Source organism: Arachis ipaensis, chromosome B5 (assembly GCF_059453495.1).
Source record: "Arachis ipaensis isolate K30076 ecotype BB chromosome B5, ASM5945349v1, whole genome shotgun sequence".
Classification (NCBI taxonomy): domain Eukaryota; kingdom Viridiplantae; phylum Streptophyta; class Magnoliopsida; order Fabales; family Fabaceae; genus Arachis; species Arachis ipaensis.
In genome coordinates, this window is record NC_142440.1 from 112,895,807 (window position 1) to 112,967,895 (window position 72,089).

The 72,089-nt window shown below is 37.0% G+C and overlaps 3 protein-coding genes across 5 annotated transcripts; 1 reads left to right on the forward strand and 2 right to left on the reverse strand.

Annotated features, from left to right (window-relative positions):
• Window positions 1-14,540: 14,540 nt before the first annotated feature.
• On the reverse strand, window positions 14,541-16,389 carry LOC148565401 (uncharacterized). Its single transcript, XM_088487156.1, has 4 exons — window positions 15,920-16,389; window positions 15,792-15,798; window positions 14,904-15,101; window positions 14,541-14,588 (listed from the first exon to the last, which is right to left on the reverse strand). Exons 1-4 carry the CDS (start codon window positions 16,387-16,389, stop codon window positions 14,541-14,543), a joined length of 723 nt encoding a protein of 240 aa, XP_088343282.1.
• Window positions 16,390-22,409: 6,020 nt separating this feature from the next.
• Window positions 22,410-29,049, forward strand: LOC107643764 (protein CLAVATA3 INSENSITIVE RECEPTOR KINASE 5-like). Of its 2 annotated transcripts, none has more exons than XM_088487972.1 (11): window positions 22,410-22,901; window positions 23,007-23,139; window positions 23,241-23,312; window positions 23,564-23,707; window positions 23,851-23,922; window positions 24,054-24,113; window positions 24,243-24,337; window positions 24,657-24,806; window positions 25,492-25,833; window positions 27,498-27,877; window positions 28,139-29,049. In XM_088487972.1, exons 1-11 carry the CDS (start codon window positions 22,787-22,789, stop codon window positions 28,457-28,459), a joined length of 1,884 nt encoding a protein of 627 aa, XP_088344098.1. In that variant the 5' UTR covers window positions 22,410-22,786; the 3' UTR covers window positions 28,460-29,049. The 2 variants fall into 2 exon arrangements, with proteins under 2 accessions (XP_088344098.1, XP_088344097.1); XM_088487971.1 differs by having other exon boundaries at window positions 22,432-22,901; window positions 25,486-25,833.
• A 26,892-nt stretch (window positions 29,050-55,941) lies between these two features.
• Window positions 55,942-59,120, reverse strand: LOC107643767 (F-box/RNI-like superfamily protein). Of its 2 annotated transcripts, none has more exons than XM_088488856.1 (4): window positions 58,709-59,120; window positions 57,691-58,588; window positions 57,448-57,606; window positions 55,942-56,428 (listed from the first exon to the last, which is right to left on the reverse strand). In XM_088488856.1, exons 2-4 carry the CDS (start codon window positions 58,501-58,503, stop codon window positions 56,135-56,137), a joined length of 1,266 nt encoding a protein of 421 aa, XP_088344982.1. In that variant the 5' UTR covers window positions 58,504-58,588; window positions 58,709-59,120; the 3' UTR covers window positions 55,942-56,134. The 2 variants fall into 2 exon arrangements, with proteins under 2 accessions (XP_088344982.1, XP_016202985.1); XM_016347499.3 differs by having other exon boundaries at window positions 57,691-58,511; window positions 58,957-59,093.
• Window positions 59,121-72,089: the final 12,969 nt, after the last annotated feature.

The window sequence follows — 72,089 nt, forward strand, 5'->3', positions numbered from 1 at the left end:
TATTGTTTCTCCTTCTTACCGAAGCTATATTATGGAAGTATCTAGTGTTCTTATCCATGTCCTTTGCATGTCGACACTGAGACATCTGCTTTCAGTGCATTTTTTCCTCACATACCATCTCTCATAGGAGCTAACAAGCGCCTTTCTTCATGCCTCACTGTTGCATCATATTAATTGAAAACTCTAATTTCTCTCTTTGTCCCTAATTCTAGGAATTTCTCTTCTATTCTCTCTGATTTTCTCTCTAATTCTCTATTTCTTGATAAAAATTTGTATCACACACACATAGAATACATATTTTAAAAATTTTTAATCTTACTATTATAAATATTATTAAAAAACTATATACACCAGGAGAAGAATAATAAGAAAATGTCAAAGAAAAACCTACAAAAAATACAAAAAATAAAATTTTTGTACTACAACATAAAATATTATTAACATGTATTTTTACTTTATGGTATTTAAATTATTCTTATTAAAAATAGCTTATTCAATATATTATATATACACACAAAATAAATATTCTAAAAAATTTTAATTCTTACTATTATAGATGTCATTGAAAAACTGTATGCACAAGAAAAAAAGTATAAATAAATATCAAAGAAAAATCCACAAAAATATAAAAAATAAAGTTTTTGTGCTACAACATAAAAAAATATTACAGATTTAAATTATAAAAAATTTCATCAAATTCTATCAAATTATACCTTTCATAAAAAATGTCATCAAATTATAAATTTCTAACTCAATAATTACTATAGATTCAAAATTAAATTAAAGATTTTAGATCAAAGTGCTACAATAACTTTTGTGTTATTTGATAGAGAAGCAAAAAAATTATTGGACACAACTACCTTAAATCTAATTACACTCCGAGATAGTAATGACACTCAAATACCATCCTAATTAAAAAATTTATACAACTTAATACTTATATTTGAAGTCAAAGTAAATAATTTTAACTATGTTCTCAACAATACACTATTACCAAGACATTTGTCCCAACCAAAAATACTGAAACTCAACTCCTATTACAACAAATAAAACAGGTAATACAACAAAAAATTTATTTATTCAAAACATCATTTATATTGCTCATTTAAATTCTTCATTGATTATAGGAACCAACTTCACTATCACTAATATCATCAGACCTAAACGAAATACAAATCAAGAGATTAAGAAGAAAGAAAAGTAAATGAATCTAGGACACAGCTTTAAATGAAGATCATATATAGAAAGATGAAACAAAAAAAATAATAAATAAAAAATACACACAAAAAAGATAATAAATTAGAAAATACATACAAGTCAACGGTTCAAAAAAAATATGTCTCCACAAGAACATATGATACAAAGAAGAAAGAAACAACTCTAACAACAACCGAAAAAAAAAAAAGACAAACATCATATAAGAAGACTAAGTCCGTCAATAAAAACAAATACAAAAATAAAAATTATTAATAAAGATATAACTCTGTACAACTTTAATATAAAAAAATTTGTATTACAAAATATTTTAAATAAAAAACTCATCGAATTTAATATTAGTTTGTATATATTTTAATTAATTTTTAAATAATATAATATTTTTTAAAATATATTATATACTATCATTAATTTATCATCCCATGTATCGTGCGAATCTTACTCTAGTATATATAATAATGTTAAATATACGAGGAATATGGATTTAGATTGAGAATTTTTGCTTTCTTTTCATTAGAAGAATTAATAGAGAGTAAAGATATATCTTATTGTTAATATTATTTTTCTTTCTAGTATATTATTATGTTAATTATTGAGAGTAAATTATGTTAAAGTTATATTATATTGTTGTTAAGGTATTTATATAAGTAAATGATCCTAGACCAATTAATTGTGGAGTTTATATTTACAATTATATATATCACTACAAGAAAATAAGCTTTTTGCTACGCTTTTAAAGCGTGGCGAAAAGTCTTTAAAAACGTGGCGATAGCTTTTCGCCACGTTTTTTGAGCTACCGGCACGTTTTTGAAAGGGTCACAACTGCAAGGGTGCCGGTTGCTCTATCGCCACGCTTTTCATGACCTATTGACACGCTTTTTTTCTTGCCACGCTTTTAAAGATCGCCACGCTTTAAAAGCGTGGCCATATGTGTGAACTATTGATACGCTTTTAAAGCGTGCCAATAGGTGTGAAATACAGCTACTGTAACACCCTACCATACAGAGTCTTATGCTTAAGTCATAATTCAGAGATGGCAAGGTATTACGACCTCTAAAACAAAAATTTAGTACGTATAGTATTATGAATGATTGATTATAACTAGGAGCCTTTGAAGAAAAAGGGGTAAACAAAAACCGTAACTCGAAAACGCAACACTCCGAATGATAACGTAACGAGCAAAGGATAAGCTAGCGCAAGATCATATATATAAAGAGTGTCAAAAACGGGAATATCAAGACTCAAAACCCGGTTGCGAAGATAACCGGTCCGAGCATAGCAATATATACATATGATAAAATAAGAAAACCCCAAAGGAAACCCAAAGGGACACAAATACAGAAAACCTATTCTCCAAAAATCCCCTCTAGAAGGAGTCATCACAGTTTGTATTATTTAATGGAGATAAAAGTATCTAAACAAGATATATAAATCAAGATAGAGTCCCGAGAACAAGAATCTTCGCTAATCCCGAAGTCCCCAGCATGCCTCAACGAGAAGCCTCGCGTCCTGCATCTGAAAACCACAAAATCCGCATGGGTGAGAACCAGAGGTCCCCAGTACGGTAACAGCTTCCACATATATAATACATAATAATAGAGGAAAGCCGAAGGCAATCCTAGAACTTCCTCCAGATAATATCAAAGCTTATAAACAAGCTAAACCGTAAGTGGCAACTGACTAAAGATTCTTCAGTCTAACTAATACTTCCCTTTCCAATTCCTTCAGACCTCCCAACCACCAGCAGGAGTATAATATAGCAAACACAGTTATATCAGACAAGAGATTTACAAATAGGAACAAATAAGGCATTTAGGCAATTAGCAAGTAATATGCAGTCAAATAGGCAATCTCAAACAATTCATGTAGTATGCTTATGATGCATGCCTGTCCCTAGTGGCTGATGATATCATCTGTCGGTTATAGAGCCAACCCGACAAGTCCTGGTAGCTAGCCATTGGACTGTCCCTCTGTCGTGCATCCCCAACTCGAGTTATACTCATCATAAACTTGATCATAATCATGATCCATATCCATCACCCTCACTGGTGAATATTTATCCATCACCATCACTGGTGAATATTTACGGGGGCGAGCTCATCCGGGCCTTTCACAGTGCCCGGCCACACTTACGACATAGGGTCAAAAGAGCTTCGAGTCTCAACCTGGAGCACATGGTGGCTAGCCATTGCTACTACCCAGGGAAACCCTCATCTCCAATGGTGGAAGTGCAAACCTTCACAATTCAATCAACATCATATATGCATTTATACTTGGCCATAAACATGGCTCCGCCGTAACACGGCAATAATCTAGCCATCCGGCTCACGGTTAAATCCATAACCAGCCAATTCATTAACAATTACGGCCCTTCGGCCCATGGCACAACAAGCACTTCCACCGCCATTATCCGCATCTCACATAATCATCTTTGATCCTCAATGATCATTCATTTTTCCCTTGCTTCACTCGCAAGTTACCACATTCACTAGCCCTTTTTCTCATGCTAGGCATATCATAATGATTTAAGACATAAGTGGTGAGATCGGAGGCTTAGAAGTATGAAATTTGGCTTTTAAAACTCAAAAATCAACTTTGGGATGAAAACAGGTCCACGCGTACGCGCACTCCACGCGCACGCGTGGATGGCGCTTTCTCGAAGAACGGCGCGTACGCACCAAGTGCGCCTACGCGCGAGGGGTCATTCTGCTAAAAATTTTCTAAGTTAAAAGCTGCAGAATTTACAGATTCAAACCCCAATCTTCCGACGGACATAACTTCCTCATTTTAAATCGTTTTTCACTCGTTCTTCGAACGGCATGGACATCCTGGATCCAATTTCATTTCTAAACAGATTTGGCACAAATCAGAGATCCGTAGTCCAAGTTATGTCCCGTCAAAGTATGCCCAAAAACCATGTTTTCATACAAAACCACAAGGTGCCATTTTCAAAACAAGCCACTTTCAACTCTTTTCAAAATCAATCAAACATGCCAATTTCAATCCTTTTCTTTGAAATCATTCAAAATGTACCAAAATCAACAACAAGCCATCCTCAACTCACACATTGACACTTTACCAAGGTTTCCAAAACCACATCCAACCATTTTAACACTTCTCAATCAAATGGCTAAAGGACAAACACAATATCATGTCATACATCCTTCCTCATCCCAATTTCCAATAATACCATTTCCAATTAACCATCATTATACATAATCAACATCATACTCACCATCAACATGGTACCACCCATCAATTCAACCTCAATCATCCATCAAGCATATATCACAACATGCATTTCTCATATTTCACACAATCAAGGCATCAATATTCATAATCACATATATGAACACATCATATATTTCAACCATTCAACAACACCAACAATTCAATGCCTATCTTAGGGCCTCTAGCCTAAGTATTTCCTACCACATTACATATTAGATACGGGAAACTAAAACCATACCTTAGCCGATTCCCCAAGCTCAACCGGAGCACTTCCAAACCACTTGTCCACAAGCTCTCAAGGTATCAACACCTCCAAGAACAGATTTTATCACACAAAACCCTCTTCCAAGCTTTCCAAAATCACCAATCAAGCTCCAATATTCACATATACACAACCTAAGCCACAATCATCATACCCATACACAACATCTCAAAACCCAAACATCATAGAACAACAAAATCACACTAGGGTTGAGAATCTTACCACACCCAAGGTCCAAGGAGACAAGATTAACCTTCTCCTTCAAGAGAGTTGGGTCCTATAACATCAAAGAACCCAAAATCTCAACATTTTACCCATGAAACTCGAAAATAAGGGCTGGAATTTCGAACAGAAACACGTGGCTTACCTCAAGATTAGTTGTATGGGTTTTGTAGAGCTCTCCGCGGTGAACGCGTGGCCACAAACGGAGCGGCAATCGGAGCTCTAGATCAAAAGTTATGGTGGTTTGAAGATCAAGTGAGAGAAAGAAGTTGAGAGAGTGTTCTTCCCCCTTCCATCTCAATTTTCAGCGTGTTTTGGTGTTGTGTGAGGAGAGAGAGTGCTGAAAACTAGGGTTTTGGTTTAGTTATGTTGGGCCAAGGGCCCACTTTGGGTCCGGTTGGTCCGGTTTGGCCCGTTCGGTCCAATCTTGGTCCGATTTCTATAAAATTGGTACCGAAATTCTCGTCTCAATTTCCTCTATCACATTTAGCCATAAAAATAATATTTTTGGCTTTCTAGAATAAATTCTCATTTATGGGTTAATTAGCCATTAATTAACCGGGTCTTACATTCTACCCACCTAATTGGGAATTTTGCCCACAAAATTCAAATTCAATTACCTGAGAATAAGTGCGGGTAATCCGTTCGTATCTCCGACTCAAGTTCCCAAGTGTGTTCTTCAACACCGCCTCGACTCCAAGCCACTTTGACTAATGAAACCTCTTTTCCACGCAATCGTTTGATACTAGTATCGTCAATTCTAACTGGAGCCACTGGAAGCGTCAAATCTTCTCTTAACTGAACTGATTCAGTTTCTAACACATGGCTAGCATCAGGAGTGTACTTCCGAAGCTGTGACACGTGAAACACATCGTGCAGGTTCGAAAGATGAGGTGGTAGAGCCACCCGATACGCCACCGGCCCAATCCTCTCCAGGATCTGAAATGGACCAATGTATCGAGGATTCAACTTTTTTGCTTTAATCGCTCTACCTACTCCTGTGGTCGGAGTAACCTTCAGGAAAACATGATCTCCTTCCTCAAATTCCAAGGGCTTCCGCCTTTGATCGGCGTAACTCTTTTGACGACTCTGCGCCGTAAGCATCCTATCTCGGATCTTCTTGACTTGTTCAGTGGTTTCAGCTATCATTTCTGGCCCCAACAAGCCTTTCTCTCCAGCTTCATACCAACATAGTGGAGATTGACATTTCCTCCCATACAATGCCTCATACGGAGCCATTCCGATGCTCGCATGGTAACTATTATTGTATGCAAACTCCACTAACGGCATATATCGATCCCACTCATCGGTTGGTCCAAAACACAAGCTCTCAACATATCCTCTAGTGTTTGGATCGTCCTCTCGGATTGATCATCTGTTTGAGGATGGTAAGCTGTACTCAAGCTTAATCGGGTTCCAAAAGATTTCTGAAATGCACCCCAGAACCTCGAAGTGAAACGAGGATCTCTATCAGAGATTATAGTAGCAGGTACACCATGGAGTCTCACAATCTCCTTTATGTATAACCGAGCTAGCTCCTCAAGGGTGTAAGTCATCCGAATGGGCAAAAAGTGAGCTGACTTCGTCAGTCGGTCCACAATCACCCAGATAGCATCAAAACCAGTCCTAGTCCTTGGCAATCCCGACACAAAGTCCATTGCAATGCTTTCCCACTTCCATTGCGGAACCTCTAAAGGTTGCAACATCCCGGAAGGTCTTTGATGTTCAATCTTTACCTTTTGACAAGTTAAGCACTTTGAAACATATTCCGCCACATCATTCTTCATACCCGGCCACCAAAACATCACCTTTAAATCATGGTACATCTTAGTACTTCCCGGGTGAATGGAGAATCCACTTTTGTGTGCCTCCCTTAAGATATCTTGTCTCAAAGTACCAACATCCGGCACAATTATCCTACCCTTGAATCTCCATAACCCATCTTTTTCTTCCGACACTCTCCACTGTTTTCCTTGCTCGATAGCCGGTAACACCTTCCATAATGCTTCATCATTTTCATGAGCCTTTAGGAGTTCGGACTTAAAGTCACTTGAGATTTCTAATCGGCTCAAACACAAGTTTCCAGATACTTCTCGAGCACCAATTTTTAGACTCTCGAATCCCTTGAGCAACTTCTCCTCTTGAAGCATCATCCAAGACGCATATAACGACTTCCGACTTAACGCATCCGCCACTATATTCGCTTTTCCCGGATGGTAATTCAACTCAAAGTCGTAGTCCTTCAATAATTCCATCCACCTCCTTTGCCTCATATTAAGCTCTTTCTGATCAAAGAGGTATTTCAAACTCTTGTGATCGGAAAAGACTTGGAACTTAACCCCATAGAGATAATGCCTCCACACCTTCAAGGCAAATACGACCGCAGCGAGTTCCAGATCGTGCGTAGGGTAACTAACTTCATGAGGTCTCAACTGTCGTGAGGCATACGCCACCACATTATGATGCTGCATCAGCACGCACCCTAGACCCTTCAACGATGCATCACAGTACACCTCAAAAGACTCGTTCGGCTCAGGTAACACTAACACAGGTGCAGTGGTCAACTTTTTCTTCAATGCCTGAAAGCTCTCCTCGCACTCAGGAGTCCAAACAAACGGAGTGTCTTTGCGAGTTAACTTTGTCAACGGCAAGGCTAATTGCGAAAAGCCTTTGATGAACCTTCGGTAATAGCCAGCTAAACCCAGAAAACTCCTTATCTCAGTTACTGTGGTTGGTTGCTTCCAATCCATCACAGCTTCTACCTTGGTTGGATCTACGGCTATTCCCTTCTTACTCACCACGTGACCCAAAAACTTCACCTTATCCTTCCAAAACTCACACTTAGACAATTTCGCATAGAGTTTCTTCTCCTTTAAAATTTGCAACACGGTCCGCAAGTGTTCCGCATGCTCTTCTTCAGTCTTGGAGTAAATTAGTATATTGTCAATGAAAACAACAACGAATTTATCCAAAAACGGACAGAATACTCTATTCATGTAATCCATAAACACTGCAGGAGCGTTCGTCAACCCAAAAGACATCACAGTATACTCGTAATGACCATAACGAGTCCTAAAAGCGGTCTTAGGGATATCCTCACCCCTCACCCTTATCTGGTGATAACCGGATCGCAAATCGATCTTAGAGAAAACCCCAGCTCCTTGTAATTGATCCATGAGATCATCAATCCTCGGCAATGGGTATTTATTCTTTATGGTGACCTTGTTCAGCTGCCTGTAATCCACACAGAGCCGCATACTTCCATCTTTCTTCTTTACCAGTAATACTGGAGCACCCCACGGGGAAACACTTGGTCGGATAAAGTTCTTACCCAACAATTCCTCTAACTGAGACTTTAGCTCGGCCATCTCTAACGGTGACATCCTATAAGGAGCACTTGAGATTGGTCCCGCCCCAGGCACCAACTCAATAGCAAACTCGACCTCTCGGTTAGGTGGAAATTCCTCAATATCATCGGGAAACACTTCCGGAAACTCACACACTACCGGAATCTGATCCAACTTTTGATCATCACCCGAAACACCCGCGGTTAACAACAAGATACCCTGACATTCGATTCCAGAACAGTTCACCATCATCGAATTCAAGTAATAATTATTCACCACGACCGGCCCTTCTGTATCTTCCGGCATAAAGTACACCGACTTTGTAGAACAATCAAGCAGGACATGGTTCTCAGATAACCAGTCCAATCCCAAGATAAGATCAAGACCGATCATCGGTAAGCAGATTAGATTATGGACAAAATCACGCTGCTTGAACCTAAACAAAACTTTCGGGCATCCTAGTCTAGTTACCATGGCTTCATGGGTAGCATTATACACTTTTAAGTCATAACCTAAGGTTACGATCTTCAACCCTAACTCATGGGCTTTCTCAAATGCAATGAATGAATGCGATGCTCCTGAATCAAATAAAGCATTTAAAGTTTGACCAGCCATTTCACAGTTACCTCGAATGAGTGTCTCGGATCCCTCTGCACCCACAGCTGAGGTGGTGAACACCCGACCAGTCTGTTGTGCTTTCCCAGCACCTTGCTTTTGCTTCTCCGGACAACTTGTGGCTTTATGCCCCGCTTTTCCACAATTGTAGCACAAACCCCATCCGGCCTTGCATGGTACTCCCGGATGGTGACTTCCACACCTAGTACAAGCTTGATCATTCTGAGGCTGCTTCCCAAACCTTTTCCCTTGGGAGTAGTTGTTGTTGGGCCTCCTAAAAGAACCTCCCCTCTTAAAGGGCGGACCTCTAGGTGCAAAGCTCTTCCCTCGGTTTTGTGAAAATGATCCCTTGTGATTTCCTTTCTCAGTGGCTGCCCTCTTCACACACTCTTCTGCAACCCTACACTTGTTCACTAATTCGGAGAAAGTCCTAATCTCCATTGGTCCTACTGAACTGAAGATATCACTCCGGAGTCCTCCCTCGTACTTAACACACTTCCATTCCTCATATTCCACCAGAGTCCCTTGACACATACGAGAGAATCTGAACAACTCCTCAAACTTGTCAGTATACTCAGATACGGACATAGTACCCTGCTTCAGCTGCAACAATTCAAGCTCCTTGGCCGTCCTAGCAGAAGTCGGAAAGTACTTCTTATAGAACTCCTCTTGGAAGACATCCCAGGTGATATAATCATCACCCTGCTGCAGAAGACGACGGATACCTTGCCACCAATGCGACGCTTCACCTGTGAGCATATAGGTAGCGAACTCGACACGCTGTCCTTCAGGTACCACTTGTGCTTGCAGTGCTCGCTCTATAGCCTGAAACCATGTATCGGCCTCAGTCGGGCTAGTAGTTCCCTTGAACTTAGGTGGATTAACCTTCAAAAAGTTTGCCAGTGTCATCGGGCCTTGAACTCCACCTCCGTCATTACCATGGTTGTTCATCTGTTGACCAAGAGCCTCAGCAGTGGCTTGCATAGCAGCAGCCATATTCTCCAACGCAGTCATAAAGTTCAACGGGTCATTAGGGTTAGTGTCCGGCGCACGAGCATTAGTACGACCTCTCCCACGGCCTCTACCGCGTCCACGAGGCGCCATCTGGTTCCTATACACACCAAACAATCGATATTAAGTTGATCAGTCTCAATATCGGAAGTTTAGTACTTTAAAGTCCCAAATGCATGCTCATGAACGTTTATGCCAACTATATCAAGTAGATATACTAACAGCACATAACACACATACAGAGAATGCACAGAAGCATAGTCAGTCCATTCCTCAGGCTCTACAGGAACGAACTGCTCTGATACCATAATGTAACACCCTACCATACAGAGTCTTATGCTTAAGTCATAATTCAGAGATGGCAAGGTATTACGACCTCTAAAACAAAAATTTAGTACGTATAGTATTATGAATGATTGATTATAACTAGGAGCCTTTGAAGAAAAAGGGGTAAACAAAAACCGTAACTCGAAAACGCAACACTCCGAATGATAACGTAACGAGCAAAGGATAAGCTAGCGCAAGATCATATATATAAAGAGTGTCAAAAACGGGAATATCAAGACTCAAAACCCGGTTGCGAAGATAACCGGTCCGAGCATAGCAATATATACATATGATAAAATAAGAAAACCCCAAAGGAAACCCAAAGGGACACAAATACAGAAAACCTATTCTCCAAAAATCCCCTCTAGAAGGAGTCATCACAGTTTGTATTATTTAATGGAGATAAAAGTATCTAAACAAGATATATAAATCAAGATAGAGTCCCGAGAACAAGAATCTTCGCTAATCCCGAAGTCCCCAGCATGCCTCAACGAGAAGCCTCGCGTCCTGCATCTGAAAACCACAAAATCCGCATGGGTGAGAACCAGAGGTCCCCAGTACGGTAACAGCTTCCACATATATAATACATAATAATAGAGGAAAGCCGAAGGCAATCCTAGAACTTCCTCCAGATAATATCAAAGCTTATAAACAAGCTAAACCGTAAGTGGCAACTGACTAAAGATTCTTCAGTCTAACTAATACTTCCCTTTCCAATTCCTTCAGACCTCCCAACCACCAGCAGGAGTATAATATAGCAAACACAGTTATATCAGACAAGAGATTTACAAATAGGAACAAATAAGGCATTTAGGCAATTAGCAAGTAATATGCAGTCAAATAGGCAATCTCAAACAATTCATGTAGTATGCTTATGATGCATGCCTGTCCCTAGTGGCTGATGATATCATCTGTCGGTTATAGAGCCAACCCGACAAGTCCTGGTAGCTAGCCATTGGACTGTCCCTCTGTCGTGCATCCCCAACTCGAGTTATACTCATCATAAACTTGATCATAATCATGATCCATATCCATCACCCTCACTGGTGAATATTTATCCATCACCATCACTGGTGAATATTTATGGGGGCGAGCTCATCCGGGCCTTTCACAGTGCCCGGCCACACTTACGACATAGGGTCAAAAGAGCTTCGAGTCTCAACCTGGAGCACATGGTGGCTAGCCATTGCTACTACCCAGGGAAACCCTCATCTCCAATGGTGGAAGTGCAAACCTTCACAATTCAATCAACATCATATATGCATTTATACTTGGCCATAAACATGGCTCCGCCGTAACACGGCAATAATCTAGCCATCCGGCTCACGGTTAAATCCATAACCAGCCAATTCATTAACAATTACGGCCCTTCGGCCCATGGCACAACAAGCACTTCCACCGCCATTATCCGCATCTCACATAATCATCTTTGATCCTCAATGATCATTCATTTTTCCCTTGCTTCACTCGCAAGTTACCACATTCACTAGCCCTTTTTCTCATGCTAGGCATATCATAATGATTTAAGACATAAGTGGTGAGATCGGAGGCTTAGAAGTATGAAATTTGGCTTTTAAAACTCAAAAATCAACTTTGGGATGAAAACAGGTCCACGCGTACGCGCACTCCACGCGCACGCGTGGATGGCGCTTTCTCGAAGAACGGCGCGTACGCACCAAGTGCGCCTACGCGCGAGGGGTCATTCTGCTAAAAATTTTCTAAGTTAAAAGCTGCAGAATTTACAGATTCAAACCCCAATCTTCCGACGGACATAACTTCCTCATTTTAAATCGTTTTTCACTCGTTCTTCGAACGGCATGGACATCCTGGATCCAATTTCATTTCTAAACAGATTTGGCACAAATCAGAGATCCGTAGTCCAAGTTATGTCCCGTCAAAGTATGCCCAAAAACCATGTTTTCATACAAAACCACAAGGTGCCATTTTCAAAACAAGCCACTTTCAACTCTTTTCAAAATCAATCAAACATGCCAATTTCAATCCTTCTCTTTGAAATCATTCAAAATGTACCAAAATCAACAACAAGCCATCCTCAACTCACACATTGACACTTTACCAAGGTTTCCAAAACCACATCCAACCATTTTAACACTTCTCAATCAAATGGCTAAAGGACAAACACAATATCATGTCATACATCCTTCCTCATCCCAATTTCCAATAATACCATTTCCAATTAACCATCATTATACATAATCAACATCATACTCACCATCAACATGGTACCACCCATCAATTCAACCTCAATCATCCATCAAGCATATATCACAACATGCATTTCTCATATTTCACACAATCAAGGCATCAATATTCATAATCACATATATGAACACATCATATATTTCAACCATTCAACAACACCAACAATTCAATGCCTATCTTAGGGCCTCTAGCCTAAGTATTTCCTACCACATTACATATTAGATACGGGAAACTAAAACCATACCTTAGCCGATTCCCCAAGCTCAACCGGAGCACTTCCAAACCACTTGTCCACAAGCTCTCAAGGTATCAACACCTCCAAGAACAGATTTTATCACACAAAACCCTCTTCCAAGCTTTCCAAAATCACCAATCAAGCTCCAATATTCACATATACACAACCTAAGCCACAATCATCATACCCATACACAACATCTCAAAACCCAAACATCATAGAACAACAAAATCACACTAGGGTTGAGAATCTTACCACACCCAAGGTCCAAGGAGACAAGATTAACCTTCTCCTTCAAGAGAGTTGGGTCCTATAACATCAAAGAACCCAAAATCTCAACATTTTACCCATGAAACTCGAAAATAAGGGCTGGAATTTCGAACAGAAACACGTGGCTTACCTCAAGATTAGTTGTATGGGTTTTGTAGAGCTCTCCGCGGTGAACGCGTGGCCACAAACGGAGCGGCAATCGGAGCTCTAGATCAAAAGTTATGGTGGTTTGAAGATCAAGTGAGAGAAAGAAGTTGAGAGAGTGTTCTTCCCCCTTCCATCTCAATTTTCAGCGTGTTTTGGTGTTGTGTGAGGAGAGAGAGTGCTGAAAACTAGGGTTTTGGTTTAGTTATGTTGGGCCAAGGGCCCACTTTGGGTCCGGTTGGTCCGGTTTGGCCCGTTCGGTCCAATCTTGGTCCGATTTCTATAAAATTGGTACCGAAATTCTCGTCTCAATTTCCTCTATCACATTTAGCCATAAAAATAATATTTTTGGCTTTCTAGAATAAATTCTCATTTATGGGTTAATTAGCCATTAATTAACCGGGTCTTACAGCTACGCTTTTAAAAGCGTGCCAATAGCAAGATATATGGCTACGCTTTATAAGCGTGCTAATATGTGTGAGATACAGCTACGCTTTTAAAGCGTGGCTGTTCATGCACACTGCAACGTATATCGCCACGCTTCCAAAGCGTGGCAACAAGTAGAGATATGGGTACGCTTTAGAAGCGTGCCAATAGGTTCTGAACTAAATTACAGCGACGCTTATAAAGCGTGGCTATTGATTGCTGTTGTACAATATGGCCACCCTTTTAAAGCGTGGCTGTAAAGTAGTTCAGTACCTATTGGTACTACTTTTTTTAAACCTTACAAAATCATAGATAATTTTAAAATTTAAAAGATGACTACTAATTTTAAATCAACAAATCCTTGCTTCATAAACTTGTCACAGAAAAAGTGTTTGATCACATGTTAGTTATACTCTAACAAAATACCAAAAATCAAAGTCTCATCCACTAGCAGTTTCCTAATACATGAATTACAATTCCAACATGGGTTACATTATCTACTTCCTTTACACTTCATTACAAAATATAAAACTTCATGATTACTGATCATCATTGTGAGCGAAACTGTTTTCAGCACTTCCCTGCATAATTTTAAATATTGTTATGTTAGTGCATCTTATACCAAACCAAAAAATAGAGACATATATTATCAACAAATGAATGTTATAGTTGTACAATAATTATAACCAGCAAAGGCTTTTCTTTCATTGAAAGCCAGTATACTTTTTTTGTTCTTAAAGTTTTCAAAAAAGGGAAAGGGTACTGATATAGCTAGGAAGCTAACAATCAAACTGCCCCCTCCCCTCCTTTTTTTTTTTTCTGCAACAGTCACATGTTTCTCAACAATGGCATGTATCACCCTAACTCCTAATATATTTCACAACCAAATTAACCATTCTTGTAGCCCTATACTGCACCTACAGTCACATGCATGCACAATTTATACTAGCAATTGGAGAATCAATACAAATTGCATATGGATCAATTCTATAACCGATCCCCAATAAATAAATCAAGCAAAATGAGATATACCATGAGAGCCATTAATTCCTTCTGGAGTCTGCAAAAATCAAAACAAACAAAAACATTAAAATTCAATTATGGTTTCTTTTCTTTTCCTTTTTCCAATTTGATTAGGAAAAAGTGCAAATCTTCAAAGATTTCTCGTGTTTTCCAAAATTGAGATTCAATGCCACACTAGATACAAAACAAAACACTACTAAAAAGTCAACAACTTTGAATTCAGATTCCAATTCAACACCATTAGCACCATTTAGAATCTTTTATCTCACTATCAAATGTCCAAAATCAACAACAACAATAAGTCAACTACTTTAAATGGAAATATATCGAATATCCAAAGATAGTGACTTACATCTTTGGGTGGAATATGAGTTGATTCGGAGGAGCGAGGAGTATTTCTTGGTCTACTACTTGAGGCATCCAAAGGAGAATTTTGGACAGCTTGCACTAAGGCTGCTACCAATTCCTCACTCATTCCAGGGTTGACTTGGTGCACCAATACCTTTAATAAACTACATACACCGTCCATCTTCTTCTCTAATGATTCAACCTTGTTGTTGTATTCAACCTTGACTTGTCGAATCTCCTCATCCTTTTTAAGAGAGCTTTTTGTAATCGAAGCCCCAAAACAACGAACTCGACCTGGTTGGTCCTTTCCTAACTCCCACAATTCTTTTAATTCTTCAATTAGTGGTTGAAGAAAGACATCAATATCATTTCCCGGTGATTGTGGGCCAGGAATGAGTAAAGAGAGCATAAAATAATCAGGCTTCATGCTCATCCAAGGGGGTAGATTATACACCATCAGAACAACAGGCCATGTACTATGTGTACTACTCAAAGTTCGAAACGGATTGAATCCGTCACTTGCTAAGCCAAGTCTCACATTACGAGGCTCCTTTGCAAAATCTTCATGTCGACTGTCAAATGCTTTCCAAGATTCACCATCGGCAGGATGCCTTAACGACCATCTTTAACACGTTCATTATGATGCCAAGACATAGCTTCAACCGTCCTTGTGCACATAAAAAGCCTTTGAAGTCTGGGAATCAGGGGAAATGCCTTAGAGTTTTTGCAGCAACTTTACGAGGCTTTTTAGATGAGGTAGCATCGTTCTCTTCTACATGATGCTCAATATAACGGGATGTTCCACAGACATGGCAAGATGAGTCATTCTCATGCCCGTTCCGATACAACATGCAATCATTGGGACATGCATCGATCTTTTGGTAGTCAAGACCCAAATTCTTCACCATATTCTTCGTTTTATCAAAAGAAGTAGGAATATTCAAATGTGGCATTCCTTCTTTCAATAATTCTAAGAGAGAAGTGAACGACGCATTACTCCAACCGTGCAAGCATTTTAACAAGTAAAGACGGATGGTAAAGGATAATCTTGTGAATCCTTTACATCCAGGGTATAGTTCTTGGCTTGCCTCGTCTACCAATTTATAAAATTCTTTTGCACCTTCGTTAGGCCCCATGTTATGTCCATCAACTTGTGTAGTATCTCTGAATCTATCACGTAACAACTCATCAATATTATCATTGCAGTTATATTCCTCATCTGTGTCACTGTCAACATCCATAGCAACAAGTGATTCCCCATGATTAAACCACCGCCTATAACCTTTTACAAATCCATCGCATATTAGATAGTCATACACGACATCTCTCCTTAACCAAAGTCTATTACAACACTTTGCACATGGACATTGAATTTCTTCCCCTTGAGAAATTCCCGGTGATGAAAAAGCAAAGTGTAAAAACTTTTCTACACCGAGTTGATATTCTTTTTCATGACGTGGTGTATCCATCCAATCCTTGGACACATCCATCGAAAACCTATATATTTCAAATAGATAGCTAAGTTTCTAGTTTTAAGTCTTTACTGCTAGTCTCACTAACTGCGAGTCTAGCTTCATAATTAACTAAGAGACAAAATTTTTCAAGTCTCCAAAATACTTTGAAGGCATTGGACATAAAATAGCAAAGAAAATTAAATTTTAGCAATTCTTAAAGAAGGTCCTGAAGTGAGTGCCTCAGGAAAGCACTTAAGTTGTCCACATAACATTAATAACAAATTAAGAGATGTATTTAAATTCGCATGAACCAACCTTAAATACTGTCTTAATCCGTACAACACCAGCACCAAAGTAGTAGCGCAGCAGAAGCAGAATTAGAAAGGTAGCAGCGGTAGCGAATAGCGGTTCGGCAGCAGATAATCAGCACCACAGCAACATTAAAGCAATACCACAGGAGCAGCAGAATAAAAGAAGTGGTAGTAGTGGTGGATAGATAACTATCAAAAGCCTGTTGGAAAGCATAAAATTAAAATGCTCTTGAGAATTAAATTTTTTTCTTACTTTAAAACATAAAAAATACCTGAATATAAATTCTTTTGAGAATTTTAATTCTCATCTTCAACTATGGTGAGAGTGGCCCCTAACACTTGTCAGCCTATTTTTTTTTACCGAAAAAAATAGCCATCGTAGCATGTAGCAACCAACCAGCAATTAACAAATTTCTTGATTATTTTTCGCTGTTATATAAACTGTTTTATGAATTACTAGTACTATTTCAATTTTGACTTAAAACTGGCAAGTATGTCTCAACTTTAATTTCTCTGAGATTAAAGTATATCTAGGCTGTGATTTTTCAATAATCTAATTTTAGGTCTCCTGATAAGTATACTTTAAATACAATCATTCTCAAGCCATAAGGTAATAATAATAATAATAAACTTCTACCTAAGAATAACTGTATTAATTAAAGATTACTCCGTCAAATACAAACAGCAAAGCATGAAAAATTATGCAACTCTCTTTTTCTGACCACAGCAATCACCTTGGAAAGACATGAGCAAGCAACTCAGAATCAGAGCGTTAAACCTGTAGTGCTCTTTCTTCACTTTCTTCTACATTCTGCAGTGTAAAAAAGATTTCCAAGTAGTATTCAGAAAATGCAGAATGAAAAGAATAAGAACTCCACAACCCAAACTATCATATGTAATGTCGGTGACATATGGCAAGAAACTGTTAAAAATAGTTGAAAGTTTAAGAAACCAAAGTATAAACAAAGCAGTACCATAGGAGCAGCAGAATAAAAGAATTGAAAATAATTTCATACTCTTAGCTTCAGATCCATTTTTATCCATTTCAAACATATAACAACAGATCATATTTATATTTTTATTAAGAGTTTTCATTCATCAACATTAAAAAAAACTAACTATATATATTTTTTATATATTTTATACACTAGCATAACAACAGCTTAATGAAAGCAACAAAAAAAAAACTGCTTAGACAGAAGGCAACTAGAGTTGTTAGTTAGCTAAATGCCTAAATGTTTTGCGTTTATTTAATTAATTAATTAATTATACTATTCAGTCACGCTTAAATAGATCCCACAAGCTTTTCCATGCATGAACAGAAAAAGAGTCCTTAGCTTGTTATATTGTAATGTATATGTAAAATATAAATATGAACTTGGATAGAGAAACAAGAATTCAGAATTGTGAACATGCATAAACCAGAGAGGAATATCAAAGAGGCATATCAGAGAGCACTTGGCGTGCATTAATACTGATAATAACAAATAGCATAAACCAAGCGAACCAAATGCACCAATTCACAAAATTCAATATTAAAAGCACAAATAGTGGCAGTCGGCAAGAATTAGTATCCAAATCTAGCAATAATAATCCAATAATTCAAGACAAAGACACCAGTAGCATCAATTCCCAAAGCCTTTACAAAATTCAGAAAACAGGGAAGGAGGAAGAAAAAAGAGGTAATACCATCAGCAGACATAGCAAAAATTAACAAGTTTCTTGGAGTCTTGTGGTGCAAATGGTAGAGCTTTGAAGAAATTGAATTTGTGAGATTGCTCCCTGAATTTGAGAAACAAAAATTTGTTACTATTTATCCAAAGTAAATTACAACATATCAGCATGAAAGCCTTATGCATGGCACATATAATAAATCCTATAGGAAGGAAATAGATTAACCCATGAGATAGAAATAAAAGAAAGATAAGAGAATTCAGAGAAGTGTGTTTATAAGGAAAAAAAATCTTAAACCAAGGATTGAATTTTGGAAGTTAATTTTTACCTTGTAGGTACGGTTTGGAAGACAGTCGCAGGATACAATTGAATCTGCAGTTTGAACAGCACACAATTTCAGGGTAAATCATACAAGAGTATGAAAAATTGCCGTGCATATACAGACGTGAATAAACTAATATTCAGATGTCGAACATAAAATTTGCACCCCAATAATGTAAGATAAGAAATTCTTAGTTGAAGTTCAATCTAGACTAGGAAATATGCAGCTACCTGAATATTTACAATGAGAATAGAAGGAACATCCCCAGGTATGCTGATAGAAGGAACTCCTAAACAGCACGCAATATGTTCAGTTTTTAGCTGAGACAGAAAGAGGTCTGCTCCAAGGGAATAGAAAGCAGCATTGGTTGGCGCAAATTCTTTCTTCTTGTCCCTGCCAATCAAGTCCAAGCAACAATGAATTCTAGCACTATCAATAATGAAAAATTTTTTTTTTTGTCATGATATCCTCAACATGAGGGTGATCATAACCCAAAGGTTAAGCATTAATCCCCCAAAATGGTGTGTATACAAAAATAAGTATTTTGTACCAACCTAAAGCAATTTTTCCCTCTGACTTTGAATGAACTTGGCTCAATTAAAGACCAAGAACCAGGGTTTTGTTTCTCTTATCCAACAAAATAGAATTGACAAACCTACTATTGGCTTTAGTTTAGGTGCCTTGGGTGAAACTGAAACAAATAAGACCAGAGTGAGAAACAAGAAAAACTACCAAAAAACAAGGGTAGTAAACATCCGAAAACTAAAAGCAAATAAACTTGGAAACTAAATTTTCATGTTCATTTATTTTAACTTCTTGTCTTAACAGCTGGGGAAATAAAAGAAGCTCAATCATTCACAAGAAACACCATTTTCGCACTCATTCTAACTCTTCTACTGACATAAAATAGAAAAATAAACAAAATTAGGAACAAAATAGCTTCCCCTGCAGAAATAAAATATAAATCAGCTCTACAAGCAACCCTGATTCCAATGAAGAATTTTAAAATCTTTTGGCTGATCTTGATCTTGGTTGCTTATGCACAAAAAATTATAAGTGACCTTTAATTTTCTGCTACTGTTGCTAGGTATCTAATGCTAGAAGGAGAGTAAGCCACAGTATATTGCATTCTGAGGCAAAGAGGTCTTTTGAACACTTACTTCACATTATATAAGCCCACCCGCACTTGATTCCCTTTCTTAAGCATAACAAATTGTTCCCAACTTTAAAACAAACTCAAATTTTATGTGTTATTTTCCTTTTCAAATTTCAGATGGTCTTATGTATTGGGTTTGAAACCAGTGCTCTTTCTTTTCCAAATGGTGCATTCCTGCTTCATTTCTACTAAAACTCAGTCAAATAAAGCAAAACACAATGAAAACATACGACCATGAACTCATGTTTGGTGCAGAAACCTAAACTTACACACATGAACATAGGACATGATAGCTCAAATGAACCTATAGTAACCATCACAGAAACCAATTTAAAATAACCAAAATGAAGATACAGTGAGCCAGTAGAAAATCATTATTAAGCTGCAGTAATTAATATCCAAATGAGTTAATAAAGTAGAAAAAAAAATGCTCTTGACTAATAACTCTATATGCGTTCAATTCTTATTTAAAGTGACAGCAAGATAATACATCAAACACACTAAAGTTTTGGCATATAAGTAATGAAAGAATAATGCATCATAGTGAAACTAATATATATGTTTAGCTTTTGATAATGGCAAGAGCTTAGCTCTTGGGGCTGTGACACTAAGCTAGACAAGTTTAAGTAACTAAAATAAGGTAGAATCAAGAGTTAATAAGAGTTAGAAGTCTCTAAAACTCAAAATGATCATTTAGAGTTTGAACCGAATTCGACAGTATTTATTGTAGAAATGGCAATAATTTTCTTAAATTTCTGCTCTCAATCTAGACATCCAAAAATGGTGAAAAATAGTTTTTATAAAACTTTGAGAAGTCTATTACATTCTTAAAATTTCAGTCAAACAACACCACCAACAAGATCAACAGGATGCACTCTTTCTCTCAGAAAATGAAGCTACAACTTCAATACATTCACCATATATATGTTTAGCTTTCAAGCTTCCCTTTCCTTTTCTGAAACTGATATCATTTCCAAAAGGTGAAATTGCAAAGAGGAAGTTAAATGCAGTTAGATAGAAAAATAAAGTGATCAGAAGCATCATCTAATTGCCATAAGAGGGAAATATTACTACACTTGAAGCATTACACAAACATAAAATAGGGCAAATGAAACAAAATGGAGATACTTATTTACGCACCTAGGTTCTTGTCAAGGGTCTTGGTGAACTGGTTCAAAGCTGGTGGAGCCTTCAACCTCTGCTTGAGGATCCTCTTCTTCCTCTGCTCCTCTGATCCCGAACTGCTTAGGATGGTTCTCGACTAACGGGTTCCTCACCTTCTCCTGAAGAAATGCATGAGAATCAAAACAATGAACAATAAAAAAAAAGAATGAAAACTTAGAGTCATCCTCATGAATCTGACTGCAGAAAAACAAAAGGAGGAGAAACCTACAGCCTTATTCGAAGCTGGAAATGGCACTTTTCCACCTCGTCTGATGTTAGGGCTTCGTCGTTCTTCACGGAAGCGAAGAAGCAGGAAGCGAGCGGCAGCGCGGAAGGGAGGGCTTCGTCGTTCTTCATGGAAGCGAAGAACCAGGAAGCGGGCGGCAGCGCGGAAAGGAGGGCTTCGTCGTTCTTCAGGGAGGCGAAGAACCAGGAAGCGAGCAGCAGTGCGGAAGGGAGGGCTTCGTCGTTCTTCACGGAAGCGAAGAAGCAGGAAGCGAGCGGCAGCGCGGAAGGGAGGGCTTCGTCGTTCTTCGTTGGAGTGTTGTCGTCGTGGTGAGGGCAGGGGTTAGGGCTTTTGAAGAAGGGTTAAGGCGAAAAAATTGAAGAATGGTTAGCTAGGGCTTTCGGAGGGGGAAGCGGTGAGGCACAAAGAAGGAGGAGATTGGTGGTTGCCATTGGGGCTTTCGAAGGAGGAGTTAGGGCAGAATGAGTTAGCTTTTTTTCTCTAAGTGTTAGAATCACGAAGAATTGATCTCTAGCTATCTGGAGCGTTTTTGTTAATTCCAGCTTCTTTAATTTTTTTTTCTGAGGGAACCTTTTGGCCACGCTTTTGAAGCGTGCCAAAAGGCTTGTAGGAAACGGCTACGCTTCTAAAACGCCACAATAACAAATCCCTGTTGCCACGCTTTAAAAGCGTGCCGAAATCTCTCTATGGCTACGCTTTATAAGCGTGGCAGAAAAAAATGTGGTTAAATCTCACATCAACTGCCACCCTCATAAAAGCGTGGCCATAGAGAGATTTCGGCACGCTTTTAAAGCGTAGCAAAAAAAAGCGTGGCAAAATCTCTATTCAAACGCCACCCACACATAAGCGTGGCCATAGCCTACTTTTGGCCATGCTTTTAAAGCGTAGCAAAAAAAAAGCGTGGCCATAGGCCTTTTTTCTTGTAGTGTATATATATATATTGGATTATAGTATTTTTATATTTATGATAGCTACAATAATTAATTATATAAGTATTGTTAAAATTTAAGTTATATTTTTTTTTTATTTTTTTATATTTTGGTAATACTTTTTTTAGTAATACTTTTTAAAAAATATTGATAAATAATAAAACAGTATTATTTTAATTTTAGTAATATTTTTTAAAATACTATAATTATAGTAATTACGATAATATAGGTATATATATATATATATATATATATAGTTTGGTTCTGTTTTCTTCATTGAACCATTGACAGGCATGCTGGTTCTCTTTATAGTCTTTTTACCACTTGGTTTCTCTCATCTCTCAGCTTCAAAGCCTGACACCAAAGAGTGGGAGTGAGTGCAACTTTTTTTCCCTCAAGCTTGAAAACAAGAAGAGGGAATTGTACAAGGCACACACCCCTTTTCTGATGTAAACAGTAACATGTAAGTAACAAAAGAAACAAACCAAACCAAAACATGTATTTGATGTGAATTCTACCTAAGCTTAGCTTTGAATCCTTCAAAACCTGCTCGTTCCACTTACCTCATCCTATTATTCAGAGATAATAACAAATATCTGAGTTCAATTGATCCTTCAACTCCAAACCCAAATGGAAAAGAGACAAGGGAACATAGCTTTCTTTCTTTTAGCTTTCTTCTTGTGCTTCTTCATGTCGACTTCTTCAGTTACTGCTTTGCTTTCTTCTAAAGGTGTTAATTATGAAGGTAAAATATCATATCAAAGCACATAAAATAATCACAACTGTACCGTTAAATGCAAAAGCTTATTATAAATACGTAAATAAATATTCCTTGATTTTTTACATGCAGTTGTAGCTTTGATAGACTTGAAGAGCAATCTAAAGGATCCTCGTAATGTTCTTAGTAATTGGGATGATAATGCTGTTGATCCTTGCAGTTGGGCCATGGTTTCTTGTTCTGCTGATCGTTTTGTTGTTACTCTGTAAGTCAATTTTGAACAAACTACCAAACCATAAAAACTTTTATCTCTTTGGTTCTTCTAACCTTTTTGTTCTTATCCTTTGTGATTGTAATAATTCTCAGAGCAATTCCAAGCCAAAATTTATCTGGTACACTTTCACCAAGCATAGGCAACTTAACAAACCTTCAGACTGTGTGAGTAAACTTAGCTTTGATACAAGAAAACATGGTATTGTGAAATTGTGATTTTTTTTTTCTTTGCTATGTTTGATAATTTGGACATGATACAAAAAGTAGAGGTAGAGATACAGGAAAGTTGTGCCTTTTCTCTGACTTCAATTCTAAACCTTATTGTTGTTGTTGTTGTTGTGTCTGAAAACTATACAATAAATGGGTAAGGTTAATTTAATTTTAACAAGAGTGTTTTTTTTTTTTTTTTTTTGAAGGCTATTGCAAGAGAATAATATAACAGGACCTATACCCTCTGAGATTGGGAGGCTACAGAAGCTTGAAACTCTTGATCTTTCTGAGAACTCTTTCATTGGTCAACTTCCAGATACTCTGTCCCATATGAATGGTCTCCATTATTTGTAAGTTCGATTCAAGAATGTTAAAATTATTCTTTTTATTGAAAGGCTACGTTAAAAATAATAAAAGAAAAAAAAAAGAAAGAAAGAAGTAGACCAAAAAATTTGTTATGGAACTAATTATTAGGAATTTGAATTGCTATTAGGCGGTTAAATAACAACAGTTTCTATGGAGCAATTCCTTCCTCTTTAGCTGATATGTCCCAGCTTGCCTTTCTGTAAGTCACCCCAGATTTTTTAATTAATTTAATTTTATTCTTTTATAATTTTCCTTATAGAATACAAGTTTAATTCCTGATCAATAATTTGTTCACTTCTGCTTTTTTTTTTTTTGTCTTTTTCTCCTTAGGGACATCTCTTACAATAACTTGAGTGGACCAGTGCCTAGAATAAATGCAAAATCATTCAAGTATGGAATTTTGGTCCTTATACATTATTTTATTTACTTTTATTTTCCTGATGTGAACTTAAAAAAAAAAAATTCTGTTTTATAACTTATTAATAAATTTATTATTTTTTCTTTATTCTCTTGAGGCAGTATTGTAGGCAATCCTCAAATATGTAATAGCAATGGACTCGAGCAGCACTGTTTCAAAACAACACTGATTCCTTCTGCCATTAATAGTTCTCAAGGTAGTAATCATAGTTCTTGAATGTTGAAATATTTATGTACTTATTTATTTATTATTCTTGTAACTTCATGATTCTGTTCTAAGCTTCTGCCTCATATGTTGCATCATGATTTTACTTTGACTTAAAGTACTAACTTTTCAGTTAAAGACGGCAGCTTTTGGGTTCAAAACTTCAAATATTATCAAAAATTTTTTTCCCTAGTTGTCTCAAAAGATTATAATAATTATTTCCGTCATCTTAATTTCTTCCCTACATTTGTTTTCATTTATTTGTTTCTGTAATTACCTTCATTCCCTAACACTTAAATTGCTTTTACAAGATTCACAATCCTCCAATGGACCAAAGAGCCACAAAATGGCCTTGGCGGTTGCTTCAAGCCTAAGCTGCATCTGCTTACTAATTCTTGGGTTCGGACTCCTCCTTCGGTGGAGACAAAGATATAACAAGCAAATATTCTTTGATGTTAATGGTTAGTAAAGCATAAACATTAGCAAGAAATTCTTGCATGCTTCTAGAACAAATGTATGAATTATTACTACAAAAGCAATTTAAATTTTTTATTTTTATTTATAGGAATAACATGATAATTTATATTTTTTAATTTATACTTTTCTCATTCAATATAGTAGTAACTTTTACTTTTTTTTTTTTTTTACATTGAAAATTTTGTCCAGTTTCAACTATGAACTATCTACAGTACTGAAAAAGTGACTTCAATTTTGATCAAATTGAACGAAAAATAAATTTTCTTAGAATATATATAAAAATATATATATTAAATGTGTTTTAGGAATATAATACTCAGTTTTTATATTTTTATTTTTATTTTTATTGTTTTCTAATTTTAGAATTTTGTAATAAAAAAGTAAAAATATGAAATAAAATTAGAACATAAAATTTTATTAATAAAAAACAATAAAAATAAGTAAAATAAAGAAGCATATTCTAAATACTTCTCTTTTAATCACTTGTTACTTGGTAGACCTATGTTCGTGAATACTGTTGAAGATGATAACTAGAACTATTAGACGTAAATTAAGCCAAACATATTAAATTATCTAATTATCTAATGATTCTTATTCATGATTTTCACATGAGTAATCACCGGTCATAATGTATTCTTCTCTTTTTAACTCTTTTTGTAAAAGTTTCAGAACAACACCATGAAGAGGTTTGCCTAGGTAACCTGAAGAAATTCCATTTCAGAGAACTTCAAGTTGCAACAAACAACTTCAGCAGCAAGAACTTGGTTGGTAAAGGTGGTTTTGGAAATGTGTACAAAGGGTACCTTCCAGATGGTACAGCCATAGCAGTGAAGAGGCTCAAAGATGGTAATGCCATTGGAGGTGAGATCCAATTCCAGACAGAAGTTGAGATGATCAGCTTAGCTGTCCATCGGAATCTCCTTCGCCTTTATGGATTTTGCATGACAGCAACGGAGAGGCTCTTGGTTTACCCCTACATGTCCAACGGCAGTGTCGCCTACCGTCTTAAAGGTACTCGCTTATGTGTACCACTTTTTTAACTTCTCTTAAAAAAAACATGAAAAATACATATTTGGAATATCAAAAATACTATGTGCAGTTATCAAATTAGTTATTATATATTTAAATATGAATATATATTATTTAATTATTTTTAATATTTATTTTATATTTTAATATATATTTTATATTAATAATTAATTTGATAATTAAATTTTTGCATACACATGATAATTGTTGTAATATATATAACCTTTTAGAATGTTAATATATATATAATTCTAAATAAATAACAAAATTTATTATTTTTGTCTAACATTAAATCAATAAAAATATTTTTATATAAAATTTATTTTAAATTCTAATGGTATAAAAATAAAATATTGACTCAAATTATTAGGTAATATAGATAAAAAATATTACTCCCATAGAAACCTTTTAGAATGGATATAATCTAGGGAGCCACTCAGATAAAGACGTTTAAAACGTCTTTTTTTAAATATATTTTTTAGTAATTGAAATTTAGTATATATAATCGATTAAACTGTGTTATTTTTGTCAAAATTAGGCCATACAAATTAATTTGATCAAAAAAATGGTGAATCAAATCTTGAATCGGTCTAACTTTATTTTTTTATAGAAAATGACTACAATATCCTTATTATAGAAAATGATTAAAATACTCCTATTATATATATTAATTTTAAAATCTCTAAATCCTAACTCCATGATGGCAATAAATAAAGGCTAAAATTTAAAATTCTCAAAATTAATATATATAATTAGAGTATTTTAGTCATTTTTTATAATAAGGGTATTATAATTATTTTCTATAAAAAAATAATATTAATTTAGAATAATTCAGGATTTGATCCACCATTTTTTCGGTCAAATTAACTTGTTTGACCTAATTTTGACAAAAATAATACGATTTAATCAATTATATGTATAAAATTTTAATTACCAAAAAATATCTTTAAAAAAAGAGGTTTTAGACGTCTTTATTTAAGTGGCTCTCTATAATCTATCCCCAAGGTCGTTATAAGATTTCTTTTACATACAGGACTAGCCTTGTATGAGCAGATAGGCTTATTATACTTTTTATTAATTAAAAGTTAACACATAATTAATTAAATCGTATTATTTTTGTTAAAATTAGGTCAGACAAATTAATTTGATCGAAATAATAGTGAATCAAATCTTGAACTGATCTAAATTAATATTATTATTTATAAAAAATGACTACAATATCTTTATTATAAAAAATGACTAAAATACTTCTATTATATATATATATATATATATATATATTGAAAATTCTAAATCCTAACCTATGACGACATAGAAATAAAGGGCTAGAATTTAGAATTCTCAAAATTAATATATATAATAAGAGTATTTTAGTCATTTTTATAATAAGGAGATTGTAGTCATTTTTTTATAAAAAATAATATTAATATTAATTTAGAGCAGTTCAAGATTTGATTCACTATTGTTTCGGTCAAATTAATTTGTGTAGTTTAATTTTAACAAAAATAATATAATTTATTCATGTGTTAAATTTTAATTATTAAAAAATATAGAGTGAGTCCTAACCATGCATCCAAGTTAATTAGAATGTTAAATACGGTGCTAACACAAGTATGAATTTTGAACGTTTCTGACGGTGGATACAGTGAAGCCAGGCCTGGATTGGGGTACAAGGAAGAGAATAGCAATAGGAGCTGCAAGAGGATTGCTATATCTGCATGAGCAGTGTGATCCAAAGATTATTCATAGGGATGTGAAAGCTGCTAACATCTTGCTGGATGATTACTGTGAGGCAGTTGTAGGAGATTTTGGACTGGCAAAGTTGTTGGATCACCGCGACTCGCACGTGACAACGGCCGTTAGAGGGACTGTAGGGCACATAGCCCCTGAGTATCTCTCAACTGGTCAGTCCTCTGAGAAAACTGATGTCTTTGGCTTTGGAATCCTTCTTCTTGAGCTCATTTCTGGCCAAAGAGCCCTTGAATTTGGCAAAGCAGCAAATCAGAAAGGAGCTATGCTTGATTGGGTCAGCCAAATACATTTCCTTCCTTTATCTTTTCTTGCTTTATTTATATGCCATTTATTTTTGTTTTGAAATTTGACAATTATAATAATCCAAATCGTAGAACACAAATTGTACTAAAAGGAATAATAATGGGGACTAAAATCAAAATTTAACGTTACTATATGGACGAAAATTACATTTAGACCACTATTTATGTATATGAATATTGCATTTGTTTAGCTAAATGAAGTATGTATGAGTATGACTATGATTGATATACAGGTGAAGAAGATCCATCTAGAGAAGAAAATAGACTTGCTAGTTGACAAGGAACTGAAGAATAACTATGACAGGATTGAGCTTGATGAGATTGTTCAAGTAGCTTTGTTATGCACTCAATACCTTCCAAGCCATAGGCCAAAGATGTCTGAGGTAGTTAGGATGCTTGAAGGAGATGGTCTTGCTGAGAAATGGGAGGCATCACAGACAGCAGAGTCGACTCGAAGCAGAGGGAATGAACTCTCTTCTTCCGAGCGATACTCCGATCTCACTGATGACTCTTCATTGCTTGCCCAAGCAATGGAACTTTCCGGACCAAGATGACATAAAATACATGTATCCAAGAGATTTAAGGTTGGTAGAGATTAGAGAAGGAAGAAAAATAAGGGTATGGATCTTCACATCAAATTTTCAAGTGAGCTTGTTACCTATGATTTCTCACTCATATTTTAGTCCACTTATCTGCCCCTATAAAAATTTGGTATATTTTTATATCAATCCTTTTTCTAAATACATTGATCTAAAATTTTATTTGATTTTCATAGTTGCAGATGAAGAAAAGGAAAAAAAAATGATTTATTTGGATTTCACTTTTAAATTAATATATTGAGAGATCATACGTAGTAATATCGCATGGGAACGCATGAGAGGATTCTATATTCCTGGAAATAACCATCTTGTTCTTTTTTTTTTTTTTCTTAACTGTACATAATCCGAATTGAGGCACTGACTTATAGTTTATAGATGAGTGTTGTTGTTTGTATGTATTTCACTATATTTTAGAGTGCTTCAACTTCTTAGAATAATGTTCACAGACTGTACTCAAACTGTTAATAGTTTACATTATTAATGTGACTTCTGTATGAAATATTCCATTTGACTTTAGTATAAACAATTGCATGTTTGGTGCGAAAGTGTTGGTCTTGTTTCTTTTATCAGTATTGTTGATACGGATTTGTTTTATTATTACTTTTATATTTTCTACCGTGATTCCCGTCGTTGAATTTATGGTACATAACAATGCTCTTCGCTAAGGCTATATAGCGTTGCTGTTAAGACGTACCCCCTAAATATGAACTTGGGTCTGAATTCTAAAACTGAAGAAACATATGTGATAATTGCTCGGATAATGGGCAATGAATGAAAGGGTACCTCAAGGAAAGGACCATATTCCGTATAATTGGAATCAAAGGTATGAGTAGTCAATTACACAAACAGAAGTTCCAGCTATGAATTATTTTATTTTCTCAATTTCAATTTAACAATCAATCTACTTCCCTCATTAATTTATATTTAGTATTTTTCTTTTACTTTTCTATGCATGTGAATGTGTTCCTCTTGCCAAGTCTAAACAATATTTAAGTGGTTGAACACTGCCCACCCACAAAAAAATAAAAAATAGGGTGCGTTTTTTGTTTGTTAAGTGAATGTAGTTGGTTGTTTCTCAATTTTGAACGGTAGAATTTGCATTTTCCTAATAAAAATCCTTGAACATGTTTGTTATAAGTGTTAACTGAAACAAAAAATAGGAGAAATAGACCTGCATGTCAAGGTCTAAACCCCTTTGTGAGAGCTCTTTCGTCCTTACCTTAACAGTGATAGCAGTCTCTATAAAAAACTCTGACTCTTTAGTCGGTAAGAATTTTAGTAGACAATGTTAAAGTATTTATAGAGTAGATTATTATTTTTTTGCAAAGCCAGCTACTCAAATGAAGATGCTAAAAATATCTTTTTATGAAGATTCTTATGTTAAAAGTGTACTTTGTTTGTTTAGCCACACTTTAAAAAAAATAATATTTTTGTAACACATCAAAATCAAACCATACATTTCATCATCTAATGGTAAAAAAGAAACATCTTCATATGAAGACAATAATAAAATCTTCATGATAGTATCTACCTTTTGCAAAATCCTCACAAAAACGGGAACCTACCCTGTGAATAAATGGGATTAGAATTAAATATTTCGTATGGACTTACTAAATATTCATAAAAGGTGAAGTTACTAAAATGCCCCTACTTATAATATTGTTGAATTTGTAGTTTTGTATACTTATGATTGGGACTATTTTTTTTTCATATGGATAATTTTAATATGAAATACAAAAATATTTAATTATTTTAGTGTTGCACAAAATGTCACTGAAGTTTTGTAAAAAAAAAAAAAATTATTGTAAAAAGACAAAACATCACCTAATATTTTTTTAATTATAAAAAATATTTTCTAAAAAAAATATTTTTAATTATGAAAAGACAAAACGTCATTGATGTTTTGTACAAACCCACAACAACGTATAATACATAATTTAGAACATTTTGGAGAAATTCACTCCTAATAATATAATATATTTAAAAAAAATATATGATTGTTTGAAATGTGTAATACTTATATATTTGCTTATTATTAATTTTAGGTTTACCTATGTACCAAGAATTGTTATATTATTTTGTTGGAAACTATTTTTATTTTATTTTCTTTTAATGTGTATGTTAGAGATTTTATGTATATGTGGATTGTGATAAATTTGTTTCTGGGTTGTGTTTTAATATGATAAATTTGGTTAAATTGTATTGTATTATATTATGGTTGTGTGTTTTTTTAAATGTTTAAAGATTAATATCCATGATACACAGATATCCATCTCTCCTGTAGGGAGAATTAAATGGAAGAACCCGTCACGGAAATGGAACGAGGACATGAGACATTTTCCTAAACAAAAACCAAGAATGGGAGCATTTTCCTAAATGGGAAAGGGGTGTGGGAAGGGGAGGGATACTGTTCTAAGGGTTGCCTGAAACTGGGTTGTTTTTGGGCCAAAATATGAGGTCCAGACTCCTTTTAGGAGCATCCAACTTCTGTTGGTGTCGAGGTGTTGCTGTCCGTGTTCCTCATGAGGAGGGGGACACCTATAAGGGACTCCGATACTTAAGTTAACAAGAGTTTTAGGCAGTTTTTAGTAGATTGGGTTCTAAATATACCTAAGGATATCAATGTATTTATAGATGAATAGATAACCACCTTCTATGTAATTCCACCTTTGATGATGAATAACCGTTTTCTTTTTCTAAAGAAGTTGTTGAGATTTTCCTTCTAGATAAATAGGATATATCTTAGGAGTTGGTTGCTTATTAAAATAAGCAGAGCCAGTCTTTGTGTTGCCATATCCGACCTTTATGAGGTCGGATAGATGTAGAAGAAGCTGAATCTTCTTATTTGGGCTTTATCACTCTGGGCCTACTATATTTTTGGGCCAAGATATGAACAATGTCTCTGTTTGAGACTGGATTTTTAGTAGGTCAGACTCAAGCGTTGGTAGATCGATCTGATTCCTTATGGTGTAGGAATACTAGGTTGGATGCATCGCCTTTCCCAAGGTTTGAAGTCGGGTACTCGACGTGTTTTTATAAAAACCTGAAGCATCGCATCTTTTTGTAATCATTTGCATGTTTCTCTATGGTTACTCTTGGTAATTGTGCGCATTGTTAATGAAGGGCTTGAATTTACTCTTTTGCCCCTAGCATCTTATAAATATCCAAACTCTTTTATTTTTTTTCTTTTTCTTAATCTTTATTTTCTCTCAACAAGTACTTCACAACCCCTTTTTTCATTTCAAGATTTCTCTGTCTTGAATTTTTGCTTGGAAATTTTCGTTTGCTTGTTGGAGGTTTTGGATCGTATGCGTCTTGCTGTGCACTCCTCCCGCTTCATCTTCTTTCAAGGTTAGTTCTTTTAATTTTTGAACTCATTCTATGTGTTTTTGTTTTTGAATTACTTTTGCTACCATTGTTGGTAATGGTTCTTTGTTTGTTTGTTGTTTGGTAATTCTGCATTTTCCCTTATGTGCAAAAAATTTCTTAAGAAATTTTGCTCCCTATTCCTTGTGTTGTTGCTGTGAACTTGAATGTGAGATTTTATCGTGTGTTGTCCCCAAACGGTGTCATTTTTCTTTTGGAAATGGTGCCATTGGAACTGTGGTGATGCTTGTTTGATAGCTTTGTTCAAGAAGGGTTTCAAAAATGTTTGAAGTTCTTTTCTAAACGTTTGGAGGTTGTTCGACCTCCTATGATTTTGTCGAGATTTTTCTGTTCGTCTTGCCTGACGTGCCAACTTGTAGTGATAATTTTTTTTTTGTATTTGTAGGTGTAGCTTTATGTCTCGTTTAGTAATTCACAACATGTTGTCCAAAGTCCCGTCTGATCTAGATTGGGTAGATTCCTCCGTACTCTCTTCTATCCCTGTCATTGATAATGAGTATGCCGAGACCTTTCGTAGACATCATAGGTTATGTAGAGATCGGAAGGATGAGGGTAAATATGAGATCATAGTTGCCGATCTTGAAGAAAGAGTTTTCTTTCCCCGACTTGACAAGTCGAAGCGCCATTTCATATACATTTATGAATGCTTTTTTACAAAGTTGGGGGGTTATTCTTTCCTTTTCCGAGTTTGAGTCCGAGATACTAGGTCTTTGTAAAGTTTTTCCTACTCAACTTTACCCCAATTCTTGGGACTTTCTAAAAATTTACCAGCTGCTTTGCTGTAAACTCGATCTCCCTCTTTCTTCAAAAGTTTTCTTTTATCTTATCTAACTTATTGAACCATTTAGTTCTAAAAAATAGAGCTAGATCTTCTTCCAAGCTATTCAGGGGAGAAAGGTCTTTGCCATTTTTGACGATTCTTTTCATGATTTCAAAAACTGTTTCTTTAAGGTCCGATCCGTTGAAGGTATCTGACCTTTCTTTTTGAATGAGAGTGATGAAATCCTTTTTAGTTTATATTAGGAGGAAAAATCCATAGTTGTTAAGTACAACCTGGATAATTGGACGAGGTAGAAGAGTGCATAGTTGCCTTATTCCAGTAGTGCTGGGGCCGAACTCTCCATCTTGACACCAAGAAATTCCTACTAGGAAAGCCAAGCCATGTCCGATCTGAGCTAGATAGTATTCTTTTACATTTCATGGGTATTTTGTGTAGATATCCTCTCTTCTATAAAGAATGTTATGAACCAAAGTGTAGTTTCGTGTTTCCCTCATGAGCCTCCTTGCTTCCCTTTTTTCTTTAGGGATGATATCGAATTTGAGGTATTCAATAACGGGTGTCATCCAACCTAAACTTAGATTGGAGATAGCCATTGTGCCCGATATGTCGACTTCTTTGGCCACTGATGGTGTATGGAGTTTTCTGGATCAAACTTCTATTGTTGCCCCTTGGCTTGGTGCTAACCAATTTAGAGAGGGCATCAACTTGGATGTTGAATTCTCGAGTTATATGTCGGACCTCTACTTCCTGAAATTGAGCTAGTTGTTCCAATGTTTCTTCCAAATATTTCTTCATGTTAGGATCTTTAGCTTAGTAAGTGCTATTGATTGAGAATTACTAAACATGATCAATTTTACTGCCCTGACCTCCTTGGCTAGCCTCAAGCCAACAAGCAAGGCCTCGTACTTTGCTTGATTATTGGAGGCTGGAAACTCGAATTTTAATGAAAGTTTTACCCAAGTTTCTTCTTCATTCTCCAGAATGACTTCTGCTCCAGTTCCAGCTTTATTGGATGATCCATCGACATATAAATTCTATGATGTAGGACTTCCCTAGGTTCCAGTGTATTCAGCCACAAAGTCGGCCAGGTGTTGGGATTTGATTGCTGTTTGAGGTTCATACCTTAAGTCAAATTCGGACAGCTCTATTGCCTATTGTAGCATCTGACTTGCAGTATCTGTCTTCTGGAGGATATGCTTCATAGATTGATTAGTTTAGACCTTTATAGTATGAGCTTGGAAATAAGGTTGGAGCCTCCTAGAGGTGAGTACTAGGGCATATGCGAACTTTTCTATCTTTTGATAGTTTAGTTCTGCCCCCTACAGGGCTTTGCTAACAAAATAAATCAGTTGTTGTCCATTTTCAACTTCTCGGATGAGAACCGAAGCTATGGCCTTACTTGCAACTTCCAGGTATAGTATGAGTTCTTTCCTTTGAATAGGTCAGGAGAGGATTGGTGGTTGACACAGGAAGTTCGAAAAGCATGCTCACATTTACGAGTCCATTCGAATTGGCATCCTTTCTTGAGTATCGAGAACAAGGGTAGAGACTTCAGCGTTGACGATGAGCGGGTATTTTATACACTTTTTGGCATCATTTTCATATAGTTTTTAGCATGTTTTGTTTAAGTTTTATTATATTTTCAAAGATTTTAGTGTTAAATTCACATTTTTTTATTCTACTATGAGTTTGTGTATTTTTATGGAATTTCAGGTATTTTCTAGCTGAAATTGAGGAGCTGGAGCAAAAGTCTAATTCAGAGACAGAGAAAGCACTACAGATGTTGTCTGGATCTGACCTCCTTGCACTCGAAAGAGCTTTTCTGGAGCTACAGAAGTCCAAATGGAACGTTCTTAATGGCAATAGAAAGCTGACATCCAGTGCTTTCCAGCAATGTATAATAATCAATACTTTGCTTCAGAATTGAAGGCCCAAAACTGGCGTCCAACACCAGCCTCATACCCCAGTCTAGGCGTCCAGCGCCCAAAGGAAGAGACCAGCGTCCAAACGCCCAAAGAGAACCCCCTAGCTAGCGTTCAACACCCTAGAGGCCTCATAGCACGTGGATCTCATCAAAGCTCAGCCCAAGCACTCACCAAGTGGACCCCAGAAGTGGATTTTAGCACTAAAAGACTATTTTACCCTTTCTTATGTAATCCTTAGTCATTAGTTTAGTATTTAAGGGATATTTTACATAATCTTACAGAACTTTTATGCCATATTTTTGTGTATCATTGTGTTTTCTATTAGTATGGGTCTCTAAACCTCCTATGTTGAGGGGAGGAGCCCTGCTTAGTTTTATAGATTAATAAAAGTATTACTGTTTCTCTTCAATTCGTGTTTGATTCAATTCTAAGATGTATCTTGGTTCTTCAACTTGATGAATGGGATGACCTGTGACACTCATCTTCGTTCTTCATACTAAGACCGCGTGCTTGACAACCACCTGTGTTCTTATTGGGTTCGTGTGAATACGTAACTGGAAAGTATCGAACCACCAGCTTGATTATACATCTCTTAAACGGCTAATCCATGACCTCGTTGGGAACTTTTCGAGACACCAGTTCAGTCGAGGTATGGGGAGATTAGGGTCTCTGTGGTAGAGGCTAGAACCCAAAGGCGCAGCATTCTCTGATCCAGAATATCCGACCTTGTCTGTGGCGTTTTGAGTAGGATCATTATAGAGAATGGACCGTAGTAGCTTAACCCTCAATCAGAATGGATCCACACTAACCCTAGGGTTCAGATATGGGGGTTATTGGCGACCGCGACCGTACAGAGTTGATCACATACATCCTGCCATAGAAGAAATCATTCACAATTGAAGAAGACAGTAAGACCAGAGTTAATCCAGAAGGACAAATCATCTCCAAGCCTCAACCATCTTCTTATCATTATAAACAGGTCAACATAGTTTAGATCTCCTTATTTTGTTTTACGCAATTAATCAAACCACCTACCTTTCTATCCGTCTGACTAAGATCTACAAGATAACCATAGCTTGCTTCAAACCACAATCCTTGTGGGATCGACCCTGACTCGCTCAGGTATTACTGGACGACCCAGTACACTTGCTGGTACAGTTGTACGAAGTATGGGGATTCGTTCACCAGTTGATCATGCCAAGAATCTGGTAAAGGCTGCTAACCTTCTATCTAATTGTTGGAATTCTTTGAGACAAGTGAGGATTTTCATCTCAATTATAGCTTTGCATTTGTCCGGGTTAGCTATGATGCCCTTTTGGGTGAGCGTGAAGCCTAACAACTTCCCGGCGTCTACTGTGAAAGTGTACTTGGAGGGATTTAACCTCATCCCATGCTCTTTGATTGTGTTGAATACCTCAACTAAGTCAGACAAGAGTTGTGTCTTCTTTTGTTTTGACAAGCATGTCATCAATGTAGACTTCCATCAACTTGATGAGATGGGATAAAAATACGTTATTCATTAGTCGTTGATAGGTTGTTCCAGCATTTTCCAATCCAGAAGGCATCACCACATAACAATAGTTGGCCTTTGGAGTGATAATAGAGGTTTTCTCTTCATCCAGTTTATACATCATGATTTGGTTGTATTCTGAATAGTCATCCATAAAAGACAAATATTGATACCTCGAAGCTGAATCTACTAAGATGTCGATGTTAGGAAATGGGTATAAGTCTTTGGGACAAGCTTTATTGAGGTTGGTATAATCGAAACACATTATCCATTTTCCGTTTTTTTTTTCTTCACGAGGACCACATTAGCTAACCACAAAGGGTATTTTACCTCCCTTATGAACCAGGCTTCTAATAAAGCGTGTACTTGTTCTTCAACGACTTGTGCTCTTTCAGAGCCGAGCTTTTGTCGCTTTTGTTGAACAGATCGTGAGCCAGGGTAGACAGCGAGCTTGTGACTCATGAGGTCAGGGTGTAACCCGAGCATGTTGGAGGCTTTCCAGGCAAAGAGATCAAAATTTTGTTGTAAAAGTTATAAACCACAATTTTATGGTAAATTTTGGGTTGAATTGAGTGGATTTTATCAACTTATCTTGAATTTATTCACTAAAATAGCATAGTTTTGTGAATTTCTCCTAATTTCGCTTAATGATTAAAAGCATGCATTTTAGGCCCTTAAATTGCTAAGTTTAATTCACTTATATTCCATTCGATGCCTTGATGTGTTTGTTGAGTGATTTCAGGCTTAAAAGGCAAAGATGACTTGAAGAAGTGAAGCAAAAGCATGCAAAAGTGGAGAATTCATGAAGAAATAAAGTTTTGGAGCATTTCATGGTCATGCGTACGCATGCCTTATGCGTACACATGAATCCAAAGTTGGGCGTATGCATGCCTCATGTGTACGCATCTTCTGGAAAATCGCCAATTTTGACGTCACATGCTTGTTAGCACGTGATTTAGTTAAGTAAACATGTGGGTCACGATTTCAAGGCTTTCTTGGGTCCAATCCAACTCATTTTTGAAGTATTTGATGCAATTCTCAAGGAAGATCAAAGGGGGGAGAACAGTAGGATAGTTTTTAGCATGTTTTAGGTTAGAATTCTAGAGAGAGAAGCTCTCTCTTTTCTCTAGAAATTAGGGTTTTAGGTTTAGTCTTTCCCGTTGTTTAGGTTTTAATTCTTGTTTTGATTTAGTTTTCTTTACAATTTCTTATCCTAGCATCTTAATTCTCTTATTGTTACTTTTTAATTTCTCTATTTTGCCATTATAGTTTATGAACTCTTGTTGATTTAGATTTTCTTTAATGCAATTTATGTTTTCGTACTTATTGTTGCTCTTTTTACATTTGGTAGTTGTAGATTTTATTATTCTTGCAATTTTACCATATTTTATTTTTATGCTTTCTAAGTGTTTGTGAAAATGATTCTCTTAGTTTTAGGGTAGATTTTTACACTCTTGGCTTGGAAGTGAGTATTTGAGGTGAACTTGAGTCACTAATATCCGAATTGATAGATAATTTAGAGATTTTAATTAATCTCATTTCCATTAACGAGTAAAACCTATGGATTAAGATTGATTAAGCCGTTGACTTATCTCGCTATGAGAGGTTAACTAATTGGGTTTGCTCTTGTAATTGTCATGTCGTCGTTAGTGACACAAGAATCGTTGATGTCTAATATTGATTGGTGATTTAGAGTTGTTAGTTGTTGTTGTTTCCATTGACGAGTAAGACCTATGGATTAAGACTGACTATACTTATTTGACTTTCTCCCGATGTTAGAGATGACGAAGTAGGATTAACTTTAGGTAATTGACATTTTTATGGTTAACGACTTGGTTAGGAAGCCTAGAATCTCAATTCTTGCCAGGAGTGACTTTTTAATATTTATCTTCCTTTAGTTGTTAGCCTTACTTTCTTGCCATTTAATTTCTTGTTTGTTTACCTTCAACCCCTCTATTCTCATAATCAATAATACGCACACCTCACTATAATTCCTTTCAGAGACAACTTGAGATCTAATACTCTTGGTATTTTTATTGGTTTGGCTTCGTGACAAACAAATTAAACTTTGATTCGGGTTATTTGTTGCTCTGAAACTATACTACTGACGAAGCAATTCTTTTTGAGAAATTCTGAGCCGACGTTTAGCTCGTATCAAGTTTTTGGCACCGTCACCGAGGAATTGCAATGTGTGCTTGTTATTGGTTATTATTTATATGTTAATATTGTGAATAGGTTGCTTTTTGTTTGTTTGCTAGATTTTGCTAGTTTTAAGAGTCTGTTTTCTTTGTTTCTTGATAGTTTTGTTTTGTTTTTCCTTTTTACTATGAATACTCACCATTTTGGCTATGAGTTTCATCCTAACCATGTTGTAGGAAATGAAAATTTCAATGAGAATTTACATCAAGGATTGGGAATCAAAGGTGGGAAGAGCCTTGAGCATATGGATAATCTTCATGGCAACAACCTCCTCTGGTGCACTATGATCACAACCCATCCCATAATGCATACCAATTCAATGGATATGATGGACCTCCTTACAGTTATCAACCACAACCATCATATGCCTATCAACTACCTCCTTAATATAGCCCTCAACCATATTCTCACAAGCTTAACAATACCACCGAATACCTCCATATGATATGATGAGCGGATATTTTATAGCTTTTTGGCATCATTTTCATGTATTTTTTAGTATGTTTTATTTAGTTTTTATTAAGATTTTATAGATTTTAGTGTTAAATTCACATTTTTGGATTCTACTATGAGTTTTTATGTTTTTGTACAATTTTAGGTATTTTCTGGCAGAAATTGAGGAGCTAGAGCAAAAGTTTGATTCAGAGACAGAGAAAGCATTGCAGATGTTGTCCGGATCTGACCTCCTTGCACTCAGAAGAGCTTTTATGGAGTTACAGAAGTCTAAATAGAGCTTTCTCAATGGCTATAGAAATATGACTTCTAGAGCTTTCCAGAAATGTATAATCGTTCATACTTTGCTTCGGATTAGAAGGCCCTAAACTGGCGTCCAACGCCAGCTTCCTACCCCCTTCCAGGTGTCCAGCACCAAAAGAGCAGAGACCAGCGTCCAACCGCCCAAAGAGGACCCCTAGTTGGTGTTCCATGCCCAAGAGACCTCATAGCACGTGCATCTGATCAAAGCTCAGCCCAAACACTCATCAAGTGGGCCCCAGAAGTGGATTTTAGAACTAAATAGACTGTTTTACCCTTACTAGTCATCTGTTTAGTATTTAAAGGATTAAATTTATGTTATTCGAACCTTTATCACCATCTTTAGCCACTTTACACATTTTTACCATTGTATTTTACTTCATTATGAGTTTTTAAACCTCCTAGGTTGAGGGGAGTAGCTCTGCTGAGTCCTATGAATTAATAAATGTATTAATGTTTCTCCTTCGATCCGTGTTTGATTTTTTTCTAAGATGTATACTCGCTCTTCAACATGGTGAATAATATGATCAGTGACAATCAACTCTGTTCATCATACTAAGACGAACGTGCCTGATAAACACCCGCGTCTACTTGGGTTCGTGTGAATATGTGACTAGAAAGCACGAGCCAACAGATATGCTTATACATCTCTCAGACGGATAATCCACGACTTCATTGGGGACTTCTTGAGATACCGGTTCAGCCAATTTTCAGGGAGATTAGGGTCTCCCTGGTATAGGCTAGAATCCAAAGAAGCAGCATTCTCTGATCCGGAAGATTCGACCTTTTCTGTGGCGTTTTGAGTAGGATCTCCAGGAGAATGAATTGCTAGGGCTTCACCCTTCGTCAGATTGGATGACCACGGCCAATGGCGTTCAATCTGTAGCAGAGGAGATTAATGACCACGGTCCATGGCGTTGATCACATACAGCCTGCCGTAGAAGACATCATTCACAAGCAAAGAAGATAGTGATACCAGAGTTATTCTAGAAGGACAAAGCATCTCCAAACCTTAACCGATTCCTTATCCTTGTTTTCATTCATCTATGTTTTAAGATTATCATTATAATTCCATCTTCCAAATCAAAATCAACAACTCTTCTATCTGCCTGACTAAAACCTGCAAGATAACCATAGATTGCTTCAAACCACAATCCTCGTGGGATCGACCCTGACTCACTCAGGTATTACTTGGATGACCCAGTGCACTTGCTGGTACAACAGTACGAAGGTGTGGGGATTCGTGCTACCATGGTCCTAACCCATATCCACTATACCAACATTTTCATGGCATGTAACACACTAATATTCAAATCCTTATGCTCGAGTCATAAGTCGATGATAATAATGTGGTACGACTCTCAGGTGGATTATAATATATATATATATATATATATATATATAATTGAAAGGAATTATAAATCAAGAAGCCTGAAAAGAGTAAAAATAAAATCGTGAAGTTGTAACACTCACGTATCGACAATTAGAAGACAAAGCATGAATAAAAAATGATACGAAGATAAAGCCATAAAGAAGAGTAAGAATAAGACAAAGTATAGATATATAATAGAAGTAAATAGCCACTAGTTGTGACCCGCGAAGTTTTGCCTGGTTAGGGTACAGTATAAAAGTAGTTGACAACAGTATCTCATATTCTCTCCCAAATGATACATAAAGGCCTCTATAAGCAAGTCCTAAAGGAGATCAATACAAAATATAAATTTTTCAAAATAAAGGTGGAGATATTCTAAGTAAAATATATAGCAGAGAATATAAAGGTCTTCGCCATCTCTCAGATGAACTACAGCTCATTTCTGAGCACTTGGACCTGCATCTAAAAAATAAGAGATATATACGGAATGAGAACCCCCAACCGATGGGTTTCCAATATGGTAAAAGTATCAAATAAATACAATGCACTATAATAAAAACTCACTAAGAATCCTAAACTTCCTTTATTCATTCATCTTAGGTTCTCACTAATCTATAAATTAGGCAACTATTCTAGGGGATACTAAGTCTAGTCAACTCCTTATCTTTCCACTCTTTCCAAACCCCTTAACACTCAATAACCAAACCATAGCTAGTAAATTTGAACTCAGCGTTTAAATATCAATTATCTCATTCTCTACCTGGAGCAAGTGAAATCTCTTCACTACGTCTACCCAAGGAGCTCAAGTTACCTCATTCAATAATCATCATTTTAAATTAACCATCTCATTATTTCATTTTAAAAAGAACAACGCTTAGTGTCAACCAACATCAGCATGAGAGACCTCTCAGTTGTACAAACACAAACAATACAGACAAGTAATACACAATTAAGGTACAAGTAGAATAAGTAGCATATAATCAGGTAACATAGCATATATGATTTAGCAATCCAAAACAAATAGGCAAATCCAAACAAATCAAACATATGCAAATGATGAATGCCTGCCCTATGGGCGATGATATCATCTGTCGGTCACATAGCCAACCTGACATGTCCGGTAGCTAACTCGGACTTAGTCCTCTCTGTTGTCTACTCGCTATATAGCATAGCCTCGCAGTGTGAGTGTCCTATACATCTCGTAGGGTGAGTGCCCTGTGCACCTCGCAGACAGAGAAAAATATCACAGGGTTGAGTGCCCTACACACCTCGCAGAGTTAAGTGCTCTGTACACCTCGCAGACAGGATAGCCTGTATTTCTCGCAGGGTTAGTACCCTGTCATATCATCGTATAACCATTCACAATTTCAGCATCACTTTTATGATCTCGTAGGCAGAGCAACTTGTATCTCTTCTCAAACTCATTATTCATCTCGCAGGATGATTATCATGTACACCTCGCAGGCTTTAAACCTATATCTCTTTATTTATAACCATCATAACTAGGGAGAATTCTCAACCCCGACTCATCTATTCATCTCGGGATATAGTTCCCTTCACACATCTCAAACGTCATCTCATCGGAACCACCACTTATGTCATTCTCATTATAATTTTAACCCACACTTAGTGCGTTCATCATAAGTTCAAGCCACACTTAGCTCCCTTTCACTTCAATTCATTAACCCACTCTTTAGGTCTTGTTCTTATCTCCCCTATACTTAATTTTAGCGGCTCTGGAATTTCAACAACGTCTATAAAGGTTTGGGAGGCCAAAAGAATAGTTGAACGTCATAAAAATATATTTTTCTAAACTATGGGAGGTGTGCGTACGCATACATGTAGTGTACGTATGCACAGGCTGAAAACTTAGGATCCGCGTACGCATGATGTGAAAATTTTAGTAAGTTACGTACGCATGCATGGTTTCGCGTACGCATGATTCCAATTTTGGACCATGACGCGTACGCATGCGATATCCGCATACGCAGAGGCACTTGGCAAACGCCAATGCCCGCGTACACATATCAAAGGCCACGTACGCATCCATATTAGAAAACAAAAAATCTGATATGTTGCAGAAATCAATTTTTCAGTCTAATTTTCAAAACCTCATAACTTTTCCCACAAATTTCTTTTTCAACCATTCTTGAAACGTTGGAAAGATCATTAAATGGTCTTTCATAAAAATCTAATTTCAAAGAATTCCCAATTTCGAGGACCGAGTTACGGATCGCTGAAGTTGGTCAAAAATTGGTTTTTACCTAAAATTAGAATTTACAAATCTTTCTGAGGTTCACAAGCCAAAACAGTTCTCAATCATTAAATTGACCACATATTAGCCACATTCACATATTTATACTCAGCCAATTCCAAACCTACTTCATCTACACAATTCCACCCAAACCCATCAAATTCCACACCTTACTTCCTCAATTCTCATTATTCAATAATCATACCAATTATTCACACATCCAATATCTAAAATCTATTCAATCTCATATATCATCACACCATACAAACACCACTTACCTTCCTTATCTCTTTCCGGCCTCCAGCCCAAGATTCATGGCCTCTGGCCCAATTCATCAATTCAATATATATACATAATTCAACACATACTATCATCATTCAAATTCTCAATTTCACAACACCCAAATATGAAAAATCACACAATATATACCCAAAATCACTATTCTCTACAACATGTCATCTATACACATCAATTCTAACCAAATACACAATTCAAACTTAATCCTAGGGGCATTTAACCTAAGAATTCTCATCACACCACACGGTATTTAAATGAAACTTAAACTATACCTCTTGTAGTCACAATAATTTGGCCTTTCCTTGCAAATTCTCCACCAAGCACTAGCTCCGAGCTTCACCAAGATGTCCACAAATCAAATTTAAGTTTCCAAGAGCACCAAAATCTCACCCAACAACTCTAACACAACCAATATCATACAAACATCAACCTAAGGTTTATGAAATCTAGTAAATCACAAGGGTTAGTGATTCCTTATCTCAACCCACTGAATATTTGTAATGAATATCACCAATGGCTCATACTAGAGCACTCCTAAATAATCAAAACCACAAAATTTCTCAAAACCCACAACCAAATTAGAATTTAAAGGAAAAAACAAAAATTGGATAGAGTACAAAGAAATACTCACCACAATACCTAGAAAAAATCGAGGGCAAGGAGAGCGACGCTTGGCCGCAAACGGCTCGTCGATTGGAGGTTTGTAGAGAAAGTTATGGTGATTTGAAGATCAAAGGGGGTTAGGATTTTGGTTTCCATCTTTTCTCTTTTCTCAAATTCAACCAAATTCACATTGATGAATCCATATTTGACGATATATTTTGATTTGATTTGAGTGGATTTCATGATATAAACCCACATTTATTCATCTAAATAGCATACTTTTGTGTTTTCTCCCTAAATTGAGCGTAATTATGAAAACATGTTATTTTGTGCTTAATTTAATCAATTTTATTCCACTTTTATTCCATTCGATGCCTTGATGTGCTTGATGAGTGATTTCAGGATTACACATCATTCATCTTACCATTTAATCATACTTACCCGTCTCACGATTTCCTCAACCTCGTTGAGATCGGCCTTCTCCATGATTTTTCCTGTATGGACAATCTTGAGAGATATGTTCCAGCTTCCTGCACTTGTAACATATACCTAATCCGGCCCTGCACGGCTGATCTGGGTGCTACTTTCCACACTCTTGCAAGTCAAGTCACCTGAATAAGTCCTTGCCTGCTTCTCTTTACCATGCCCCAGATGATGATCATTTCTTCGAAAATCATTTTGGTCTTGGGAATATTGGGGTGGATACCCACTCCTTTTGAAGTCAAAGCTCCTCGGTGCTAAACTCTCACCTCGAACCCTTTCATGAGATTCCCTGCGGTCACTCCTTACCATATCAGTTTTCCTGGAGCACTCTTCCACCACTCGGCTCTTGTTAACTAACTCGGCAAAACTCCTAACCTCAAGAGGTGCCACAGCACTCATAATGTCATCTCTCTGACCATCTTGATACTTCACACACTTCCACTCCTTATATCCTTCAGGAGCACCCTGACAAACTCTAGAAAAATGGCACAGCTCTTCAAACTTGATTGTGTAAGCAGCCATAGTCATTGACCCCTGCTCCAGTTGTAGTAGCTCCAATTCTTTAGTTGTCTCGCAGAGTTCGAAAAGTATTTCTTGTAAAACTCTTCTCTGAACATATCCTAGGTGATCGTCTCAGTCCCAACTCCTTGCTGCAAAAGATGGAAGGTTCCCTGCCACCTGTGTTGACCTTCTCCAGTTAGCTGATAAGTAACAAACACTACCATCTGACCCTCGGGTACTGATGCCTAGGCATCTTAGGCTAGTTTCACAAGTCTTTCTCATTAGTTTTCATTAGGTTTCATGCACTTTCTTAGGCAATAAGTAAGCTTTGGATGAGAAATGTATGCATATCTTGATTCAATCAAACATTGTTAATTATGTGCATTTTCATGACATTTATGCAAGATTTACTTGAATGCCATGAATGATGTAAAATCTTGTGATTATGGCAAGACTATGATGCATTTGTTTGGTTGATGATAGGTGAGGAGAAGCAGAGGAAGAGCAAAGAAAAAGCACAGAAGGTAACATTGGTGGCCAAAGTTGACTCACCAACGTTGCCTCAAACGTTGCTAGAGGAGAACGAAGCAACGTTGGTAGCCAAAGTTAGCTCACCAACGTTACCACAAATGTTGCACACCAACGTCTTCGATAAAATCTCAATTTGGAGTTGGAAAAATTTGATGTGACGCGTTCATGTGGATGACGCGTACGTGTGAAAGTGGAAAAAATAGCAAGTCTCGCGCACGCATGGGTGACGCGCACGTGCAAAATGCAAAAATCCAGCTTTGACACGTATGCGTGGGCGACGCGTGCGCGTGACCAAGAAAGAGTTGGTGTGCAAACGTTGTCGCTAACGTCTTTGATAGTTTCAAAGAAAAATGCATGGAAAACTAATCAGCAACGCGTACGCGTGAGCGACGCGTACGCGTGACCAGGCAAACGTTGGTGGCAATGTTGGTGCACTAACATTGGCACAAACATTCCTCAATGGTTTTAAAGGGAACGTTGGCCACTGTTAGTGCACACGAACGTTAGTGACTAATGCCCATGCTGAGCTCATTTCCAATGGAACCCATGCAAGATTGTGAACGTTAGTTGACTAACACCCATGCCAACGTCACTAAAAGCCACTCCTCACTTGCTTCAACAACGGCCAAAGCCCACATCCAAAGACTTGAAGTTTGATTGAAAAAGTGTATAAATAGGATAGATTTTGAGTTAAGAAAAGAGGCTGGGAAGCAGGGACCCTAATTGGGAAGCCTTGAAATCATTTTCTTTTGTACTTTCATTAGTTTTACGTACTTTCTTTCCCTTTCTGTTTGATTGAGCAATGATGAACTAAACTCCCATTTTATTAGGGGGAGGAACTCTATTGTAATCTGAATAAATGAATGAAATTCTTCTTCTTCTCAATCCGCTTGTGTAGTTATTGGATACCTTCTATGCTTATTGAGATTCACTCACTCTGGAAGGGGGGTTTCAGTCAATTGAATGCTTGTGTGAGCCTCGGAAGGAGAATCATAAGCATTAGAAGTGGAGCTCTATCCTTCACAATTCTCTTGACCAACACTATTCGGGAGGAATTGAGGTCTTGAGAGTTTGTGTGGCTTATGGATAAGAGAATGTGCTTAACCTCTTCTCATGACAATTAGATCAAGGAATTGGCAAGATTGATTGTGATTAGAGAGATTGGGTTGCCAAGGAATTGGCATCCAACCAATTACAATCCACCATAGAACTACTCATATGATTGAGAATGAAGTTGAGACCCATTTGATTCATGATGGATTATGATATCCCCAATCCCTAATAAATCTTTCTCTTTGATTTTCTTCAATTTAGATTACCCTGAATTTACTTTAATTGCAATTGTTTACTGCTTCCTCCTTTACTTTTCATGCACTTTACATTTCCATTGCCATTTACATTTGTGCTCTACTTTCTTGCACTTTAAGATTCAAGTCATTTACATTTCTTGCTCTTTAAAGTTTCATATCTTTACATTTCCCGCCATTTAAGTTTTTGTCATTTACTTTGAAGCATTTATTTCTCTAGTACTCTACATTTTATTCCATTTAAGTCTCTGTCCTTTACTTTCCAGCATTTACTTTCTTGTAATTTATGTTCTGTTAAATTAATTTCACCAAACTCCTTTCAATATTAGCTTGACTAGACTTATTACCCAACTAAAATTACTTGATTCATCAATCCCTATGGGATCAACCTCACTCTTTTGAGTTTTACTACTTGATGCGACCCGATATACTTGCTGGTAGTTTATGCAGATGTGATTTCCTGCCATCAGGTACGTGTTGCACCTGCAAAGATCTCACCATTGCTCTAAACCTATTGCCGGCTTTCAGAGGATCAGTTGATCCTCTAAAGGTATGAGGATTAACCTTTAGAAAGGTTGCCAATGTCATAGGACCTGCAGTTGAGCTTCCTCCAGCTCCGTTACCAATCCCATTTCCGTTCATCCTTTCCATCACTTGGTTGACAGCCACCACATTAGCTTGCATAATGTTGATAAGCTGGGTCATTACCGCCAGAAATTTGGCTTGATTGCCAGTAGGAGCGGGTTCCTCATATCCTTTTCGTCCGCGACCCCATCTACTAGTTGCCATTTCAGGTCCTATCCACACAAAACAAGTGATATCAAGGTGATCAGTCTCAGTATCTCAGCTTATATACTTTAATTCCCCAAAAGTATACTCACAGAATTTATGCTAAACATATCAGTCAGATATCTTAAATAGCACAGGCACAATTCAGAGTATGCATTGAAGCATAAGCAATCCATCCCTCAAGCTCACGAAGACGAACTGCTCTAATACCATAATGTAACACCCTAATATTCAAATCCTTATGCTCGAGTCATAAGTCGATAATAATAATGTGGTACGAATCTCAGGTGGATTATAATACATACATACATATACATACATACATATATATATAATTGAAAGGAAGTATAAATCGAGAAGGCTGAAAAGAGTAAAAATAAAATCACGAAGTCGTAACACTCACGTATTGACAATTAGAAGATAAAGCATGAATCGAAAATGATACGAATATAAAGCCATAAAGAAGAGTAATAATAAGACAAAGTATATATGTATAACATAAGTAAATAGCCACTAGTCGCGACCTGCGAAGTTTAGGCCGGCTAGGGTATGATATAAAAGTAGTTGACAACAGTACCTCCTAGTCTCTCCCAAATGATACATAAAGGCCTCTATAAGCAAGTCCTAAAGGAGATCAATACAAAATATAAATTTTTCAAAATAAAGGTGGAGAGATTCTAAGCAAAATATAAAGCAGAGAATATAAAGGTCTTCGCCATCTCTCAGATGAACCACAGCTCATTTCTGAGCACCTGGACATGCATCTGAAAAACAAGAGATATATATGGAATGAGAACCCCCGACCGATAGGTTTCTAGTATGGTAAAAGTGCTAAATAAATACAATCCACTATAATAAAAACTCACTAAGCATCCTAAACTTTCTTTATTCATTCATTCATCTTATGTTCTCAATAATCCATGAATTAGGCAACTGTTCTAGGGGATACTAAGTCTAGTCAACTCCTCATCTTTCCACTCTTTCCAAACTTCTTAACACTTAATTCCAAACCAAACCATAGCTAGTAAATTTAAACTCAGCGTTTAAATATCAATTTTTTCATTCTCTACCTAGAGCAAGTGAAATCTCTTCACTGCGTCTTCCTAGGGAGCTCAAGTTACTTCATTCAATAATCATCATTTTAAATTAATCATCTCATTATTTTATTTCAACAAGAACAACCCCCAACGTCAACCAGCACCAGCATGAGGGACCTCTCAGTTGTACAAACACAAACAATACAGACAAGTAATACACAATTAAGATACAAGTAGAACAAGTAGCATATAATCAGGTAACCTAGCATATATGATTTAGCAATCCAAAACAAATAGGCAAATCCAAACAAATCAAACATATGCAAATGACGAATGTCTGCCTTGTGGCCAATGATATCATCTGTCGGTTATATAGCCAACCCGACATGTTCGGTAGCTAACTCAGACATAGTCCTCTCTATTGTTTACTCGCTATATAGGATAGCCTCGCAGGGTGAGTGCCCTATACACCTCGCAGAGTTAATGCTCTGTATATTTCGCAGGGTAAGTGCCTTGTGCACCTCACAGACAGAGGGAAATCTCGCAAGGTTGAGTGTCCTACACACCTCGCAGAGTTAAGTGCTCTGTACACCTCGCAGACAGGATAGCCTGTATTTCTCGCAGGGTTAGTACCCTATCATAACATCGTATAACCTTTCACAATTTCACCATCACTTTTATGATCTCGCAGGCAGAACAACCTGTATCTCTTCTTAAACTCATTATTCGTCTCTGATAAACCATTATTTTATGGTTTATATTGTGTTTAATTGTGTGGTTTTATCAAATCTTTACCCACTTATTCATTAAATTAGCATGTATTTACAATTCCTTCCCAAAATTATTCCATGATTGAAAACTTGCTTCCTAGAAACTTTTAATTATGTATTTTAATTCTCCTTTATTCCATTCGATGCCGTGATCTGTGTGTCAAGTGTTTCAGGCTTTATAGGGCATGAATGACTTGGAGATTGGAAAGGAAGCTTGCAAAAATGGGAGGAACACAAGAAATTAAGGAGATGACCAGCGAGAAGTGACGCGGGCGCATGGCTCACGCGACCGCGCAAAATGGAGGAAATTGCAGTGATGCGCTCGCGTGCCTGACGCGAACGCATGGATTGTAAACTGCGCACGTGACGCGAATGCGTGGACGACGCGCACGCGTGGCAAGGCAAAATGCTGGAGGACGCGAACGCGTGGATGACGCGATCGCGTGACGTGCGCGATCTGCAGAATCTGCAGAATTCGCTGGGGGCGATTTTGGGCCATGTTTTGACCCATTTTTCAGCCCAGAAAAGTAGATTAGAGCCAGGGAACATGCAGAGACCTGAGGACAACATTCATTCCGCATAATTTTAGTTTTAGATCTGATTTTACTCCTCCTCTAGGTTTTCTCTCTACACATTCATAGTTCTTAGGATTTTGATTTTATTGCTTTTTGGATTGGGATATTGAGAAGAGTTATTACCTCCGTCAAGACTTCATCATTCTAGTTTGTTTCCTTACTTGTCACTTATTCTTTCATATCCTTAATTTATTCAGAGTTACTGTTGGATTATTTTTAGAATTTATTAGTACAAGAACTATTTTATTTTTAATTGATCCTTTTGATTATTATTTATCATGTCTTTCTTTATTTCCCTTTCTTATTTTGCGAAGTTTGCATTCATAATGAGCGAGTAGTTCCATAACTTCATTGGGAGTTGATTGAAAGGAGGACCTTGAGTTGGATGCTCAAGAGTAAAATTATAGTTGGTTTTAGCGTTGGGTCGCCCTCTAATCACTGACACTAGTCTTTCCCATGGGAGATGATTAGAACTTGTGAATAGAAACTGGCTTCCAACTTGTTTAACTTTCCTTTATCTAGTAAAGGATAATTGAGCAGGCAACCTTCAATTATCAATTGATCTTGGGAGAACTCCATCAAGGATAGGACTTCCAACTAATCTACTCCCGGTCAAGGTTTTTATTTAAATCACATAAATTCTCTGATTTAATTTCCTGTCTATCAACTCAAACCCTTTTGGAAAACATCTGATTAATAAAATAGCACATCTTTCTGCAACTCGTTGGGAGACGACCTGGGATTCATACCCCCAGTATTTTAATTCTAATTTTGTGACAACCCTTCTAAATTGATAAGAAGATTTTTGGTTGGTTAAGAACTATACTTGCAACGTATCTCTATAATAATTTCTTGACTCGCCAATTTCCGCCACGTCAGTCTCGCAGGGTGGGTGTCCTGTACACCTCGCAGGCTTTAAATCTGTATCTCTTTATTTATAACCACCATAACTAGGGGGAATTCTCAACCTCGACTCATCTATTCATCCCGGGATATAGTGTCCATCACACATCTCAAACCTCATCTCATCAGTACCTCCACTTATGTCATTCTCATTATAATTTCAACCCACACTTAGGGCGTTCTTCATAAGTTCAAGCCACACTTAGCTCCCTTTCACTTTAATTCATTAACTCACTCTTTAGGTCTTGTTCTTAGCTCCTTTATACTTAGTTTTACCGGCTCTAGAATCTTATCGACGTTTATAAAGGTTTGGGAGGACAAAAGAATGGTTGAACGTAATAAAAATATATTTTTCTAAATTCTGGGAGGTGTGTGTAAGCACAGGCTGAAAACTTGGGATCTGCGTACGCATGCAAACGTTCGTGTACGCATGATGTGAAATTTTAGTAAGTCGCGTATGTATGCATGGTGTCGCGTATGCATGATCCCAATTTTGAACCATGATGCATATGCATGCGATATCCACGTACGCAGAGGCACTTGGCAAAGGCCAATGCCCACGTACACATATCAAAGGCCGCGTACGCATCCATATAAGAAAACAGAAAATCTGATATGTTGCAGAAATCAGTTTTTCGGTCCAATTTTCAAAACCTCATAGCTTTTTTCACAAAATTCCTTTTTCAACCATTCTTGAACCGTTGGAAAGATCTTTAAATGCTCTTTTATAAAAATATAATTTCAAAGAATTCCCAATTCCAAAGATTGAGTTACGGACCACTGAATTTGGTCAAAAATCAGTTTTTACCTAAAATTAGAATTTACCAATCTTTCCAAGGTTCACAAGCCAAAACAGTTTTCAATCATTAAATTGGCCACAAACCAGCCACATTCACATAGTTATACTGAACCAATTCCAAACCTACTTCATCTACATAATTCCACCCAAAATCGTCAAGTTCCACACACCACTTCCTCAATTCTCATTATTCAATAATCATACCAATTATTCACACATTCAATATCTAAAATCCATTCAATATCATATATCATCACACTATACAAACACCACTTACCTTCTTTACCTCTTTCCAGCCTCCGGCCCAAGATTCACGGCCCCTGGCCCAATTCATCAATTCAATATATATACATAATTCAACACATACTATCATCATCCAAATCCTCAATTTCACAACACCCAAATATGCAAAATCACACAATACATACCCAAATCACTGTTCTTTATAGCATGTCATCTATACACATTAATTCCAATCAAACACACAATTTAAACTTAATCCTAGGGGCATTTAACCTAGAAATTCTCGTCACACCACACGGTACTTAAATGAAACTTAAACCGTACCGCTTGTAGTCACAATAATTTGCCCTTTCCTTGCAAATTATCCACCAAGCACTAGCTCCGAGCTTTACCAAGAGGTCCACAAATCAAACTCAAGTTTCCAAGAGCACCAAAATCTCACCCCACAACGCTAACATAACCAATATCGTACAAACATCAACCTAGGGTTTATGAAATCTAGTAAATTGCAAGGGTTAGTGATTTCTTATCTTAATCCACTGAATTTTTTGTGATGAATATCACCAATGGCTCATACTAGAGCACTCCTAAATAATCAAAACCACAAAATTTCTCAAAACCCACAACCAAATTCTAATTTAAAAAGAAAACCAAAAATTGGGTAGAGTGAAAAGAAATACTCACCACAATGCCTAGAAAAATCGAAGAGGGCAAGAAGAGCGACGCGTGGCCGCAAACGGCTCGTCGATTGGAGCTCCACAGAGAAAGTTATGGTGATTTGAAGATCAAAGGGGGTTAGGATTTTGGTTTCCATCTTTTCTCTTCTCTCTCACCATGGAACACATCAAAGGGGGGAAGAAATGATGCGGAAATGGTTTAATGTGAAGGGTTATATATGTGGGTTTGGGCCCACTTGGGTCCAGTTCACTTGGTTTAGTCTGTTTGGCCCAACTTTGGGCAAAAACCTTTAAGTTTAATGTTTTAATGTGCGTTTTAATTATTTTTACCATCTTAACAACAAATATTTAACTTTTTAACCTTTTCCACTCATAATTAATTTTCTCAGCTGCAGTACCGGATAGCTCTCAGCCGGTACTGCCGGTCAAATTTCCAGTGTGCGTTTTTACGCTGAAAACTATGTTTTTCGACTAAAAAAAATTCACTGAGTCCAAAAATCCTATTTAAATTATGAAACTCCAATTGATAAATTTTCTAACCATATTCGCTCATATTTAATTTATTATTTAATTAATTACGGTTTGACCGAATTTTACATGCCAATCTCTAATCTCCTCTTACGGTAGCGATTCCCTCTGAAGTCGGGAAATTCATGCAGAGATGGGGAGTAGAGACGACTGCAGCTAGTCGGTTCAAGATTGTCTAACTTATCAATGCATTGTAGGCTGATGCATTGATAATACTTGGTTACTCCTCCTCCTACAAATCCTCCAACTATCATGTGGATGTGCCTATGAGGGATTTGTCGTGGCCGATCTCGTTGAATTTTCATCGCCTCTCTTCCTTTTTCCCAGGTCGTCCGACCTTTCTACGAGGTACCTTTCTAACCGACCTTCTCTGGCCAGTTTTTTTTTATCACATTTTTCAAGTCATAGCAATCATTGGTGGAATGCCCATATAATTTGTGATACTCACAGTATTCCATTTGACTTCCAGCTTTCTTGTTATTGTTGGGACGAGGGGGTCAAAGTTTTTCAGTGTGGCAGATTTTTCTATAGATGTCGACAAGAGAGACTTAGAGCAGGGTGTAGTTATGGTATCTTCGAGGCTTGTCCGGGAAATATTCATCCTTTTTCTTTGCATCCTTATCTTTATCCCGAGTTTGATAATGAAGGTTTTGCCTTGGAACTGGTTTTCTAAGTCAGAAATTATCCTCCATGTTGATGTACTTTTCCGCTCGTTCTTGTACTTCATAACAAGAGGTTGGATGCCGCTTTGATATGGATTAAGAAAATGCCCTTCTTTGAGGCCATTAACTAACCCCATTATTACTGCTTCTGGAGGTAAATTCTAATTTCTAAGCAAGCTTTGTTGAATCTTTCCATATAAGCTTGGAGTGTTTCTCCGACCTCTTGTTTGACTTTCTGAATGAAAAATCGGGTGAGAAACTTCATTGCGAGATCGTCAAAACAGGTCACTGACCTAAGTGGTAAGCTATCAAACTACTTCATCGCTGCTTTAGTTAACGTTCTCGGAAAAGCTTTGCAACAGGTCGCATCGAACGCATCAAGCAAATACATCCAACTTTTAAAATTACTGAGATGATGTCTTGGGTTGATTGTTCCATCATAGAGGTCCATGTCGGAACTCTTAAATTCCTTGGAACCTTAGTCCGCATGATTTCTTCTATGAATGGATCTTCTCCACCAAAAGGACTTCCCTCTCGATTTGTATGATTGTTCCAATTTTCTAGGCTGGCTTTTAATTTTAGACATTTTTCTTCTAATTCTGTTCGACGTTATACTTCTCTTCACAGGTCTTTTTCAACTTCTCGTTCCCGTTCTATCTCCTGCTCAAGTTGCTCCAATCGGCCATGATGCCCGTGTATGAGTCCTATGATTTTTTTTGGGTGCAAAGGCTCCTCATTCTCGGGTGGATGTACCTCCGAATTTATTCACCTGGATTGAGAGTTTCCTGACATTCCCTCTGCGTTAGGGTCACCTGTTCTATTCAGTCATTGAGGTATCATGAGTGCTTGGTCATCATTATGGTGCTTTGGTTCAGATTCGGATGCCGTATGTCCGTCTTCGAACTGATCGTCTACCATGATTGGATGTAGACTTCCAAGTCCCCGGCAACGGCGCCAATGTTCTGAGGGTTACCTAAAATTAGGTCACTTTTGGGCTGAACGTGAGGTCTAGACTCCTTTTGAGCAGCGTCCGACTTCTGTTAGTGTCGAGGTACCGCCATTCGAGTTCCTTGTGAGGAGTTGGGGGTGGTACCTGCAAGGACTCCGATACTTAAGTTAGTAAGGATTTTAGGCAAGTTTTTAGTAGATTGGGTTCTGAATATATCTGAGGGTGTCAGTGTATTTATAATAGAATAAATAACCACCTTTTAGTATAGTTTCACCTTTGATGGTGGATAACCATTCTCTTTTTCTAGAGAAGTTGTTGAGATCTCCTTTCTAGATAAATGAGAGATATCTTAAAAGTTAGTTGCTCATTAAAATAAACAAAGTCAATCTTTGTGTTGCCATGTACGACCTCCCTCTTATATTTTTGGGTCAGTATGAACAGATACCACCTCCCATAAATACTCATTGCCATCCTAAGTTACCCCCTGCGGTGTGTGGAGTTATGCCCTTGTTTTGGTGATAACCAAACTAGCGAAGAGAGCTCTTGGCTTGGTTCCAAGTCTGGCCGACTATTGGGTCATGGGACCAGGGTGTAGGTAGTCCAACCCACTTAAACCTAGTCAAGGATGATGAGGCTTTTGGTGAATGGTCCAAGTCGTACGATGGCAGCCCAATCCACCCAATAGATACTGGTTGGATGAATTAGGTTGGGCTGCCTTATATCCAGGTATGAACAATGCTCATTTTCTTCCTCCCACCCACTCCCGCTCTTTTAAATTGAACACTGCCTTATTGAATTTCAAGGGATTTTCTTTTCAACCATGTTTTCTTTATGAACCATTTGTAGTCATGCTAGTCCTCTAATTTTAATTTTTTTTTAAATCTATTTCAACTTTCAAATTGCATATTAACAAGGGTATGTGGGGTCCAATAATAACAAGTATAAATAACAGATTTTTTTTAATATATATGATAGTATCAATAAAAGAGTTACTAAATAATTAAAAGATATAGTTAAATAATCATCTGTGTATAGCAGCTGCTGTTGGGCTGGGGCTTTGTCCTCTAAAGTGTGAAATGACTCTCATGAGAGAACAAAAAGACAAACTAAAGCAGGCAACAAAACAAGTGTGAGGAGTTAGCTCACATGTCCGATTAAGTGTTAGGAGTTCGAATATCATTTTGTGCATACAACATTCTATTGATCAATGACAAACTCTTAAATTGAGCTCTGATATGCAACAAATTAGTTTTTAATTTGCTGGATTAGGAATAACATGAAAAACCAAAAAAAGAAGGCATTACAACAGATGGTTAAGAATCCTGTTCCATTTAAAAGCATACTATATAATCTGCTCTAATCAACCATTTTAGAAATAATAGCATGTAACTGAACTTATATAATTGAAAGACTATCTACTGCTGACTATAAGGTTTAAGAGTTAAGACTGAGCATAACAGCTGCATTTTCAGCATTCTAAATGAGTCAAAACATACAATTTGGAATATTATATTCCTTATGGCAACAAGAGACAGGACATAGATTCAAGGCATAGAATCACCGTAACAATGGCAAGAACAGCAACCATGGATGATGGGAAATTGGTGAAAATTGACAAATTCATCTATCCTGCATATATATGTATCCGTTTTTCCATCCATAGATACAAATTTCTACTTTTGCTTGATAATTTACAAGTAGTCTTATTTCAGAATGTTGTTATACACACTATAACCACAGAAGGTGACATTGACATATATAATAATGCATTTCATTACCTAGTCCACAAGATTGATTACTCACGGACAAAAACAATTTCTGCTTTGGCAGAAGCACGTCGGAACTTCACCAATTCGGTTAACATTTTTAATTGACTTTCCACAACATATATACAAGGAATGATACTCATTGTCTCGAGCACAGGAGATGAGGCAAGCAAGAATTTGATAAGCTCCATCTCATGTGGCACACCACACATATCTGTCAACTGCACGACTCTAAGATGGCTTAGTCTACATTTTGAAGAGCACTCTTTCTCCCAAAAATCCAAGTCTGGTGCATCTGTGGCACTTGGTATGTTTGATGAACCCTGCAAAAGGAAATTGGTATAAAATATGCCCTACAAAAATTTAAATTTTTAAGACTAAGTTGCATTTGAATAAGGTATTTCTCATTTTAGAGAATTATAATAAGAGTAAAGAACTATTTTAGTCCTTAAAGTTTGGATTATGTCCTAATTTCATTCGTAGCATTTGAAACATTCTCAAACATTTTATTTCATCCTATTTAGTCCATTTTCAAAATTAAAAGTTTTCAAAAAATATCATTTTTCCTCCATTATAATCTTCTTCTAATCTTATTATTCTGTCACTATCACCCTCAAATCACTACAACTACCACCATGATCATTATATTTACAATTTTGTTCACTACCTAAAAGAAATAATAACAGAGGAAAGGATATTTTTTTTTTTAAGAAAAAATTAAACTTTGACCAAAAGACTAAAACTAGAACAAAATAAAATATTTAAGATAAAAATAGGACGCTTCAATCATTCGGAACGAAATTAGAACTTAACCCAAATGTTAGGGACTAAAACAGTTCTTTACCCTTATAATAATTAAAATGCTTCAATTAGATTCTCCTCAATTACAAAATTCTTTATTTGGATGAAGTAAATATATTATTCACATTTATAAAATTTTTTGGATGGATGAGGTCATTACATTACCTCCTTTCGCAAAACATGTTAGATTCTCTCTAAAATTACTTTCCCGGTTTCCCCTATCCAATAACTCCATCCAAACATTCTCTAAAGTAGCAAATTGGTCAAATGTATTTTCAGAGACTAAATGGATGTTGCACTAAATTGATGTTATAAATCTTTTAGTACTTAAATTGATGTCTTATGTATTTTTGCAGGACTAAATTGATATCAGAAAACATTCAAAGACTAAACTGATGTTACATGAATCTAAGGAACTAAATTGCCAATTTAGTCAATACGTAATTGAGACATGATCTACAAAACTTGATGACAGAAACCACTCATCATTACTGAAAATTGAGGGGAAAATAATCTGCGTGTGCAACGAATAAGGACTTACTGAAATTTGAAGTTCCTTTAGATTGGGAGAGCTGGTAATCAAGCGAAGAACAACGAGTATCTCTTTCATATCTTCAAAACTTACTTGATTTAACTCGATGGTCTCCAAATTCTTGTATATTATTGGAAGACATCCTAGATCATTACCTATGCTCAAATACTTGAAAAACAAGCAGAAAGGAATCAGAAAAAGAATTTTGCATACATGCTAAGAAAACAGGTTCAGAGCAAAAGAAAGGGTTACCTTTGTGAAGTAGATATGGCCAACAAGCCTTTCAAGGTTAGGCACGCCACCAAGAAACTTAAGAAAATTGCAACTTGCGCTCTGCTCAAAGTGCTCAGCGATGTCATCAGTCATATACATAGCAACGGAGATTTCAACGAGAAGTGGAGTATCTTCAAGACATATGTCCCTGAATTCACCTTCAAGATACAAGTACTTGAGGTTGGGAGCGCGGATACTAAGAGCTAAGCTATCAAAGTACGACAATGATAAGCTCTCTAAGAGAGGGCAATTGGAAATGAGGCCTTCGATTGCATCGGGCGATATCAGAACTTGATGAAGGTTTAGGCTCCTCAAACACAAGAATCCCTTAAAACTAAGAGGCGGATCCAACTCGCATCGAAAAAGCTCGAGGCGAGACAATTTCTTACAATTGAAAAGGCAGGATGGTATCCTGAAGAATTCGCCTTCTCCTAATTCAAGAACCAACTCCTTAATATCATTCCTTGAGAGGAAAAGAATCCACTGGTCTATTTCGGGGCAGCTCTGAAAGTACGAAATCGTGATTTGGAACTTATGAATTGGTCCTTGGTGAAGAAACAACAATCTGGTGATGAACTTGACAACACTTTTCTCAACAACATCTCGGTCACTGCAACTATCGACGCATTTTTCGTCGAAGACAAGTTGAGTAATGGAAGCCCATTTGTACCTCCATTTGCTCGATAAGATGCTAGTTTTCACAGCATCCCTTATTGGAAGCCGCACCAGGATGCTCTCCACGATGCTCTGAGGAAGATCACTGATCAAATCAGAACCCAAAGCATCGCCCATTTTTTATGCTTCAGCCAAATACACAACAAAAGGGGCAAACAAATCAAAACAGAATTCCAAAATAAACTCAACTAGTTAATAATTTCTACTACTAAAAATCAAATAACTCCTTTGCTTATTCACAGCATCCCTTCTTTTTTTACTTTGCTGGAAGTGAGAAGATGTGTTAAAATTTAAAGGGTAACAAATTCAATGAGACATGAACAACGAGAGATCCGATAGAACCAAAAATAGACCCACTAGTTTGCACAATCTGCACTTTTTGAAGGCTTACTGAGCTAATTCGATTGCAATTTGAAATGAAAATCCAGATAGGAAGCGAATTGTAGTTCAATTAAACCCAATTCAGAAAAACAATTGAGCAGATCTCCAAATTAAAAAAGGAAAGAAGAGAATTGGATTCCATTTCAATTGGGGTTGTGGGGGAAATGTAAAGGGGGCGAAGAACTGCACCAAAGAATGAAACTTTAATGCAACGTATTGCGATGGCCATTAGTTTAGTGTGTCAGCAATGAAGCGCTTTCTCTTTTCTCATCCGCCGTCGGTGTGGGATGGGAAAGGTTCAGAGGGACAGTCGGACAGATTCGAAGTCGCAGCGTAAAAAGTAAAAAAAAAAACACATATGTGTGCCATTTTCAAAGCTTTAAAAATTGAACCGATTATGGAATTGCTTTAATTATTAATTTATTAGTTCAACTAGTTTGGTTGTAATTCAATTAAAAAATTGTTTTGTAATAAAATAATAAATAAAATAACTAACAACAAGGTTCCTAAATTAACCACCAAGAATTATTCACACTGTTGTAAAAACCGGACCGGACCGGCCGGTTCAACCGAAAAACCGGTAAACCGGACCCTATACCGGTCCGGTCCGATAATTAGACCGTATAAGAAAGAGAATCGATACGAACCAGTCAGACCCGCTATAAACCGTTGAAAACCGGTCAAAACTCGGTCAAGACCGGTCCGACCGAACCGATTGAAAATACAAATTTATTCAAAATGTTGGTGGAGGGAGGGTTCGAACCCCTAACCTCAGTGAACTATGAGACACTCACAACCGCTAGGCTACTATGCTTCTTATACATTTATACGCAAATTATAATATATATATAAGTATCTGTTATCAACTAATCTACTTTTATTTTATTTTTTTTAATTTTAGTTATAAACTTGATCTTTTTAATTATATTTTTATTTAACAATAATTATAAACTCACTTATTCTTTTTTTTCATAATTATATAATATATATTAATATTATTTTTTTAATAAATACTTGTAATATATAATAATATAATAGATATAAACTAATTAATAAATTATTGAAATTTAAAAATAATAGTTATTTTAATACAAAAACAAAATAAAAATATTTATAATAGAATAAAAATAACAAAATACTTATTATTTCTGTTTCATATTATTTTAAAATAATTTAATATTCTTAAAATATTAGTGAAAATATGTATTTTAAATTTTTAGTTATTTTTTATTTATATAGGACCGGGTTAAACGGTTCAACCAGTGACTCACCGGTTGAACCAATAATCTAGTGACCCAGTAATCTGATCGGTTCGATCACCAGTTCGGTTCTGACAACTATGATTATTCAAAATTTGTTACAATAAAGAATAAAACTATTTCGAACGATATCTAAAACGATGATTTGGATTTAAACGTGAGGTCGAGATTCTTTGTGGGACAGTGTCGGACTTGTTCTTGTGCTGAGGTGCTACCGTCCAAATTATCGGTGAGGAGGTTAGAGGTGGTACTTGTAAGAGACTCTGATGCTTAAAATTAGCAAAAGTTTTACGCAGGTCTTTAGTAGATTAGAACGTGAGTATACCTGAGGGGTGTCAGTGTATTTATAATAGAGTGATTAACCATCTTTGTTGGAGTAGTTCCACCTTTATTGATAAATAACCGTTCCCTTCATCTCGGAAGTTTGTTAGGATCTATCTTTCAGGAAAGATAGTGATAGTTGAAGAGATTTGCAGAAACAGTTACTTGTTTGGGCAAGTAAAGCTGGCCCCTTTGCAGTGTCTGACTAATGCATTCGCATCTTTGGTGTTTTTTCTTCTATTATTTCAGTTGATTTATTAAGAACTCCTGTTGAATAAGAAATGATTTTAGGTTAGAATGAACGTTACTTTGATTAGTTGAATTTCATTGATTACAGGAACTTTAGAAGGAAAATAGAAAGAAATAGAGAAGAAAAGAGAATAGAAGGTAACAAGCAAAATATTCTCTGTGACAAGCAGAATGCTCTCTAACATGAATAGAAGGCTCTCTGGAAGCATAGAGAGGGACCTGCAACGTGAAAAGGACCACGTACCACGTTGGACCAATCTATCAATCATGCGCACGCTTGCAAGCTTGCGTACGCATGACTTGTTTAGTTGATATCGAATCAACTAGGGGAGAAAGTCTCCAAGAGTCTTGTTGAGTTGGTTGTGTGGGGTGTGGTTGTTGTTGATGAGAATTGTTCTGAGGGTTAAGAAGGTGGTTGTTTTGGTTTTGATGATTGGTGCACGAAATCACAATCACACTTTTGTAATTTCGCACAACTAACCAGCAAGTGCACTGAGTCGTCCAAGTAATACCTTACGTGAGTAAAGGTCGATCCCACGGAGATTGTCGGCTTGAAGCAAGCTATGGTTATCTTGTAACTCTTAGTCAGGATATCAATAATAATTCTCAGTATTAATTGGAATGAGTAAAAGAACATGGATTAAATAATACTTGTTATGAAGTAATAGAGAACAGGTTGAGGTTTTGGAGATGCTCTGTCTTCTGAATCTCTGCTTTCCTACTGTCTTCTTCTTCACACACGCAAGGCTCCTTCCATGGCAAGCTGTATGTTGGTGGATCATCGTTGTCAATGGCTACCATCCGTCCTCTCAGTGAAAATGGTCCAGCTACGGGTTTCGTAGGACTAATCATCTATCGGTTCTCACTAGTGTTGGAATAAGATCCATTGATCCTTTTGCACACTGTCACTATGCCCAACATTTGTGAGTTTGAAGCTCGTCACAGTCATCCCTTCCCGGATCCTACTCGGAATACCACAGACAAGGTTTAGACTTTCCAGATCTCAAGAATGCTGCCAATTGATTCTAGCTTATACCACGAAGACTCTGATCTCACAGAATTGAATGCTCTGTTGTCAGGAGAGGCAATCAAACTCGTGAACCAGGAACCAAAGAGATACACACTCAATCTAAAGTAGAACGGAAGTGGTTGTCAGGCATGCGTTCATAGGTTGAGAATGGTGATGAGGGTCACGGATCATCACATTCATCATGTTGAAGTGTGAGTGAATATCTTAGAATAGAAACAAGCGTGATTAAATGGAAAACAGTAGTAATTGCATTAATCCATCGAGACACAGCAGAGCTCCTCACCCCCAACCATGGAGTTTACAGACTCATGCCGTAGAAGATACAAAATTCAGATGTAAAAATGTCATGAGGTACAAAATGAATCTCTAAAAGTAGTTTTTATACTCGACTAATAACCTAGGTTTACAGAAAATGAGTAAGCTAAGATAGATAGTGCAGAAATCTACTTCTGGGACCCACTTGGTGTGTGTTTGGGCTGAGCACTGAAGCTTTCAGATGCATAGGCTATTCCTGGCGTTTAACTCCAGCTTTTGTGCCAGTTTAGGCGTTTAACTCCAACTTTTATGCCAGTTCTGGTGTTTAACGCCAGAAAAGGGTAAGGAGCTAGCGTTTAAACGCCAGTTTGCGCTACCAAATCTCGGGCCAAGTATGGACTATTATATATTGCTGGAAAGCCCAGGATGTCTACTTTTCAACGCTATTTAGAACGCACCAATTGGGCTTCTGTAGCTCCATAAAATTGATTTCGAGTGCAGGAGGGTCAGAATCCAACAGCATCTGCAGTCCTTTTTCAGCCTCTGAATCAGATTTTTGCTCAGGTCCCTTAATTTCAGCCTAAATTTACCTGAAATTACAGAAAAATACACAAACTCATAGTAAAGTCCAGAAATGAGATTTTTGAATAAAAACTAATAAAAATATAATAAAAAGTGACTAAAACATACTAAAAACTATGTAAAAACAATGTTAAAAAGGGTATAAATTATCCGCTCATCGCAACACCAAACTTAAATTGTTGCTTGTCCCCAAGCAACTAAAAATAAAATAGGATAAAAAGAAGAGAATATACAATGAATTTCAAATATCAATGAAGCTCAGTTCCAATTAGATGAGCGAGACTTGTAGCCTTTTTGCTTCTGAACAGTTTTAGCATCTCACTTTTTCCTTTGAAGTTCAGAATGATTGGTATCTATAGGAACTCAGAATTCAGATAGTGTTATTGATTCTCCTAGTTCAGTGTGTTGATTCTTGAACACGGTTACTTTATGAGTCTTGGCCGTGACCCTAAGCATTTTGTTTTCCAGTATTACCACCGGATACATAAATAACACAGACACATAACTGGGTGAACCTTTTCAGATTGTGACTCAGCTTTGCTAGAGTCCCCAATTAGAGGTGCCCAGAGCCCTTAATCACACTCTTTTTGCTTTGGACCACGACTTTAACCACTCAGTCTCAAGCTCTTCACTTGGACCTTCATGCCACAAGCACATGGTTAGGGACAGCTTGATTTAGCCGCTTAGGCCAGGATTTTATTCCTATGGGCCCTCCTATCCATTAATGCTCAAAGCCTTGGATCCTTTTTTTACCCTTGCCTTTTGGTTTAAAGGGTTATTGGCTTTTTCTGCTTGCTTTTTCTTTTTCTTTTATTTTTTCACCAAAATTTTTTTTCGCAAGCTTTATATTCACTGCTTTTTCTTGCTTCAAGAATCAATTTTATGATTTTTTAGATTATCAATAACATTTCTCCTTTTTCATTATTCTTTCAAGAGCCAACCGTTTTAACATTCATAAACAACAATACCAAAAATATGCACTGTTCAATCATTCATCCAGAAAATAAAAAGTATTGCCACCACATCAAAATAATTAGATTATTTTCAAGATATAATTTGAAATTCATGTACTTCTTATTCTTTTGCAAATAAAAACATTTTTCTTTTAAGAAAAGTGAGGGATTTATGGGATTATTCATAGCTTTAAGACATATACTCTAAATTTTATTGATTATGGAATAGAAATAAGACATGAAATAAGCATAAAAGCAGACAGATAATAATAAAAGAAAGGAAATTAAAGACATAAAAATAAATGATTCTAATACTAATGCTCATGTGACTCTTAAAATGGATCTCTAATAACGAAAGTTATCACAGAGTTAGGACTCAACAACCTGCATTGGGAAAGGCAAGTGCTCCTTCAATTTGTAGGAGTGTCTGATCCCTCAAGGGAGAGCCTCTGGTGTTTTAGCTCCTGTAGCTCACGCCTTTCCTTTTCTTGCTCCTTAAGCAGTTTGCAGAGCATGCTATTTTGATTTTGCTATTCTTCCTTAAGTTGATCCATAGCTTCTTGCAGCTTGGTGACAGATGCTTCTAGGCGGGTCCAGTAGTCAATTTGAGGAATTTCTGGAAGGAACTCCTGCGCCCTCCTTTTGATGGAGTTATCTTGCACTTGTTGTCCTTCCATTGACTTCTTGGTGATTGGGTGCTCGACTGGGATGAACTCATCCATTCCCATCTTCACCCCAGCATCTTTACATAGCAGAGAGATTAAGCTTGGGTAAGCCAATTTGGCTTCAGTGGAGTTCTTATTTGCAATTGTGTAGACCTCACAAGAAATCAGATGATGAATCTCCACTTCGTTTCCCAGCATAATGTAATGAATCATTACTGCTCTTTTGACAGTGACCTCAGAGCGGTTGCTAGTGGGCAATATAGAATGCCCAATGAAGTCCAACCAGTCCTAGCAACTGGTTTGTGATATCCTCTCTTGAGTTAGTTTGGGACACCTTTTGAGTTAGTTATCCACTTAGTTCCAGGGAGGCATATGTCCTCTAGAACTTGGTCCAAACGCTTATCTACTCTCACCATTCTCCTATTAAAAGATTCTGGATCATCTTGCAGTTGAGGCAGCTTGAAGACCTCTCTTATTTTGTCAAGGTGGAAGTAAATAATCTTCCCTCTGACCATAGTTCGAAAGGTATGGAAGGCAGTTCCAGTCATTCTCTGCTTATCTGTCAGCCACAGATTTGATGAGTAGAATTCCTGAACCATGTTTCTTCCCACCTTTGTCTCAGGATTAGCTTGAATTTCCCAGCATCTGTTTCGAATCTGCTCTTGGATCTCCGGATATTCGTCTTCTTTCAGATCGAATTTAACTTCCGAGATCACTGACCTCAGACCCATTATTTTGTGGTAATGGTCTGCATGTTCCTTGGTTAAGAATCTCTCTTGATTCCAAAGTGGCTTTGGAGTATTCTCTTTCTTGCCTCTTGAAGTGGTTTGTTTTCCCTTAGGAGCCATGATCTTAATGAGTCTTAGCTCGGTAATCACGGAAAAACACACCAAACTTAGAGGTTTTCTTGTCCTCAAGCAAAAGAAAGGAAAGGAGAGGAATAGGAGGAGAGTCAAATTCGAGTTGTGGAGGGGGGGATGGCCGAACGTGTATTTAAAAGTGGAGGGGTGGGGTTTTGAAAATTCTGAAAAAGATATGATAGAAAGATATGATTGATAAGAATTGAATCATGATATGAAAAAGATGAGATTTTAAAATTCAAAAGATATGACAAAGATATAAAAAAGTTAAATCTGAAAATTTGTTGATGCATCTAAGAATTAAGAGAAGACATGATGAGTTGGAAAGGATTTGGAGAGGAATTGAAAAGATAAATGAGTTTTTGAAAAAGATTTGAAAAGGATTTGAAAGAAAATTGAAAAAGAATTTAGAAGATTATTGAATTTTTGAAAATTGAGTGTGAGTGATGCAAATTTGTAACATGTTTATGCAGAAAATTATGAATTAAAATATGAAAGTTTGAAAAAATTTGAAGTGGAAGCAAAATCTCCTCCCCCCTGCCTTTTATGGCGTTAAACGCCCATATGTTGGCCATTGTGGGCATTTTTCTAAATGCCCAGGATGCTACAACTCTGGCGTTAAACGCCCAGAATGGTGCCCATTCTGGCGTTTAACGCCCATGAAGGTATCTTTGCTGGCGTTAAACGCCCAGAATGGGCCCAAAATACCCCTTTGAATCCTTCTGTAACTCTGTGAACTCCTGCAATTGATAATTAACCTTGAAGAGAATTTATATCAAACTCCTATAATTATTATTTATATAACAAATAAACCTTGCTAATGGCTGGGTTGCCTCCCAGCAACCGCTTCTTTATTGTCTTTAGCTGGACTTTACTGAGCTTTAATCTAGTCTCAGTTTTGAGCATTCTTGCTCAACATTGCTTTCAAGATAATGTTTTACTCTCTGTCCATTAACAATGAACTTTTTGTCAGAGTCAATATCCTGAAGCTCTACATATCCATATGGTGACACACTTGTAATCACATATGGTCCCCTCCACCGGGATTTTAATTTCCCAGGGAATAATCTGAGCCTAGAGTTAAACAGCAAAACCTTCTGTCCTGGCTCAAAGACTCTGGATGACAGTTTCTTGTCATGCCACCTTTTTGCTTTCTCCTTGTAAATTTTTGCATTTTCGAAAGCATTGAGTCTGAATTCCTCTAGCTCATTTAACTGGAGCAATCTTTTCTCTCCAGCTAACTTGGCATCAAGGTTTAGGAATCTGGTTGCCCAGTAGGCTTTGTGTTCCAGTTCCACTGATAGGTGACAGGCTTTTCCATACACAAGCTGGTATGGAGAGGTCCCTATAGGAGTTTTGAATGCATTTTTGTATGCCCATAGAGCATCATCCAGACTCCTTGCCCAATCTTTTCTACGGGTACTTACAGTCCATTCCAGGATTCGTTTTAGTTCTCTATTTGAGACTTCAGCCTGCCCATTTGTCTGTGGATGATATAGAGTTACCACTTTGTGGTTAATTTCTTATCGGATCAGAGCAGAGTCAAGCTGTTTATTGCAGAAATGAGTCCCTCCATCACTGATTAGTATTCTAGGGACACCAAATCTACTGAAGATATGCTTCTGGAGGAACTTCAGCACTGTCTTAGTATCATTAGTGGGTGTGGCAATTGCCTCTACCCATTTATATACATAGTTGATAAACCATTATTTTACGGTTTATATTGTGTTTAATTGTGTGGTTTTATCAAATCTTTACCCATTTATTCATTAAATTAGCTTGTATTTACAATTCCTTCCCAAAATTACTCCATGGTTGAAAACTTACTTCCTAGAGACTTTAAATTATGTATTTTAATTCTCCTTTATTCCATTCGATACTGTGATTTGTGTGTTAAGTGTTTCAGGCTTTATAGGGCATGAATGACTTGGAGATTGGAAAAGAAGCTTGCAAAAATGGAAGGAACACAAGAAATTGAGGAGATGACCAGCGAGAAGTGATGCGGACGCATGGCTTACGCGACCGCGCGAAATAGAGGAAATTGTAGTGACGCGCTCGCATGCCTGACACGAACGCATGGATTGGAAACTGCACAAGTGATGCGACTGCGTAGACGACGTGCACGCGTGGCAAGGCAAAATGCTGGATGACGCAAACTTCTGGATGACGCGATCGCGTGACGTGCGCGATCTGTAGAATCTGCAGAATTCGCTGGGGGCGATTTTGGGCCCTGTTTTGACCCAGTTTTCGGCCCAGAAAAGCATATTAGAGCCAGGAAACATGCAGAGACCAAAGGAGAACATTCATTCTGCATAATTTTAGTTTTAGATCTGATTTTACTCCTCCTCTAGGTTTTCTCTCTACGCATTCATAGTTCTTAGGATTTTGATTTTATTGCTTTTTGGATTGGGATATTGAGAAGAGTTATTACCTCCGTCAAGACTTTGTCATTCTAGTTTGTTTCCTTACTTGTCTCTTACTCTTCCATGTCCTTAATTTATTCAGAGTTACTATTGGATTATTTTTAGAATTTATTAATACAAGAATTATTTTTATTTTTAATTGGTCTCTTTGATTATTATTATTTATCATGTCTCTCTTTATTTCTCTTTCTTATTTTGTGAAATTTATATTCATAATGAGCGAGTAGTTCCATAACTTGATTGGGAGATGATTGAAGGGAGAACCTTGAGTTGGAACGCTCAAGAGAAAAATTGTAATTAGGTTTATTGTTGGATCGCCCTCTAGTCACTGACACTAGTCCTTCCCAAGGGAAAGGATTAAGACTTGTGAATAGAAATTGCCTTCCAACTCGCTTGACTTTCCTCTACCTAGTAAAGGATAACTAAGCAGAACAACCTTCAATTATCACTTTTATCTTGGGAGAACTCCATCAAGGATAAGGCTTCCAACTAATCTACTCATGGTCAAGGTTTTTATTTAAATTACATAAATTCTCTGATTTAATTTCCTGTTTACCAACTCAAACCATTTTAGAAAATATCTGATTAATAAAATAGCACACCTTTCTGCAACTCGTTGGGAGACGACCTGGGATTCATACTCCCAGTATTTTAATTCAAATTTTGTGACAACTCCTTCTAAATTGATAAGCGGATTTTTGGTTGGTTAAGAACTATACTTGCAATGCATCTCTTATAATAATTTCTTAACTCGCCAATTTCTGCCACGTCAATTTTTGGCGCCGTTGCCGGGGAGTTGCAATAGAGTTCTATTTCTAAAATTCTAAAAATTGAAAATTAAAAGAGAGCCCCCCTCTTCTTTCTTTCTCTTTTTTTGTGAAATCAAATTTCTCTCCCTTTTATACACTTTCCAATTGTGGCATCAAGTACTTGGAGTGGGCTTTTTGGCCTGTGAAGAAGAGGATCAAAATGGCACTTGATTCCTACTTCCAGGGGAACATTGCGTTCTCAAAGTGAGCGCAACGTTCATTCATCCACGCGTACGCGTTTCTGATGCGTGCGCGTCCTTTTGCTTTTTTGCTCATTGATGCGTACGTGTCACGTACGCGTGCACGTCACTATCAGTCTTCAGCTCTCAGCATGCTCGCGCGCCCCTTTACGCATACGCGTCTTCAATGGCGTTCACTTAGTGAGCACTACGTTGGCTTAGTGAGCGCTGCTCACGCGTGTGCGTTCTCTGCACGTGCGCGTGAGTAGCGAAATACCCGTTCCATGATTTAGCGCCACTCACGCGTTCGTGTGGTTCATCCCAGGTGCTCCATCGACGCGTACGCGTCATGCATGCGTGCGCGTCGATTGCAGAACTTTGCCCCCTAATTTCAATCTGCCCAAAAATGTTGGCTTAGTGAACGTAGCGCTCTCTTTTGAAAACGAGCGCCAACCGCTTCCATGTATACGCGTGGTTCTTCGAAAATTGCCCCTGACGCGTAAGCGTCCTGTACACGTGCGTGTTGCAAGTGAGCGTGGAATTCTTTATTTGAACGCAACGTTATACTGCAGTGCTTCTCCTTTTCTTCATTTTCTCACCTAAAATCAACCAAACAAGCAATCAAAGTCTCACTAAAATCACAAGAATTTGCATCAATCATAATAATCACTTAATTCTTGCATAAATCTCATTGTTTTGTATAAAATAAATAATGTTTGATTGAATCAAAATAATCATGAAATTCCACTCCAACTACTTACTTATTGTGCAAGAAAGTGCATAAAACCTAATGAAACAAATGAAAAATACTTGTGAAACTAGCATAAGATGACTTGTCATCACAACACCAAACTTAAATCTTGCTTGTCCCCAAGCAAGCACTAAAACATGAGACGAAATGAAAGAAATCAGAAAAGTATATATGTCCTTATTTAGAAGGTAATTGAATTTGATTCATGGGGTTTTATGCAGATGTAATTGAAGCTCTACTTTTATTAGATTTCAGAATTGAAATGTCCCTTCAGTGATGACTAAAGTTGCTGCTGTGAACTTGATTATTTGATTGATCCTTGTTAACTTGTTCTTTATTTCTTCTATTTCAGAGACTTATTTTTCCATTGTGGCTTAGTGCCAAGTGTTGCAGGCAGCTTTTTGGCTCTATTTTTCTCAACACCTTTTCACTACAGACACTTGGCTAACACTTCTTCTTAGGATCATTTATGCCCAGCACCTCTTTGGGTTACTAAATGTCTTGTAACTAGGTTGCTCTTGATAATGGACTTTCGGTTGATAATCCCGGATTAATCAACCCAAATTACCAAGTTTTAAAATACTCCTTAGAACCTAATTGTCTAAGCAGATCCTAGTACAAAGAGCATCACAGGCATATGTCCTAAGGTTCAAGCTATTGGTGTCTAGCCTTATTGTTTGTTACTTTCATTTTTTTCTTGCCAATTCTTGGCTTTTCTTTCTTCTGACTTCTTCTTTTTCCAAGGCTATTTATTAATTGAAGGCTTTACAACAGCAACTAAGTCTATACTTGAAAGATGTATTCCACCTTACAGCTTTTATTATTGAGCTTACCAACTAATCAAGCAATTACTACCACTGAACTCTATTCTTATTCCTACCACATTGGACACTTACTTTCTATTTTGCTCATCTTCTTTTATTTATGCAGAGGAAACAAGACATATATCCAAGTAAGATGAGTGATGCAGACACTTATGGCTAGATCACTTAATTGAGAATTAAGAAAAATAGAAGTGCAAAACACAAAATCTTAATTATGAAAATAGTATAACTTGAAAGGCATATCATTTTGCAGATATGCATCTTCCTTATTTACTAATATTATGAAAAAACTCCACCACCTCTACTTTTTATGCTCTTTTCCTTTGTTGGACTCTCCTTTCTTCTTTGGCTCCTGCTTCCTCTTCTTGTTTTTTTCTTATGACTCTTCAGCAGGGTGTTTTGGAGGCCAAGAGAAATCTACCTGATTCCAGAGTCCATCTTCCTTCAATCGTTGTTCCATTCTTTCTATGTTTCCATGGGCTATTGCTCTTTGCTTGTTTACTAATTCCTGGCATTGGGCGAATGGTTTGATCTCTCGATTTACCACTGGCATGCCGCAGACCACGTAGTTTAGCTTTGCTTGAGTCTCTGTATCATATTCAATCCTGTCCAAGTGCCGAGCTTCTCCAGCTGTGTGGTATATGCTCTTCTATTGTCGAAGATCCTGGAGGTATTTCTCTTGTTCAGCTTGTTGTTGGAACAATTTGTAAAATTATTCTTGAAAGTGACCAGATTGTTCCCTTTGTTGCTCCAGGATTCTTACTTGGAATTCTCTCTGCTGGTCCATCATCTTCAACTGCCAGTTTTCTTGTTGCTCCATCATCTGTAGCTGCCAGTTCTCTTGTTGCTCCTAAACTCTCATATATTGCTGAGATATTTCTTCAATGGCTCTTTGCATTTGGCTTAAGTCCATTGCATCAGAAGCTTGTTCCTCCGCCGTTGGTGATCTCCTTCTTCTTCCTTGAGTTCTTCTCTCCTCCTGGGTGTCAGTGACACCTTCCATTCTTTGCTTTGTGATTCCTCTGCCTCCCTTTACCCGATCTGTATCTGCATCCTCAAAGAGTACCCCTGATCTATTGCACAGCCTCAAAATGGTACTTGGGTGACCAAGTCTGCTTGATTCGTCGCTATCCTCAGCCATTTCTTGGACGCTGTCTGCTATGATCTATGGGATATTGATTTCTCCTCCTTTGAGTATGCAGTATGTTAGAATTGCTCTCTTTATTGTGACCTCTGATGTATTTCCAGTAGGGAGTATGGATCTTCTTACTATCTCATACCAACCTTTGGCTTCAGGTATGAGATCAATCCTTTTCAAGTAGCTTGGATCCCCATCTAGGTCTCTTTTCCAGTCTCTGCCTTCTAAGCATAAACCATTCAGTAGCTCATCAGGATCATTCTCACCCTTCATTCTTTCATCAAAGCTAGGTTCACCAAAGGGTATCACTCTTATTTGCAAGACCCTCATGATGGATGCTGGGCTGAAATCCACATCAACCCTCCTAACATAGCTCTTGTATGGAGGGCTGGTTTTGCTTGACCGGACAGCATTCGCATAGAACTCCCTTATCATGGTTGCACTTATGTCTGTGAGAGGTTCATATAGGAGTTCCTATCTTCTCTGTTCAATTATCCTTCTTACGATGGGATATTCTCCTTCTTTCAATCTGAAACCAATTTCTAGAATGACTTCTTTTGCTTCCATCAACCTATGATATCGTGACTCATGAAATTGAGATTTAAATCTTTTGTCATGATAGGTTGGTGGTTCAGATTCAACTGGTTGCTTCCCTTTCCTTCTTCTGGAACTTGATGAAGCCATTAATTTAGGGAAGGAGGGTAGGCCGAGTAGAGATTTGAAGAATGGTGAGGGAGAGGGGATTTATGTGACTCTCAAGATGAGTATTTGGCTTATTGGTGAAGCAAGAATAAAAGATTAAGGAGACAAGTGTGGTTTGGGGCTCACAGAACACGGTTACTAGGACTTTTTCTTAAGGAAACCGAAAGCTAAATTTTTTTCAATGCACGGAGTGTGAAAAGTTGGGTTATGAGGCATAGTCCAAGTGATTCTATTTATAGCAACTTTAATGAAGATTGGATGGCCAGGATGTCTTTTGAAAGAGTTAAAATGAATGGTGTGCATGTAAGGAAGGATAAGGACA

Coding starts and splice junctions, on each gene's coding strand:
- LOC148565401 (XM_088487156.1), bottom strand. CDS start 16,389: ATGGATGTGTCCAAGGATTGGATGGATACACCACGTCATGAAAAAGAA. Junction 14,589..14,903: donor CTCATATTCCACCCAAAGAT/GTAAGTCACTAT, acceptor TGATTTTTGCAG/ACTCCAGAAGGAATTAATGG.
- LOC107643764 (XM_088487971.1), top strand. CDS start 22,787: ATGGAAAAGAGACAAGGGAACATAGCTTTCTTTCTTTTAGCTTTCTTC. Junction 24,338..24,656: donor TGCCATTAATAGTTCTCAAG/GTAGTAATCATA, acceptor TGCTTTTACAAG/ATTCACAATCCTCCAATGGA. Junction 24,807..25,485: donor AATATTCTTTGATGTTAATG/GTTAGTAAAGCA, acceptor TTTTTGTAAAAG/TTTCAGAACAACACCATGAA.
- LOC107643767 (XM_088488856.1), bottom strand. CDS start 58,503: ATGGGCGATGCTTTGGGTTCTGATTTGATCAGTGATCTTCCTCAGAGC. Junction 57,607..57,690: donor GCCATATCTACTTCACAAAG/GTAACCCTTTCT, acceptor TTGTTTTTCAAG/TATTTGAGCATAGGTAATGA. Junction 56,429..57,447: donor TAAAGGAACTTCAAATTTCA/GTAAGTCCTTAT, acceptor TTCCTTTTGCAG/GGTTCATCAAACATACCAAG.